Source organism: Alosa sapidissima, chromosome 7 (genome assembly GCF_018492685.1).
Source record: "Alosa sapidissima isolate fAloSap1 chromosome 7, fAloSap1.pri, whole genome shotgun sequence".
In the NCBI taxonomy this organism is placed as follows: Eukaryota; Metazoa; Chordata; class Actinopteri; order Clupeiformes; family Clupeidae; genus Alosa; species Alosa sapidissima.
In genome coordinates, this window is record NC_055963.1 from 7,430,438 (window position 1) to 7,500,724 (window position 70,287).

Consider the following 70,287-nt stretch of genomic DNA (forward strand, 5'->3'; position numbering starts at 1 on the left):
CTATACTCCTTAGTCAACTGTACATATCTGTCTATACTGCACATACTGTATACTTATTTTTACTATATGTTACTGTTTTACTGCACATACCTGTACTGTACTATCAATATTGTCCATACTGCATATCCATATTTATTCTGCTCTTATAATGTTACTGTTAATACACTGCACATATCCCTGCTGTAAACTATGCCACTTGCTTAACTGTACAACAGTCTACACTGCACTATATCTTATACTGTTTACACTGCACTACCTGTCTACACTGTTTACATTGCACTTTTCTGCTTTTTTTGCACTTCTGGTTAGATGCTAACTGCATTTCGTTCGTTGTCTCTGTACTTGTACTCTGCACAATAATAAAGTTGAATCTAATCTAATCTAAACAGAAGTGAGTATGACTATGCCCATTGGTGGAATTTGAGTTTATTAGACTTATTGGAAGAATTGAACTAAAAATATTTTCTCAGTAAGATCACTGCATATGTCATAAGTGCTATAACAGACCAATTTTACCTTTGTGATTATTAAGGTAATTTCTAATAACTGATTTACAAGTGGTGTTCCACCCTGTTGCTGTTCAACACAACAGAATTCAACCACAGAGGGGCAGCGTTTCATTCTTTATAAGAAATATATTCAATCAAGTGGAAATTTGCTTTGAAAGGTTAGCATGGGGTTAAATCTGACTGACTGCTATTTTGGTATGAGTGGATGTTGGCGAACACAGCGAATGCCCAATTTCAATTATCACTTACAATGTAATCATCCACCTACAGTAGGCCAATCATTTCAAAATATTAATGGACTTTTTGTAAGCTATATAACAACGATAATAATAGTAATAATAAATAGTCCACTAAATTTTCACATATATGTTTCCTTCTGCTATTTTAAGACGTTTACGCACAGGTGCGTGTGGCACAGAGGTGGGATATGACCGCCACACATGTTTATACCTCGGAAGACAGCACTTGAGCTTTTAAAACTCAGCGGTTGTATGAGACAGTCACGGTGAGCTCCGCCCATGATACATGTGCTTCGCCGCCCCCCTGGCCTCCCCCTTCCTTATCGCACGCCGTGTTTTGCATAAAATGTGTGTCAGTAGGGCAGCGCTCTCCCTGGCACATGCAGAGTGCACATGCAGTAGGGCTTTACTGCACACGTCCCACGGTCGAATAAGCGCGTCTAGCTCACCGTGGCATTAGACCCCGGCCAATGAAAATGCACGAGAGAATGAGGGAGGGAGACAAGCAGAGGAGTTCAAGGGATAGCCTACCTAAAGTGAATGCGTTAACCGGCTGTCATAGAGATAACAGAAGTTGAAGGGGTATTCAAGTCAGTCACTTCCTAATAGTGGTCAGGGTGAGTGTGTGTTTTTGCTCAGTTCAGCCTCCGAGGACCTTGGATGCCAAAGCACCGAACGGTCGTTCTTCATATGCAGTAGACTACATCTACTACATCACCTCAACGCGAATCCTACAGAATTTCATAGTTGACAAAGAGCAGACGCGGCACAGGTGGCTTCACCTGAGACACGACTTTGAACTCACAGTTTCTGCTATTCACGGAGACGTTTTTCTATATCAGCGATCTGCCGCGACTAACTCATGCCCTGTGCACAAAGCTGTTTCAGACTTTTTTTTGGAAGGCGTTTCATGCACATCTATTTAATGACATTCTCACCTGTTTCAAGTAAACTTCATTGCATGCCATTTGCGACAAATAGACTGCTCTTTTGAAATCAGCAACCGTATAAAGAACTTTATATATCCGAGGCACAAGATGGATAACAGTCCTGGTAAGTTTAACTGCTATTAATGGTGTTGTTATTGAAATCATTGTTCACCTTTAAAAGCCTAACTTTGTTGTTGTTGTTACTGATTAATAGTCATCTTGTCATGTTGAGCATGAATGCATTCTTGACAGTTTGTCTTCACTAGAGATGTTTTTGGTTTGTGTCTATTTCATTATTGCTATATAGGCTGGCATAAGGTAGCCTATGTGGTCTGTATCAGTAGCTTAAGACTGCTGAATTCACAACCCGCTGGAGAATGTCATGTACAAAATCAGCATTTCAGAACTCAGGACAGAGTTTGTGTTTGTGTCGTAACCTAGTGACAATGACCAAGTAAGTTATAGGCTAGATATCCAAAATGTTGACGCATCACAGGGTGCAGCCTAAATGAATCATGAGCAATCATGAGCTGTCAAATCCTCGATTCTGGTCTGAATGGTAGGCTAGGCTACTGCTCCCGGACGGCATAGACTGCACGCTTGGATTATTTACTTCCTGTCTCTACATGAAAACAAACTCACGTGTTGCACAGACCAGTCTCACAGACCAGCAAACATTGCCTACTTGCACGCTCTGAGGTAGAGCCTGTTCAAAACAAGAAATTATTTTGATAAACGATACTAGGATGCTGATTATATATATATATTAGATTTAGTTTAATAGCCTATTCCATTTCAATCAGCCATTCCAGCCAGTACAATATGTGAAGGTGTTGGCGCGTTAACTTTCAGCCATTGGAAACTTGATTTGAAACTGTTCATATTAACTTTCTCTTTTCCTGGGAGGCTGACAAAGTCACAACAGCCATGTAGGTTAATGTAGCTTACTTCAGGCAAGCTGTTCAGGTCGCAAGTACGACATTTAAGCTGCTTAGGCTATGTGATAGTGTTTCCCATGGGAGGCAATCCAAGGCTGCTGACGCGTTGTGCACCTAGGGCGCTCCTGGGTTAATTGACTAGTGATTCATTTACAAGAGCTGCAGTCACGTTCCTCCGCAGGTGATTGGAATATTGTCCCATGTTGAACTGGGCGCATCTTTTACACTCAGATGAACTGACTAAAACTCTGAACCGGACATGTGATTCCAGTGCGTTTGCTACAGTGATGCCAGTGCGTTTGCAACCCAACAGACCACCGAAACAAATTTCGGAGTAAAATAAACAATAGGCCTATTATAATATAAGTATAATCAATTATGATGATGGCTTAGCAAGCATTCATACATAGGCTGTTATCACGTAGGCTACACATAAGCACAACTGTTTGGACAAACGGTCCTGGAGCTGACCTGACCAAACAAGATATTATTTGTGGTGTAAGATATTGGAAAAGTCTGTCATAGGTTAAGGATTTTCTACTTTAGATAAAGTTTCTCTTATCAAGAAGTAAAAGATAGCGTTGACCCACAATCACAATGTAGGCTAACCAACTCTGGAGGCAGATGGCACTTTAACCTTTTCATCCATTTATAATTCCCAATTCATTACAGCATGTAGGTTAAAATACCACGTATTTTCTGTGGAGAAGGACATGGAGAAGAGAGACAGAAGATTCTGTTTACACATGATTATACAACGTATATAAGGGGCTATGGGGAAATGCCTAATGAGTAAGGGACCAATGGGAAACCAATTCAGCCTCCACCCCATTTATCTCTGCCTATATCTAACATCCTGCACTGTTCAATTGCCCTGTTTAACAACAGCAGCAGTTTTTCTGGGGTATGCCTAAGGACCACGGATGCTGGTGAGATCGCAGACTAATGTCTTCGCACAGACGCAGATTCGCCCTCACGTGCATGCACTTGCTCTGCCGCGTGCGGCGCGTGATATCCCGGCCCTCCCCCATTGGTTCTTTCACACACTTGTGTTTCATGCCGCCCGCGGTGATGTGAACGTAGGAGGTTGGTCAGTGGGTCAGCGATTTCATGTATTAAAAGTAGCCTAGCTCCAGCTCACGTTTCCCCGGCTCATGCAGTTTGTTTTGATTTGAAAGCAGATGATCACGTTTGCATCATCTAGCCGGCACAGACTAGGCTACATTCAACAATATTCGCTTATGATCTATCCAGTATAGTATATTATAAAGACGCATATTTTCACGAATTTATGGACGTTGTATTTTCGAACAGCCAGATTCTCTTCGACATATAGTGGTCATAATTTCTTATTGAAATGCGATGCCAGTAGAATATATTATCAACTTAATGAACTGGGCAATTATAGAAAAATCCAAAAGTTCTGGACAGCATGACACTGCATATAATTTGGTTTAGTGACCCGAACAAGCTTAACAGGGAGAACACATTGTCCAGATTTGAAAGTTAAAGTGATATTTGGGGATAATTATGACAGTTTTACTGCTGTGCTCTTGTATTTTAATGTTTGTTTGTTTTGTCTTCACAATCATTTCCACTCATTGTGCCAAGTCTGACTGGGGCAGCAGTTCATGATATGAATGGACAAACTGTGAGTTCCAGACACTCACAGGTTGCTATCAATCCTCCCTATATTTTGCACTGTGATGTGACTGGGCAAAAAGCAGCAACCTTGAGACATGGGTTAAGTCTGGGTGAGGCTTGGGAAGCATGCACTAGCGCAAGGGCAGGGTAGTGGAGGGGAAGGGGGAGAGGGGATTACTGCACCCGTGCAGTCCTCACGTTCCTCTGCCTGCCTCTACTCTGAGGCAGATTACCGGCTGCATGGGTAGACTAAGCTGCTGAGATCTGCTGATTCCTCAATTAACACTAGTTGTTTTCACTGGCTCCAGTGCAGCTGGGCACTGGCTTGAGCATAGACATCCTGTTAGCCTAGTAGAGGTTGCACAAGGCATTCACTCAAGCATGTCTTCTCAGTAGGAATAGTCACATGCTCACTACTTATACCACCTGACCACATCCAACTTGTAGTCAAAAATCACCAGTTTCTCAGAATACAGTTATTTATTGAGAGCTGAAGGCCCCATTAAATGTTATTCATTTATAGGTAAATGGCCTCTAGTACATGCCCTGTGTAAGTGGCAAGTCCAATAAAAATAGTGTTTGTAAACGAGGCGGCTTCCTCTCTACTATCATTCATTGACTAACGTTCCATGGTCACTCTTTTTTTTACTACATTGCTATTGTCGTAGAATCTCTTGAAAGTACAGTATCTCACATGGACTTCCGCAGGTGCACGAGGCAGTGTGTGTGGTTGTGTATTTAGTCGAGGTCATAGGTTCTGGGCGGGCTATTAGTATCAAAGTCAGATATGCCCCTGTTGTATAGTTGAGCTCTTCAGTGTGTCAATAATAAATCCTCCCACGTGCTGGCTGAAGGATTAGACGAACACTTCAGCTAAACAAATGCCATGTGCAGCACGAGGAAAGCCTGAAGAGGAGGGGTGGAACAGTCACCGGAATGTTTTGAAATATGTTGTTGTTTCAAATAAAAGCAATGCAGTATGCCATATAATGGTTAACAACTGCATGCACGCATTTCCCCATTATATAGCCTACAGAAGAGCACGTGACTTGTAGACAAAATGTAGTCCAAATAAGGAAATTGTTTTCATATTTTAACATTCTTCTTAGGTATTTTTATATGGCCTGAAGGGCTCTGAATGAACAAGCTAACTGTTTTAAAAAAACAATTATAGGCAATTAAGTGTAATATATTAAATATGAAAATTATTAATGTGGGGAGGAGGAAAGTTGTCATCTGTGTCTCTTGGATTTGGACTCTTTGGATTTATCCAATTTGCCAGGGTTTGTTCCAAAAAGTCAAAGTAGTGAAGCACATTCCCCCAAAACGTGACTCTAGTCTCTTTCAGTCCTGGCACTGTAACTGTATTCAATAACACAGCATCCTTGGGCGTGCCGCTGGTATTATGGCAGTTATCACAACTCTGACTTGTGATTGTTGTAGTAGATGTATACAACACGAGACTGCGGATTTTCGTAAGGCGGAAACCGTGTCAGGAGTGCATGTGAAGCAGCGGTCAGGTGTCATGTTGTTCGCTGGCGCTGGGCAGTATGCCATGGGAGCTGAGCTATTATTGGAGCGAGGGAGGCAGCAGACCTCGCAGACACGTGAGGCCGTGTCTCAGCCCATCCACAACGCACGAGCAGAGCAGCGACACGAAGAAGAAGATGCGGCATCGGCGTACCCAAACAAACAAACCAAAAAAAAATACCTGCGAGAGACCTTAACAAGCAGCCGGTTGTTTTAAGGCAACACGTGAATACCGAAATCTGGCTTTTCACCAACTAAAAAAAAAAAAAAAATGCGAAACGCGCCTGCAGTTGTTTGGCGTGAGCGCGCGCGCGCTCTGTTGCTGTGCTTCCAACATTATTTTTAGCGACTGCGAGTCGACTCAACGAGCATGAGGCAATGAAGCTGAAAGTATTTGCTCTCCTGCCGGTCAGAGGTTGTGCAATATTATATCACTTAAACATTCTTAAGACTTCAATGACCCACCAGTGCCAACTATGTTTTGTCTACCTCTTTACATAGTCTATTAATAATTTTACACAATACATTTTAAGACTGTAGCTGCTCCAAGGAACTGATGAAAGCCAGGAGACACAAGATCATTAAATGCTTGTTAAGTTGGACATAAAACACAACTTCCATGCTTCTGTAATGCTTAAGGCGACAGTCCATACTGAAGTCTTGACTTATGCCATCTCAGAAGTGGTCTTTGTTACTGTGAATTCAGTCTTTGTAGGCTTTGCTATTGATTATGCATTTTGGAGATGGTGATTTAGTGGTGTTCTCCATTTTGTGTGTGCAGGGAGTGTGATCCTTTACGCCGGCTCCTCTGGCAGCTCCAGCCCCAGCCCTGGCAGCCCTTCCAGTGGATACCAGACCCAGTCTCCCTCATCCCACTCCCAGCCCTCATCCCCAGACGAGGTCACCTTCACCGAGATTGGGGCCTTGAAGCAGCGGGGTTTGAATGGGGGCCCTCCACTCTCTCCCAAGCTGGTCTTCCAGTTCCCAGAGATCTACAACAATGCCCCCAGCTCGGCTCCTGCTCAGAACACCTACTCCCACCCAATTGCTAGCAAGAGGTCATGCACCTTCACTGGGACTTTCACGAGTAAGTGCCTCATGTTGTCTCCTCTCCATCTCTGTCATGATCCTAATCTCATGTTTTACCTACACTGCAAAAAATCCTAGAATTCAAAATCTAAGTGAGATAAATTATTTTAAGTAGTATTTCCACAAAACAAGAAACTTGCAAGTTTGTCAACAGAACAAGAAGATTTTCACTTATAACAAGGTCAAAACAGTGCAAAAAAAGTGCAAAAATGTCTTGTTATACGCAAATATTAGAAAAATAAGTAAATAAGTTAGAATAATATATATTCCCCTGATTTAAGCTTATTTATCTGACTTAGATTTTAAATTCTAGGATTGTTTGCAGTGTAATGTTGTAACAAGCATGAGTCATACCACTAATAATACTGCTTTCTGCATTCTGTGATTCACTTGCCATCATTTTTGCCCTGTCGTGATCTGTTTTCTGTGTGTACCAGTTCTTTCTGTATGGTTGACTGATGGCAGTGTTCTCTAATGGTGCATTTCTTTCTGGGTTTGTGCAGAGACCGGAGGAATGGTGCTGCTCTGTAAAGTGTGTGGTGACATTGCCTCAGGGTTCCACTATGGCGTGCACGCTTGCGAGGGCTGCAAGGTAAGACAGGCAGGCAGATGGACTGACACTGTTAGAGAGACTGCAAGAGCCACTCAGTTTTCTTTCATTGTGGTCTCATGCATCTCATTATCTTTCACTATCTGTCAACAGATCTTATGATGGCTGTGCCAATGTTTTTCATCTCACGCACTCTCTCTCTCTCTCTCTCTCTCCTCTGCAGGGTTTTTTCCGTCGCAGCATTCAGCAGAACATCAACTACAAGATGTGTGTGAAGAACGAGAAGTGCCTGATCATGCGCATGAACCGTAACCGGTGTCAGCACTGCCGCTTCAAGAAATGCCTTGGTGTGGGCATGTCTCGAGATGGTGAGAGTTCTGGGTGGGAGGATGTTAATATGTCGCTGCTCTAGTAACCAGCACTAGCCGCCAGTAGCTATCATCAGAGAGAGGGGGCAGGGGTGCAGCATTCAGCTGGCTTCCTCTACTTTTCCTCTCAAACCCACTTTCAGTACTCAGTTGTTAGCACAGTTTAGCAAGTTCTTTTGGCTAATTTGGGCACATCGCTTGTCTTTCTTTTGCCCTCTGCAGTCTCTTCTTCTCTTTGCTCTCTTTCTCTCTCTCCCTCTGCCTCTCCCACCTTGCATCAGCTGTTTTGTCCTCCCTCTCTCCCTGATCCCCAAGCTCTCTTTCCATCGTGCCTTTTCTGAGACAATGATGTATGAGGGTAGGAGGTGGGCAGTCCCTGAAGCTATCTGTCTTCTGGAAAACTGCAGCAAACACAGGGATTATTTTGGGAAACTGGAGCATCTAGCAGCTTGATTACCCCAAATGCCCTCATAGCATCTCAAGCAATTAATGCCAACAATTAAGCAAGAGATGCAGAAATATTAAAACATCCACCCAGTTTCCGTGCCTCGTGTTGCCTCCGTGCATCATCTTTTCAATTGTGACACCACACAAAAGTACAACAAATTATCCCCTTATGCTAATGAATGTAGCAAAAAATGAGATGACCCAAAAAAAAGCAACACAAAACCAAATGACACCAGTATACTTTGCACATTGTGACCTACTTTGTGTGGTTTGGTTCCCCCTCCTGTTCTCGTCAGTATGGCTTGCACTTCACCCAGCATCAGCTGTGCATCACATTTTGTCTGCGTTAAAGCGGTGTGCCCGTGGAAACAGAGGTGGGCGAGACACTTCGCATAGCATTGGTGCAGATACAGTGATGGCAGTGAATGTGCATTCGGTGGACAAGGAGGGGCAAACCAGATCTGCAGATAAGAGAGGCATGCATTTATTTCACCCGTCTGAAACAGAGAAAACAATGTCAAGAAGCCACAGCCTAGAAACCCCTTTTTTCTCTTACACTCATTGCAAAAACAGGAAGCCCTAATTCAACTGCCAGCAACCCACAAGAAAGCAGACGCCCTGATTTGAGTTTGAGATTTGAGTTTTTTGATGCAGATGTGAGTGACAGTTGACATGATGGCACAGTTTCCCTTCCACGGGCAGCATTCTAGTGAAGTCGAGGAGTTGCTTCCTCTTGTTTCCGCTGATGCCCCCAAAACACTAACCCTGCTAGCAATGGGCACAATGGAGCCTGATCCTCTGTTGTTACAGTTGTTGTTACAGTGTGTATTGTGGAACAGGGCCAATCTAAATGTTGCAAACATTTGAAAGGGAAAACCCTTTACGTCAGTATTGTGAAGTGTCAAGTCAAGTGTATATTACTAACCACTAACCACACCTGCTCTCTGTATCAAGAGCTTGCTAGTGTCCTTATTCCCACAGTTTACATAGTAAACTAATATGTTATTATTTTTTTAGTAGTAGCAAAAATGGTGGTAGTAGCAGTACTACTTGTATTATCACTATTATAATTATTATTAATAATAATAATTATTATTAGTAGTAGTAATAGTAGTAGTAAAGTTAATGTTATTGAAAATGTTGCCTGAAAAAAAAAAATCAAATAATTTTAGACAGAGGCATCCACAAATATAGTATAGTATAAATAATGGAAATGTAGACATTTGGGCTGTAGTAAATAAGCAGTTAGTTGTTCCCACTTGCAAAATTCAGGATCTCTTTCTCCGAGTACACACACACACACATACAGAGCGAGAAGTCACCCTACACTTGCACCTGTCTACTCCAACTCTCGGTGCCTTTCTCTTTCTGTCGATGTCCCATTTGCCTGCTTCAGTGTCCAACTTGGCGCTTCACCCTTGGCTGCCTGACCCGCTGCATTCAGTCCCTGCTTCTGAAAGGCCCATTACTCTTAATTCCCCATCCCAGTGTTCAGAGCTGACCCACTGCCCTACTTACTAGACAGGAGATGGTGCAGTAGGAGGAGAGAGAGGAGGAGAAAGAGGAGGAGAAAGGCCAATGGATAGTGGGGGATGCAGCATATGGAAGAGAGAGGGTTGCTATTTTTATCCAGGCCAGCTGACAGATAGATTCTTGGGGGGGGGGTATGGTGTCCACCACTAGACTTGCGCAATCTAGTTAAGAACACAGACATGCATGCAATGGATCTGATAATAAGCATCCTTATGTGCTCAGTGGTTGTGCATCCTGTTAAATACCATCTCCTCAGGGCCTTCAGTTCATAAGAGAGGCATATGGGAGTTAAACACATTATGCAGTACTCTATTGATCTGTGATTCCTAGCATATAACATTGAAATAACATATATGTATTTATTTGGCTTTGTATTTGAGATACAGTATCTAAAACTAGAAATGAAATCAAAATGTCTAAATGTGGTCATTGTTTCTCCACAGCGGTGCGTTTTGGACGTATCCCAAAGAGAGAGAAACAGAGGCTGCTGGACGAGATGCAGAGCTACATGAACAGCCTGAACGAGTCCGCCTCCATGGACGTGGAGCCCTCCACAGCGCAGGAGGCGCCACTCAGCCCTGCAGAGAGCCAGTCCAAGGAGGCCATCGGCGCCATCTCCCGCGCCTACCAGGACATCTTTGTGAGCACTCAGGACCGGTTGAACAAGCGCGTGGAGCTGGGCAGCACCAACAGCACCCCAGCCTACTTCCAGAACAACCCAGTACCTCAGGACGCCAACCACCATGGCCATGCCAACTCAGCTCCCGCATTCCATTCCACCGCCTCAGTAGGGTACGTCGTCCCGGCTGCCCGCTGTCCTGTCGCTCCCAGTGACAAGAACTGCCCCTTCTCCTCCTCCATGGACAACAGTGGCTACAGCTACTCAACTCCATCCAATCAGAATCGCTGCCCGTCCAATGTGGAGCCACACAAACAAGCCAGTGCAACCAATCCGCACCATTATAACCACTCCTCGGCACAGCCCCAAGTACAAGGGAACACTTGTCCCTGGAAGCTAGCCACTGGCTCTAAAGTGTTGGTGAGTATTTCAAAGAGTATTTGTTTGGTATTCATGGCCCTTTGGCTTATCCCTGACCCCTACCACGTGCCATCTCCTAACCTTTCTACTGTTTCTTCCCCAGGCCTGTCCCCTGAACGCATGCCCCGTGTCTGCTCCAGGCACTTCTAGTCAAGAGGTTTGGGAGTCCTTCTCACAGTGCTTCACTCCAGCTGTGCGTGAGGTGGTGGAATTTGCCAAGGGGATCCCTGGCTTCAAGGACCTCTGTCAGCACGACCAGGTCATGCTACTCAAGTCAGGCACCTTCCAGGTGAGGCATTCTCGCACATCTTATACACTTTCATGTGTATTTGTCTCCATTTACTTATTAACCTGTTGAGGAGTGAATTATTTTCCTGGTTCCTTCTAGAATTCTACGCAAACAATCTATAGTTTCAGTGTTCCTTATACAGTCTATGGGGAAAATCTCTGAGGGTAATTGTGACATCATAATGTGGAACTCTCGGTTCGCGAACATTCTAATCACATATTTGTGACCGTACTCCTCAACAGGTTAATGTGGATGGGGATTGTTTCTCCTTCAGATCACACCTCACACTCTTTTTCTTTCCTTGTAGGTGCTCATGGTGAGGTTCTGCTCCCTGTTCAACCCAAAGGACAGGACAGTGACTTTCCTGAATGGGAAGACGTATCCTCTGGCCACCGTGCGGGCACTTGGCATGGGCTCCCTTCTTGACGCCATGTTTGAGTTCAGCGAGAAGCTGGGAGCTCTGGGCCTGGAGGCTGATGAGATGGCTCTCTTCATGGCTGTGGTGCTGGTCTCAGCAGGTGAGAAATGAAAGAACAAAAACTGAGAGCTTCAGTCAGCAAGTTCTGCTTAGAATTAAACCAATGCTCAGGAAGTGTAGTAGACGAAAGGGTTCATATGCACTTTATAAAGACTTATAGGGCAATTCCACAGAAAATTGACTTTTTGTCCATAACGCCAGTGAAATGCCTTGGCATTTGTATGATGTGAATGATAACATTAATTTTTTGTGTATTTTTTTCATGTACATTCTTCAGCCAAAAATAGAAAATGCTCAAATTTCATGTAATCATTCACATCGTACCATACCATCACATTTTACTGGCGTTATGGATGTTACAAAAAACGTTTTCCATGGAATTGCCCTATGACTTTATGAAGTCTAAACATCTCCACTTATATACATGTACAGTACATATGAATAACACCTCTTCTTTTTTGCTGCTGTTCCTTTTGGCAGACCGCTCAGGCATCCAGGATATCAGCTCTCTGGAGCAGCTTCAGGAGGGTCTCATTCGTGCGCTGCGGTCCCTGGTGACTCGGCGTCGCCCTGACGACAGCGCCGTCTTCCCCAAGCTGCTGCTGCGCCTGCCCGACCTGCGCACCCTCAACAACCTGCACTCCGACAAGCTGCTGGCCTTTCGCATTGACCCATGAGTCCACTCAGAGGGGCTGAGGACAAGGTGCCTGGGCAGCTCAGCACTTCTCCAGGGGCAGGACTTCCCTGGTGTGGAGGGAGAACGCTGTTTTCCTTGAAGATAGGGTGGCAAGAATGATTGTGCTCCCCTAAGCACATGTCTGAGAAGCACGGAGAAATCGGTCAACAAGAAGGAGGACAGGAAAAACAGCGACTGCATTGCTGTCCCAGCTGGTTTGAGACATGTGTGTAGATCGCACATAGAGACATCTGTATTTTCAAGGCTTCTTCAGATATCGTTAATCCTTTAAGGCATTGCCCTTATGACTCGCCATTGCACCCTCCAACAAACAAATCACCTCAAGCTCTCTTTAAGGGGGCTGATGTTGAAAACATTGGGGAGGGATGAACATTTCCATGCTATCACTCCTTAGCTTAAGTCTTCTCAAATCCTCTACTGACAATTTGGAGTGTACCACACTCCCTCCAAGAGACTTTAAAAGACCAAAAAAAAAAGAATGCAGTCATCATCCTTTCCAACCTATTCCTAATGCCACATGTCTATCTAATGCACTAACACTTTCTGTAGGAAAAGAGCACAGTTATGAAACATAGGGACCATTCATGATGCGTGTGTCTTTGTGCTTATATTTTAAGAGAAAGGGAACCTTGTACATAAGAGACTTTAAAAATGATAAGATACACTATGATCACATCACACCATGCTCCTGTGTCATACATTAACACTGTTGTGCTAATGTTAAATTGCACACTTTTACATACACTGAAGAGCACACAATGTCAACAACATTTAATGAAGTGCAAAACACAATGTAAAGTGTTTTAGAGCCATTTTTTGCTGGGAATGGAATATGCCAACGTTTTTCATGAGTTCACTCAAGTCTCAGCACATAAGAGATTTCTCCTTATTACTCCTGTAATGCACCTGGCCCTTTAAAGAACAAACCAGCAAACATTGTATCTGTCTTGTGCATGTAAAATTGTATAGAATATTTTTGGTGGGGAAAAGATCTTTTAACTTGTGTTTCAACCTTCAAATCTAAACAAAAGATATGAGATGCCAAGATTTCAGTGACAGTGTTCCTTTTGGAATAGGCATTGTTTGTGGATAAGGAAACAATCATATTTAAAGTACAAAAGTTTGAGCACATCTGCTTTAAGCATTGTCCTTAGTCTTAGATGGATTGGTTGATAATCTTCACACAATTAGTGGCTTTCCCAACCCAGAGAATATCTACAAAATTTACATAGAAGAGTGTTCTAACACTTTGTCATATCACAATGATCACATTTACCATCTTGACACTTCAAACACTGAACTATGCAATTCATGTATTTTTTGTTTTAGATGAATATCGTGTAAAGCATAGAACACCATAGAAAACATGTCAAGCAGAGTGCTCAAGCTTTTGTCTGGCAGGCTATTGAATGTGCAATGATTCTTCTTGTGTGAAGGAAACCTTTCACATCATCAGATGACAAGGTTCTCCAACTTTATAACTCACAGAAACACCAGCACTTTCGTTGCCTCCTCCACGATACTGAAATATATGAGATAAGGCAAGGGGCTGAAGAGAGGAGAGAGAATGATCAAATCAAACCTGATCAGTCATGACCAGCTTTTTTGCTGTTTTGATTATTGTTATTTGATCCTATTGTACATTTTGTAAATTGTTGTCCTTCCATAGAAACCATATAAAGATGAAATTTTATCTTATCCATTGCATCATTGTTTCTTCCTATATATATTGGTATTTCACATGATACTGTTGAGTGGGAACTGAAGTTAAGAGTCAGGCACATTTAAGAGGAGTATAAGTATATATACTCTTTTGATCCCGTAAGGGAAATTTGGTCTCTACATTTATCCCAATCCGTGAATTAGTGAAACACACACAGCACACAGTGTACACACAGTGAGGTGAAGCACACACTTATCCCGGCACAGTGAGCTGCCTGCATCAACAGCGGCGCTCGGGGAGCAATGAGGGGTTAGGTGCCTTGCTCAAGGGCACTTCAGCCGTGCCTACTGGTCGGGGTTCGAACCGGCAACCCTTCGGTACAGGTCTGAAGTGCTAACCAGTAAGCCACGGCTGCCCCAAGGACCTTGCTGCACACTCAGTGGTCAACATCATTATCATGGCATCATCATCAAATATTAGGAAAGTGTCCCTGTAATACAATCTCTTTCCCTTCAATACAGTCTCTTTACACAGGTGGACAAGCAGTATAGGGAAGGAAGTGATGGATGCACATGCACGTGTTGGAAGGTCGTCAACCGCCATTCCCAAGGCCATTTTTGAGATAAATGGGACACTAACAGACACTTAGTGTCCACATTTATTTTTAGAATACAGGTCTGTTTAAACTTGGGTAGAGGCTGGGGACAGATAAAATGCTGAAAAAACAAGAGGTCATCTGACAGAAAGGTTCTGCGAAGCCTATAATAGCCCAGTGTGACTGGCCACTCAAATATGGAATAATACACATGACACCTGACAACATACACCATAACTGATTTGGGGGCAGGCATGACCTACTGGTTAAGGCTTCGGGCTTGTAACCAAAGGCTTGCTGGTTTGATGCCCGGCCAGTAGGAAAAATGTGGGTGAGGGAAGTGGCACTTACGCAAGGCACTTAACCCCTCACTGTTCCCCAAGCGCCGCTGTAGCAAGGCAGCTCACTGCTCTGGGTTAGTGTGTGCTTCACCTCACTGTGTGTTCACTAATTCACAGATGGGATAAATGCACAGACCAAATTCCTTGTATACGCAAGTATACTTGGCCTAGAAACCTGATTTACATTTTTACATTTATTAAAAAGGCAAAGATCGGTTGTCTCAAAATTAAAAAATAACTATAGAACAAAAGCATAACAAAGACACTGTGAAGTGTATAAAGTATGTTGTAAATGGTAGATGAATCCTTGAGTGCATCCTCTCTAACTAGGATTCTTCTCATAATGTCCAGCCCATATATATAGGGCCAGGCAAACTTTTGCTTTTAACTCTGGTTCCTCTTTTTCTTTATAGTGGAGAGTTCCAGTGAGCTGCCATACCAGCATACATTAGCTCCCACAGCTCAGCTAGAGTCTAGTGCAATAAAACGTCAAACCTCTTCCTTCTACGTCAGTCACTGAACTACAGTATAATCAGTTTAACAAAATGTCAAGACAAATAAAAAAAATAGAACTGAATGGCAAATTGTTTTGAGCTGATGCATCAAAGAAAAATAACTTGAATTGAATTTATAAAATTGAGAGAAATGCAAAAAGCAACTTGATGACAAACATCAGATGGTGCCGAACATGACGAATTATGCAGACACCAATGGCGGTGTGACAGGAAACGGATAAGAAATGTGTGTGTGGGGGGGGCTTTTATGAGGTAATAAAAGGACCTTTTATGCTTTCTATATTAACCCACATCCTAAAATAAAGCAGTAACCATTACAAAAAATATCTGCAGTGGTTAAACTGCGTTTTTTTTTTAATAGAATTGCAGCTTGCAGCTCATATCAAGCATTGTTTATTCAGGGGGAAATTGACTGAAAATTAAGCTCTTTTACAGTAATGCCCTGAGTTTACAAACAAAGTCTAACAAAAAGAAGGTGCTGGACTCGCCAGCCTACCCATAACCCAGCACACTTATTTTAAATAATTATAATAAATAATAATAATAATAATAATAATAATTATTGGGGGAAAATTCACAAATTACAAAACATACAGAAAAAATACATGGGCATTGCGAATTGGTGACTCTCAGTGAACATCTGAACATTGTGCTCTTAAAACAGTCCATCGCAAATTTGGCAGTACGTTAACATGGGGTCAGGTCATATGCAGAAATGCAGTATTTTGGACATGAAAAAACTGCATTGCACTGTGCTTTACTGCAGAGATGCTGTATTTTAGACATGAAACTGCATTATACTTCAGGAAAGCTGCAGTATAACTGCAGTTTTTGTCCCATAACAGGTCTAAAACAAAAAGCTGACCTTAAAAGTATGCAAAAAAAGTAATTCAGTACTGACAACCTAGCATCCTGTCATATGGTGATAGATAGCCAGTGGAAACCAGGTGTAACATGTACTTCACATAGTCATCCAAATTAATTTTGATGATACCCAAGCTATTTGCCCCATAAACATACGTCAAAAGTCAGTATAAATGCATTTACTGTAATCTTGCTTCTGAAAGGGGGGAATTGGCCTGCAGATAGTCAAAGGTCTAGAAAAAGTCTTTGTAAATGGCAGAAATATAAATAATATAAACAACATAATGACAAAATTCACTTGTTTCAGTTTACTTCCGGAAGTCAGGGGACCAGTTCAACTCTATTAATATAGGAGTGGGACAAGAATTTGTTTAGATAGATAGATAGATAGATAGATAGATAGATAGATAGATAGATAGATAGATAGATATTGGGAGATTATCCCACTCCTATATTACAGTAAGCCTTTTAAAATATGTTAGAGTTGAATTGAACTGAAACAAGTGAATTTTGTCATTGTGTTGTTTATCATTTATAGAGTTGAATTGGAAAACAAATGCCAACCTGTCACTAAACTGCTTGATCAACACGTCTTTTATCTTGAGGTGAAGATAGCAGAAAAAGAAACCATTAAACGGCTACTCTTACAATCCCATCACCAGATTTAAAGCTTCAACATATACTCTAACAAGAAACTGACCCAACCAGCCAGAGCCTTAAAAGAGCCTACGGCTCTGCTCTGCAGTCAACCAAAGCCGGCTCTGCAGTCAACGATGTTAGGATGCCATCCTGTGGTGAAATGTAGACATAGTCGTAAATAAATTTGGTTAATATTTTTTTTTATAGTGATTATTATCGTCATCAACATGTAAGAACGGAAACAATAATAAGGAAAAACACATAAGAAAAATTACCCCAAAAAATCACCCTCGAAAACTAGCAACATTTATTCACGTCTTCTTGACCAACCATAGCCTACGTCATCACGCAATAGCTCGTACCAGGAAGTCAGCTTGCTGGATGCACAAATGTCTTATCCGTTAGTCGTTAACTCTTGATCGTTTTTTGTTCTAACCAGTAGTTCCTGACATGGGGTTTTAAAAGCAAGATTTTCTTTACAGTTCACTGCAAAAATGCTGCTCGCGATAGATCTTCTGGTAAGGCAGTTTCCTCCCAGATAATATAAGGTTATCAGGATAGGAAGTGACCTGCATGCCAACAACACAAGGACCACGTAGCTTTGTAATGTAGTACTACTAGCAAGCATTCGCTTATGTAGCATTTATGTAGTTAGGCTATGTGTTGTGGTATGTAGTCAGTAGAGCCCATAGTCCTTTGCAAACTTGATGGCTAAAGGGCATAATGTGGAGTAATGTAGGCTAACGTTACGTTGTCGACCATCGCATACTATTAGGCTACTACTAGCTGCCTTGTTATAGATAACTTGGACCCTCATGGCTGAATAATGCCTTTATATTAGTTTTAAGAAAGTATTGATATGTTGTTCACATTACTTTCATATCACTTGTCTGAAGAACTGTTTTGTTTTGTCCTTCCACAGTTCCCAATGGAGCCCCATCGAACAAGATTGAGACAATGAGAAGATTAACACAGACAACTGACTGACAATCTGAGGAATCCCTTTTTCTTTGAGTGACTGATACTGACTGGCAGCATGTTTGTAACTGCCTATTTCGCACTTGTGGTTTTGGCTGGCCTCTGCATTGGTCTAGAGCTTGCTTCTCGTCGACTGTCACCACAACAAGCAGCCACAACCACCGTCGCCAACCCTGCATTCTGCCGCTTCCAGTCTCTCTTCCTGCGGGGCTACCTGCTGGCCCTGTGGGCAGACTGGCTCCAGGGCCCCTACCTGTACAAGCTCTACCGCCACTACAGCTTCCTGGAGTCTCAAATAGCCATACTGTATGTGTGTGGGCTTGCTTCTTGCGTACTTTTTACCCCTGTGGCCGGCTGGCTCCCACAAGCCCTTGGCCGCAGACGCACCTGCCTGATTTTTTGCCTGGCGTACTCGGCCTGCTGCATTACCAAACTGTCACGGGACTACTTTGTGCTCATCCTTGGACGCATCCTAGGCGGCCTGTCCACCTCCCTGCTGACCACTTCCTTTGAGTCTTGGTACATCCACCGGCACGTGGATGTTCATGACTTCCCTAAGGAGTGGATCCCGGCCACCTTCGGCAAGGCGGCTAACTGGAACCACGGCCTCGCTGTCTGTGCCGGGCTTGTGGCCAACCTGTTTGCGGAGTGGCTGGACCTGGGTCCGGTGGCGCCCTTCCTGCTAGCCATCCCAGCCCTGGCAGCCTGCGGCTGGGTGGTGCTGACTGACTGGGGCCAGGAGGAGAAATCGGAGGGCGTTGAGGGCCGAGATAAGAATGGGCCCCTGCTCGGCGCCCCCCACGCCGGACTGTCCTCTGTGGCTGGACGCTCGTCGGGTCGGGCGCGCTTCTGGCGCAGCTGCCTGGAGGGCCTGCGCTGCCTGCGGTCCGACCGGCGCGTGCTGCTGCTGGGCGGTGTGCAGGCGCTCTTCGAGAGCGTGCTGTACATCTTCGTGTTCCTGTGGACGCCTGTGCTGGACCCGCACGGGCCGCCGCTGGGCATCGTTTTCTCTTGTCTGATGGCGGCCGGCCTGGCGGGCTCCATCCTCTTCCGGCTGGCCACGTCCACCCGCTACCGGCTGCAGCCCGCTCACCTGCTGTGCCTGGCCGTGCTGCTGGCCTTCTTCTCCTTCTTCATGCTCACCTTCTCCACGGCTCCCGGGCAGCCGCGGCCCCACGAGTCCCTGCTGGCGTTCCTCCTGCTGGAGCTGGCCTGCGGCCTCTACTTCCCGGCGGTCAGCTTCCTCCAGGGCCGCGTGATTCCCGTGGAGCTGCGCGCTGGCGTGCTGGCCTGGTTCCGGCTGCCCCTGCACCTTCTGGCTTGCCTGGGGCTCCTGGCACTGCACGGGGAGGTTTCGGGCACCGGAGGGGGGGAGGCAGGAGGGGGCACACGGCACATGTTTGCAGGCTGCGCTGGCATGATGCTAGCCGCCCTGCTGGCCGTGGTGAGCCTCTTTACTCTAGGGAGGAACGATGCAAACCTTCGCCTGGAGGGCACTCGTGGGGAGGGAGAGATCTGATTATGATGAGCAGGAACTGCTGGGCGGAAGATGATGAGGACCATGAACTTCGGCTAATTATTGGTTTCACACATTTTTGCATCTGAGTTTCCCTTTGTTAGCCAGTGGTACACACATTAAAGATTTTTCTTTTTTGTTATCTTACAGAAAAGCCGTCTTTGTTTTATTGTACAATCTCAAGTGTTATGCCATATATTTCCATTTATATACAGATGATGTCAGTGAGAGTCACGCTGAGCGATCTCAAACAAATAATGTAACTCAGATAACATTTGGATACACAGAGAGTAATACACAGTGTTGCATAATCGCTTATTATAGTTCATGCATTGTCCTCAGAGCATATACGTTTAAGAGTGTGTCCATGAGAGGACCAGGCGGGGGTGATACATGCTACGTCACCGATTTTGATGAAACTTGGGTCCACCTAAAAACTCAAAAAGCCAAAATAGTACAACATTTGAAACAACCCAGGGGGAGTTAGCCCCTGTCATTGTTTTAGGCCAAAAAAAATAAAAAAAAGGCCCAAAATTGCATAAAATGTTGACATCCCTCCTGCTGTCAGATTTAAACACAGCAAAGTAACAATCCATGGCATCAAAGGTCCATCCAAGGTTAGTTTAAAACTGGAGTTACAAGGCGTAAGGTGTGACGGGTGCCAGTCCAGGACTGCACATGTCCACTATGTCACATGCTTTTTGGCGAATACCCAAAAAATAGCAATAATCAGACCTGAATATCTCCGATGAGCAACCTCCTTTTTTCAAAATTCTTTCTGCACATGAAAGGGCCATCTGTGGACTTTATAAATCAAAAGAAAAATGCTTGGCCGTTTTATTATTTTTTTCGTGGTAACCGCCTAAATAGTGTGATCTAGCCAGTGGTTTGAAATACATATCTACTTTAATGATTGGTTGAAAAATAATGTTTAGGTCATTTATGGTGGACAAATGGAGATATATTATCATCAATTATGTCTGCTGATCAAATCCAAGCTACATTTAATGTCCTGAGTGTAATATATTCCTTAAGGTAGCTCAAAACGACATCATCGGGTGACATACACCAGTATACCCGTAGGTCTAATTTTTGCAAATGTGATATCTCCAACATATCTCAGGGCTAGAAACAGTCACTTGGACTCAAATAATAACTTGTAAGATTTTGATTGTCAAAGGTCAAGGTCACTGTGACCTTATGTACATCCCATTGTGGTGAATAAACCTCTAAAAATCCCTGACATAATTTCAAATGTGATACAAACATTCACACTGGCCCTTTCTGAAACCAATCCCTACCCACTCCCCTCAGTTACGGTGTGCACACAGGTGGGAATCCCCCTTACAGCTAAATCGAGTTCCCCATGTAAATGGGAAACACCTTGAGGGAGTTATTTCAAATGTAGCACAACTTAGGCCCTGTACACACATACCCAGATATTTTATGTTTGGGTCGTTAGTCCACACGTAAACAGTGTTTTAGCCCACACAGATATTTTTTTAAAACCTTCTAAAGAGAATGCTGGTTTACTTGGATCTGTGGACATCCAAATTGGAGATTTTTACAAACAAGTATATAAGTATATACTCTTTTGATCCCGTGAGGGAAATTTGGTCTCTGCATTTATCCCAATCCGCTATTAGTGAAACACATACAGCACACAGTTGTTACTGTTACTTGTGAATCTGTTTCCATTGCATGCCATATGACCAGTGGTTAAAGTGGGATTTGGCAGCTGGGGGAACCCTAAAATCCAGTGTCGGTGCAACGGGGAAAAATGACTCACCATTGGACAACATATTGAGTATCGTGGTGTAGCAATACTTTTTGGACAAGAATTGATAGCTTCTTGGTCACCTCTGTACATGCGAAAATATACTCCCCATTTATTTAAACAATATCATCGCGCTGTATCGTTGGTATGAAAGAATATATTTATTATTGAATTATCCGAGGTGGCGGAACTGCGTTCCTCCCACTTTAACTTCTGCATATGACTGTTGTCTGCTGTGTTGGGCTAATGGAACAGTGCTAATGGAGTAATGCCAAGCTAGATTAACATTTTCCCATGTTAAAACCATTTATCACATGAAAAATAACAATGTTATTTTCATGTGATAATAACAATAATAACAAGATGTGTTTCCAGGATATCATGTTCAAGTTGTAAAAATATTTTTTAGTGAATAGTGAAATAGTTTTTTTTTTTGTGAGGTCACAGTAATATTGACCTTTCACCACCCAAATATAATCAGCAACAAAACTTCTGTTAGACTTTTTTTGAGGACGGTCACTGAAAGGAGCTGTAACAAATATCGGAGGCTGCTGAAAAGGCAAGCCAATGGCTATGGCACTCACATGCTATTTGGGGTCATGTTGTAACCTGAATTGACTGAGACGCTGCTGCTGTGTTTCTGGAGTGGTAGTTGTTGGGCTTGCGTGTCGTCTGTTTATGTTGTTGATCAGATCATAAGGGTCCACAGTAATGAAGAGGAATGACTGGAGAATTTATGATATTGCTTGGTATGTTGGTATGTTGCTGATCGGATCATAAATGGCCATAGCAACAAACAGGAATGACTGAAGAATTTGTGACATTGGTTGGTAGTTGGTATCTAAATATTTGTTGGGATTTGTTGGTGTCTGCATCAAAGGCTTGCGGTTTGACTGGGTATGTTAATGATCAGATAATAAACCACCACAGCAATGAAGAGGATTGACTGAAGAATGTGTAGGTATTTGTGGGTGCCCACATCAAGGGCTTACAGTTGGTCTGGTTATGTTGCTGATTGGATCAGAAACTGTGGGAGCAAAGAAGAGGAATGACCAAAGACTTTGGTGGTACTTCTTGGTGCCCTCATTAAGGGTTGGTGTTTTGTTTGTTGTATAGTTGCTGATGGGATCATAAATGGACACAGCAAAAAAGATGATTAACTGAAGAATTTGTTGGTATTTGTGGGTGCCCGCATCAAGGGATTGCAGTTTGCTTGGCTGTGTTGCTGATCGGATCATAAACGGCCACAGCAAAGAAGACAAATTACCAAAAAATGTGTTGGCATTGGTTGGTAGACAACCTATCATGAGTGTGGAGGGAGCTGGGTCTGAGATGCCAGATACCACTGTTGAGCCTTCTGGAGGTCACTGATGAATGGAAGACAAAAGTGCAAGTGAATATTTGTACCAAATTTGAAAAAAACAATCCTACAGGCATTTATGATATATAATTTTCTCAAGAATGCAAAGTCCTTGACATTGACCTTTGACCACCAGATTCAAATATTTGTTATCTGTGAGTCAAAGTGAATATTTGTATCACATATGAAATTATGTCAGGGATTTTTTGAGATTTATCCACCACAAAGGGATATACATTAGGTCACAGTGACCTTGACCTTGACCTTTGACCTTTGGCTACCAAAATGTTACAAGTTATTATTTGAATCCAAGTGACTGTTTCTAGCCCTGAGATATGTTGGAGATATTACATTTGCAAATATTGGACCTACGGGTATACTGGTGTATGTCACCCAATGATGTCATTTTGAGCTACCTTAAGGAATATATTGCACTCAGGACATTAAATCTAGCTTGGATTTGATCAGTAGACATGATTAATGATAATATATCTCCATTTGTCCACCATAAATGACCTAAACATTATGTTTCAACCAATCATTGAAATAGATATGTATTTGAAATCACTGGCTGGATCACACTATTTAGGCGGTTACAGTGACAAAAATAATAAAAAGGCCGAGCCTTTTTCTTTTGATTTATAAAGTCCACAGATGGCCCTTTCATGTGAAGAAAGAATTTTGAAAAAAAGAGGTTGCTCATCGGAGATATTCAGGTCTGAATATTGCTATTTTTTGGGTATTCACCAAAAGGCATGTGACATAGTGGATACGTGCAGTCCTGGACTGACACCAGTCACACCTTACGTCTTGTAACTCCAGTTTTAAACTAACCTTGGATGCACCTTTGATGAATTGAATTGTTACTTTGTTTAAATCTGACAGCAGGAGGGATGTCAACATTTTATGCAATTTTGGGCCTTTTTTTGAGTTTTTTTGGCCTAAAACAAGGATGGGGGCCTAACTCCCCCTAGGTTGTTTCAAATTTTGTACTATTTTGGCTTTTTGAGTTTTTAGGTGGACCCTTCAAACTGTTCAAGTTTTATCAAAATCGGTGACGTAGCATGTATCACCCCCGCCTGGTCCTCTCATGGACACACTCTTAAAAGCAATTGATTGTAATGGAAATCTTGCAATGTTTTTGTCTACCTTTAGAAGGATTTAAATACCAATGAATATTTTACCACACATTTACCATTATCTACAGAGAATTTTATAAGTCAGTCATTTTAAGCTAGCAACAGGAGAGGCAGGTGACCGCTGCCTCTCTAAACCAAAAAGGTCTCAATTGGCAGAACATTTGGCAAGTGGATATTTCTGGAATAGAGGAAGCAATCTATTCTGTCTCCTGTAGGGGACCCAAGACCACAAATTTAAGACACCTTGGCCCTTAAAGGTATAGTTAGCGACCGTCGCTATATCAAGCCCATAACATTTTTTGCCACTTTCAGCAATCATCTCCTAACGATCCACTAGCTGACCATTCCGTGAGTACACTGTAAAAAACGGTCTCTGGAAGCTGCCCAGAGACAAAAAAGTAGGGGCAGCCTGTCCCCCAAACAAAAACGAAACCTGTGTGCAGTTTCTCTGGGAATACTGATGGGACGGGTGAGCTACCTTTCTGGTGTGTTTCGTTGGGTCCTTGGTTAAAATATCATGTGCGTTGTTTTGGAAAAAGCATCTGCTAATAATTTTTAATAAGCATAATTCCATAACAGGCCAAATAGAAAATAAATGTTAAATGTTAAATATAGCCTAGACATAATATTAAAATCAGATGATGTAGGATAGTATAGAGTTAGATAAAGTTGGATGGCTTCAGAACTCACACCAGTGGTCTTAAAGGAGCCACACCACTTTTATGACACTATAGCCGTTCTGTTGACCTTTAGATTTGTTGCTACTGGGCATGAAGGGCAGGCCAATTATGAGTTCTGTCCAACATTGATGGTAGGTTTAGAAAAAAAGTCAGCACATTTTAATCATATTGCAATAATACCAATAACCGTGATCATTTTGGTCATGATTTTTCATCAAATGTTCATACTGTATCTCTAGTGGCTGGTAGACTTTGGAATCCACCAGCCACAATGGTAGGTGGAAAAAAATATTTTAGGCTATTTCCATCCCTGATACATACGTACACTCATACACACATTCATAAGTCTCAATCTGTCCATTTCTTTCCACAAAACTCGCCAGAAGTCATCATTTAAGGGGTTATTTTTAATTTTTTTCTACTGAGCTACTACCTTTTTCAGGTGGGCAGGGGGGTCCTTTTCATGTCTGTGCCCAGGGGCCCAGTGGCTCATAATCCTTCCATGCCACGGGGTTAAAACACTGGTCTTTTTTCAAGTGCAATCAATAATTTAATTGTACATTTTGAAGAAACTTTTCCATTCTATTAGGTTTTTTAAAAAAACATAAATCAGGGATTATACTGTACATAGCAAAAAAGTCAGGGGACAGACATTTTTAAAATTAGGTTAAGGGAAAAATGTAATGCACACGCACTATGACTTCACAAAATCTCACTCCAGCCAAACACCCAAAGTTGGCAACCCTGACTTTGATGATACAATCCTGCAACTGAGCAACTCCAGTCCAAAAGGAGAAAAGTACGCGTTGCAACGGACACTGACAGCAATGACAGTGATAGAGAAGTTATCAGCATTTGCGTATATCTGCTCGTAAAACATCTCCACTGCTCAAGCTGAAGTGAACCATGCAGAACATTATGACTGAGGTCAACTTTGTTTTACATTGTGCATTGTAATGATCTCTACTTAATGTTTCTTATTGAATGTAATTCTGGATCATTTTGGGTGACCTTTGACCTTTAATATGACCTTGAAATAGGATATTTTATAATGCAAACTATTCTCATGGCATGACATACCACATGAAACATCATCAAAGGGCCCATAATGAACATTTCTCTACATTGAACTTAAAAAAATGTTAAAATATTGTGTTTTGTTGCATTTTGAGCCATTTTTGTGACCTTTGACCTAAAATATGACCTTGAAACTATACCCTTTGTAGTGCAAAGTACTCTTACGGCATTGCCTGCCACATGAAATACCTTTAAAGGACCCAGCATGAACATAAATCCACTATGTACTTGAAAGTTGGCAAAAAACACACGTTTTCAGGGTTGAAAAAGTAATTTTCGGGGGGGGGGATTTCGAGCTTGATTTGACATTTTTTCACATCAATGTATTCCCAAGACATGGGAGCATTAGAAAATCTGGGCTAAAGTTGAATCTGAACATTTTCCTGAAATAACCCTCCCCCAGTTAAAACAAAAAAGATGCTATTATTATATAATATGAAACTAATTGAATGATTTGCCACTGATAACATTGGATAACATTGAAAAACAAATGGCTTCTGTGTATAGTTATGTGCACTTGCATTTATCTATCTACAATCTGTCTAGTCTATATTTTCATTTACTCATATATTTATTATTTATTATAAACCCTTGAACATAAAAAAATACCTTTTATTCTAAACATAGCACAAAATTTTTTAATTATAATCATAACAGAAAATCAGCTATTTAGATTAGCCGTTACTAACTCAGTTTGAGTATAATTTTCAGAGACCGTTCCAGTCAGAAAGGTCAATAAGAAGGTTTGAGATTGTAGGGATAATCCAAGGATCTATGCAAACTCTTCTGCAAGCATCCCTACGCTGCCCAGCCTTGCTGCAGTACAATAATTCTAGATCTCTCTCGACTGAGTGTTGCGTCACTGATTCACAGACCGTAGCACATTTCAGATACCCCTCTGTGGCAGCCAACTTGGTACAGTCCAAGCCCATCTCAATGAGTCTGCTTCACCTGGATGTTGCTAGAATGTGCTGTTTTGGGTGAGGGAGGGGATCTCTGTGTGGGAACGACAGAAAAGAGAGGGCTGTGCTGAGCGAGGATTAGTCGACTGCGAGCATCACAGGGGCTTTCATCTGAGCTGCGTAGTAGGAACCACTGCAATAGTCCAGACACAGGGACAGCTATCTACAGCATCAAAATAAATACCTAAAGCAAAGAAAATACAGGTGAACCAGGTGGTGCGGGCAGCCAGGGTCAATATTGTGAATAAAGCGAAGGAGCCTACAGACTTAGGACAACAGAGTCATCATGACTCAGGGCAAGGTAAGCACCCTGGATCCTATACTGTCATATGTGCAATATTTTACAAAATTGGCAGAAGGGCTGTAATATCTTCTCTTTATTTTTCACCAGGCTGTGTTATGTAATAGTTCTGGTTTACTTATGCATCTGTCTAGTTTTCTGGTTACAGAAGGCCAATGCACATAGTCAAATGAAATGCGTATATCGGCCAACAGACCGCAAGCACACTCAGGTGATGTTTTGTTTTCACTGCTGCTGGATTGATCCAAGATTGCTGTGCCCATGTTATTGTTTAATGCACTGTGTGTAGTGCTTCTATATTTGGGCTCACTGTAAATGAAGAGTCATTTAGGAATATGTATAATGTTTTTCGCATCAATCAAACATGTCACAGGACTCAATTAAGGACAAATTGGTATTGAATTTGGTGTGCATAGTGCATACTGAATACATCTGTCACTGCACAGTAGTGTTTTGAAGTTATAGGCGATTCCTATTACAATTTTCATTCACAAAGCCTTCTCAAAGCCACAAACCACCAATAACAATTCATAATTGGCAGTATTGTTGGTGTTCAAAACATTCCAGCAGTAAATTAAACTTGTTGAGTGGACCTTTGAAATTGAAGCAAAAGTAGAATATTGTCGAACCTTTGATCATGGACTTATGAGGAAAGCAGTCTCTCTTTTCATGACTGTATGAAAAAGCCAGTGTATTTAAGCTCATCATTTGTAACAAGTGTAACAGCATTTGTTTGCATAAAGAGCCTGCCACATACTCTTACTCCAGTAATTATTAATTTACTGATTTCGGATCAGTTACATTAAGTCATCCCTCACCCACAGTACACGCAGTATGCACTGGGAACATTATTTATCAATGAGGAGGGTTACTAGAGAATGTCACACATGGAATGTCTGACACGGGCTCTCTTAAAGAAGTAGTATACTCCTCCGTGCACATTTATGCGCGTGAAAGACGTGCGTCATTGACCCACGGTCAAAATTGATGGGGAGGCACATGACACCCAACCATCCGCCCCACCACCATGACACAATTATCGTCACACGGCGCGTGCAGGACACATATAGGACAATGCCAGGCCTACTAGTGTGTCATTTGTTATGTGCTGTCAGTAGTTTTCCATTTCATTTTGCAGGAGATAGTTGCGAGAGTAATTTAAGGCCAGATTAGCCATATGGTCAGGCAGTGCTGTTGCGTAACAGCCCAGTTGCACAGGGAGCTGCATCTGGACAAGCTGCTGCTCTGGGCAGTTGAGTCCGGTCAGAGCCCTCAGAATCAGTAGGTTGATATAAATATGAGATTGGAGTACATGTAATTTTGGGTCAAACCACTACCCCCATGGACAGATTATGAACTTTCAGGCCAGATGTATTAAGGCCCCCCCACTAATTGTCGCATATGTGGGAGGGGGGGTTGGGGGTCCTCCCCCAGACATTTTTTTAACTTGTTTGATGTGATTTCCTGTATTCTGGTGCATTTTGGTGATGGCCAATACTAGATTCAGAGCCTACATCCTGATTTGTTGATATTGAGGCAATGATTTCATGCAAAGGCTTGAGCTTCAGGGCCCCCTGACCCCTTGGGCCCCTGGGCCTGGGCCTGGTAGGCCCATGCAGTAATCCATCCCTGACTACTCAAGGTGACAAACAATATAAAAAATAATCCAAAAGATCATTGAAGGTTTCTCATTTACTTACAGCTGTCGGTGACAAACAAAACAAACCATGGCTCTACTGCAGAGACCATGCCCCCAGCCCCTCCAACTTATGAGGAGGCCACTGCAGGTAAAGAATCTTACATCACACAGTAAGATCTCATGTCTTCTCACACACGTTTCATTACTCGTCTCTTGATAACGTTTATGTAAAGTGCAATGGGATAACTACCTTATGATGAACAATTTGGATGACACGCTATGGTTACAATAGAAACAAAAACATCAAGTAAACACAAGCAAACAATGTAGACACTATACCTGGACAACATTCCTGTCATCAGACATTGACCATTTGTGTTTTACACTTCACTGGACTTAATGGTATAGTAATGACTATTGATAAAGAATCTTTTCATGTCTTCTCTACAGAAGGCAGTCCTTCCTACAGTGGGGCTTACCCTGGCGATGGAGAGATGCTTACAGAATTTAACTGGGATGACAAGAACATTAGAAGGGTGTTCATTCGCAAGGTCTCATAAGGATACTAATAAGTGGATGTTTAAGACCCATTATTTCCTTATTGTTTAATTAACATTGAGAGTTGCATCATGCCAATACATATTTTTGTCTGTCTTTTTTTAGGTGTATGCTATATTGATGATTCAGCTCTTGGTTACCCTAGCCATTGTGTCTGTGTTCACTTTCTGGTAAGTGCATTGAAATTCAGAGAGTGAGAAAGAGAGATTAAACTTTAGAAGATGATGAAGTATGAGCATGTGTTATGTATGAGGTTATGAGGCTATTGCTTGGTCTTTTTAGTGACCCAGTGAGGGGGTACATTCAAGCCCACCCTGGCTGGTACTGGGTGTCTTAGTAAGTACCATTCTCATTCAAGTAGATAGAAAGTAGAGTAAATGCATCATCAATTACTCATCCAGATTGTTGTTATGATGTTTCTGACATGTTTATTGTTCCCTTTCAACAGTGCTGTGTTCTTTGTCACATATCTGACCCTGTCCCTCTGCTCAGGACCCAGGTACATTTTAATATTAGTCAGTGGGCTTCTTTGACCATATCTGACACACCAAAACACTTATCACAGTGTCTTACATTCTCCTTTTGTCTTGTTTAAGGAGACAATTTCCTTGGAATCTCATCATGTTGACAATCTTTGTAAGTAGTGAAGGTTTATATCACAGTCTGTTGAAAGTATAATTAAAAGATTTGAACATATTTACAGGAAAATCAAAACAAAGGAAAACATGAAAACATGTTCTCATGAAAACATGTTATCATTTCTGACTAATCTTTGTTTACTTTCTGACTAATCTTTGTTTACTTCTGTCTATTAAAATCTCTCTTGTTCCAGACTCTGTCTCTCTCCTATATGACAGGAATGTTGGCCAGGTATAGTGTTTAGATTGTTTGTTTGTGTATGCTTGGTGATTTTGTTGTTTGGTGAAATTTGATAACAAATTTTGTAATTATTTACAAATTGAGTGTTCTCTCTCACCTCAAGTTATTACAACACCAAGTCAGTCGTGTTATGCCTGGGAATCACAGCTCTTGTGTGCCTTTCTGTAACAGTCCTCAGTTTCCAAACCAAGGTGAATTTTTTATTTTTTATTTTATTTATTATGTAAATATTGTAATGTACAGCTGCAGTTCAGCAGTTCACACTTCTTGTGTTAGTAGTTACTAACTGATTACTAAAAGCTATCTGGATATAAAGTCAAATGAAATAAGAACTGTTCTCTTCAATCTTTGTTCTTTCCTATAGTTTGATATCACTTCATGTCAAGGTGTGCTGTTTGTATTCAGCATGACTATGCTTATTGGTGGGCTGGTTCTGGCCTTCGTCCTCCCCATGGGCTATGTAAGTATCATTTAAGCCGCCTAAAGAAAAAGACCAAATGGAAGAAATGACTTATCTTTTGTTTAAAACATATATACATGTCTACTTTGTTGTCATCCTTCAGGTTCCCTGGTTGCATGCTGTCTATGCAGCTTTAGGAGCAATCCTGTTTACCATGGTGAGTCCAGTGACATTCTATTCATCTGGGTTGGCTATGTCTGAAACATACCCTCACTGCATCTTCTCTTTGCTCCAGTTCCTCGCATTCGACACCCAGCTATTGATGGGCAACAAACGCTACGCCCTAAGTCCAGAGGAGTACATCTTTGCCACCCTCAACATCTACACGGATATCATCTACATCTTCTCCTTCTTCCTCCAGCTGTCTGGCACAGAGAGGAACTGAGATATCTTGTTGTGGCATCCAATTGTACATCCTGTAATGCAATTCCTGTGGTCCACACCTTCTTATCCCTCAAAGTTACAGTGACCCTGTTCTCTCCAGCATGATATGTGTAGTACACTGTCTTGTGTGTTTAGCTCTCGTGCTGACATCCCTCCAGACCTGACATGTCACTCACATGTAGGGTGGCTGGGGTTACATTAATTGGTTTTAAAGGGGACCCTAAATATAATAGCTTCTCTTGTCAGTGGACTCACATACTGGGGTACTACTTGAAGTGTATGTTCATCTAAAGATTGTGCAACAGCATTCTTGGAATCACTTTAAACCTTGATGTCATATGGGGCTTATCATGGTGTTGGAAAAACAAAGTCATTCCTTTAATTTCGTGACACTGCATGAATTCATGGGTACCTCTGTGCAATACAACAGCTTACAAAAAAGAGAGAGTTACAGAAGTAAACACCATCGTGAAATGGTAGCTTAGTCTCCAGCCTTCCATCTGCACAGTGTTTTGTAGTACATTTGCTCTAAGTGCATGTAGACTAGAGTGGATGTCAAGAGAATCATCGGGTATGATGTTTAATGACAGTCTCTGTGGCTGCTATGGGTTAACCAACAAACTACATTTGCTAAACTGCACTTTAACTGTTACTGTGTTGTTCTCAGTTGCCTTCACTGCCCCACAGTCGACACCCCCTGTTTCCCTAATATGAAGTGTTGGTAGCCTAGTCCTTCTTTTATGTGCATTCTCTATTAAAAACAAGACTAATGTAGGTTTACAGAAGTTGATTACTAAGGAAAAGCTGAGCATGGTTGGGAATATTGCATGTGGCCAGTGCCTCTTGGAGGATGCTTTTGGCTCCTCTGTATGGAAGTGTTAATGGTCTATTTTTATTGCTGTGTGGCCTTTCTGCTTATTTTAGAAAGGAGCTTTGGCAATTTGACCAGATGAAATCAATAATTCATTCAAATATTTTAGGGTTTTATTTATTTATTTTTTGTAAAAAATAACCTATACCAAAATATGTGTATATATTGTCAGGTTGATATAAAAGCCATTGCCACTTTTGCAAAAGACTATTCTTATGGCCAAATATTTATTTAGGAAGTAGGCCTATATGTGTCAAATAACCTATGTTTCTGGTTTAAACTGAAGGCCTATTTGAATAGGCTACTGTATAATTTCTGAGCCCAGATTTAAAAGTGCCAAAGCATTTAATTTAGAGGGCATTTAAAATAAGTTTGGTGAAGTTTCAAATATGCAGCTCTGTTATAGCCTATTTGATAGCCTAGAATATAGCACAGACTTTTCTGGTAAATTCAAGAAGTAGGCTATAGGCTACTGATTGATTTAACAGCTGATTTCCTGTCATTGAAAAGGAAAACGTTATTTTGTTATCTTTTATTTAAAGATGTGAATGTAAATGTTGGCCTACATTGATTTTTCACAGTGGTTGAAATAAAATAATGAGATGGACTACCCAGGCCTATGTGGTGTTATATTTAGGCTAACGCATTTTGGTCTATCACTTGGCACAAAGTTGAAATATGAGACTAGTCCTACAAATGAAAATTTTATTTTTTTTCGTTGAACGTTTATGAAAAAGTTTTCATTTGTAGGACTAGTATATATATATATATATATATATATATATATATATACTGTATATATAGAGTACCTACCACATCTACACTGAAGTGGGGAAATGTTTACAAAATGTTTTATACATACATATGTAGGCTATGTATAAAACATTTTGTAAACATTTCCCCATTTCAGTGTAGATGTGGTAGGTACTCTATTGGGTAGGTACAAGTGCGATTTCCCTCGTTTACCTATCAAGTAAAACTAAATGACGTCAAGGATACGTATGGTATTGATCCAGCCATTCACCGTTGAAAATACTTTTAACTCTTGTAGTACTTGCTTCTCAGTCAACCAATGAAAGTGTTTGTAGGATAGATGTGAATGTCGGCCATGTTGTGGTTTTAAATGAGGAAGAAGCGGGAGAGGTTATCGTCTTAGCAAGTTTATTTGTAACATTTACTCATTCAGAATATCGCCTATTGACTTTAGAAGTCATTGTATCATGGTTGGAGGCAGTATTTAGATGAGTAAAAGAGTGTTTTATAAACATTAACGCGTCGACGGCGCTAACGTGGGCGACACACACTCTGTTGGCCTTCTTAGCTATCTAGCTAACTAGCCAGCTAGTTATACTAGCTGCTAGCATAGCATGCTGGCTAACTAAGGAGGTTATTCCTGACGATAAAGATAAAGCCAACAAAGCTAGTTAGCAGTTAAAGCTAGTGGTTGTTTGCAGTAGCGTGCGAATGACGGAAACCGTTATCGTGAGTTTGCTGCTGCCTTGGCAGGCTAATTCGAAGCGCCTCTAAGTTCTTTCTCGCTACGAATCGACTACACTTCAACATGTTCAATAAATTCTACGAATGGATTGGAACAGGAATAGCTAGTCTCCGTAACGGAGCGCCTGCCAATGATCTACAGTTACCCGGCACCGCTGGAGTTTCTGAAGACGGTCCTCTCAGGAGAAAAAGGACAAATGACTGGTAAGTAATCTTTTGTGGGTTAGCTGGCTAGTTTCCGATTTAAAAATGCTTTCTTGTAATGCACTTGGCCAGTTAAGGTAGGTGTTACACGCGACTTTATGTGATAACATATCCCATACGAAAAGTCCTTATATGCTACTACTGCTGAACTGGGTGTTTACCAACACTCAGGGAAGGAAGCGCGAAAACTATATTTGGCCTGGACACCAAATTAAAACCCAACATTGCAACATGGGGTTGCAACATGAAGTTGTTAGAGTTGTTTTTGTAAGGCGGCATGCCTTATTCCATCTTTAACCATGCCAAGCAGAGGTATTCTGATAGGTTCACTTATAACGTTAATGCACGCAGTTTTTAATTTGCCGTCTTATCTACACAGAGAGTTTACATTTCACGCATTTCAGTTTATGAGTGGTCTTTGATACCTGATGCCAACAGTCAGCTATGTTAGCGGAGGTCGTCAGCATAACATACCATTGGCCTTCCTACACATGAGTAAGAAATTGTGCACTGCAGAATCTAAGTGTTATTCTCTGAACGTCAAACGTGTTGATGCTGCTAGGGGTCTTATCAGTGAGGTGATTGTGTTTTTTATGGACAGCATGGAGGATGGAGTAGCAGATGAGGAAGACGGGGCTGTTAAGAAGTTCCGTATGGGTAAGTTGTTTTAGCTGTACTCGTGAAAAGTGAGATGTTGGAGAAAAGTCTGTCAGCCAGCCTAGACTAGAGTTTTTAACCTAGAATCTTTGTTCAGGAAACCTAGTTGACTCTGTCAAGAGTGCTGCAGAAGGGGTAAAGACCCATGGCTCCAGTGTGGCTTTGTGGGTACGGAACAGTGTGAGCCCGACCTTGAGGAATATGTTGCCAGCATCCCCAGGACCGCTTCAGCCGCCCAGCATCCATCCTGCTCAGCCCACAGCTCCTGCCTCAACTCCTGAAAGCCAGGTTGGACTGAGATACATGTTTTTGTTGCTGATTGTTGATAAGAACTTTGGTCTAGGGTTGGTTTGTCTGATGTGAATGTATATACAGTATTTATTATTATTATTTATTTTTTTAGGAAAGTAGTCCATGTCCTGCTGGGGAAACCTTTGCTGCTCCTTCTACTACAATGGAATGGAAAGTCACCTCTAAATCAGGTAAGAATATGTGGATAAATACAAAATCATTTAGATTTTACATAGGTTTCAGGTCTTACAGAGTTTTAATTTAGGGATGCATTTTCAAAAGATTTGTCATCAGTTTCACATTGAATTTATTCTCCTGATTGAATTTATTCTCCTGATTTACTTTTTCATGATACCAGAAGTTTGTTTTTGTCTTATTACATGCACCACTTTCTAATGCCATTCCTTTCTTAATGTGAACATTTAGATATTTTAAGGACAGAGAAATCTGTCACCATCTCTAAAGTGTGCAGGCGACAGGCCTGCATGGCTCTACCCACCCGAGAAGCGCCCAAAACCAACGGGCACTCCCTCTGTTTACCCCCTCCCACCAGCATTCCCAAGCCGTGCCCCTCCCCTCGCCTGGGCAGACCCCTGAACCTGAGGCTGCACAGATCACCCAGGTGTGTAAACACATACACCTCTGGACACTGTTCTGCGTCTGCGATTGCTCTCTGTGTAACCGGACTGGGCCGTTTGAAATGTGCTTTTTGTATTTCTTTTGCGTCTGCAGCGTGTCCACCAGCCCGGCGTCCAGCAGAGGAAACGCCTCCTACACCAGCATGTATGAAAAGACCTTCCCCAGCCATACGGGGAGTCCCTCTTATGGCAGCCCTCGCCGAAACGTCCGAGAGCGCCCGCGCTGCACAGCGCAAGAGGTCAGTGGTCACCACATCTCAGATACGCCATCTTACTCAAGAACACTGTTCTAGAAGATTCTGTGTTTTTGTGAATTGAATGAAGTGATGTGAAGTACTGATGTGCCTGTGTATGGTGCTGTCTTTGTGGTTACAGTCAGTTCGCGAGGAGGAGAAGGAGGTTTACAGACAGCTTCTGGCTATGGTGTCTGGTGGACAGTCGTCACTCTTTCAGAACGGCAGTTCACACGGTGGTCTTCGCTCTCACAGGGATTTGTGAGTGAACTTGACTTTCTATCCCAGATCTCAGTGCTATGGTTTTGATTTGTGGATTTGATCTGCAAGAGCACAGTTCATTCTAAATTTGATATGCATTTTTTGGTATGGGTATATTTGGTATATTTTCCACCTGAAATGCTTAAAGCTTTTAATTTAATCTGCCATGTTTTGCTGTGCACGTGGCACGAGCGTAGAGAGTCATCTCCTCCACCTCTCCCCAGCACCAGCTTCCTGTCGTCCAGTCGGCGGCGGCTGCTGCAGTGTTCGTCGTCCGCAGGCTCCGAGTCCCTGGAGACGTACAGCATCAGTGCCCCTCCCAGTCCACGCCCCGCCTCCAGCCAGGCGTCCAGCCCCAGAGCGGCCGACCGCAAGGCCTGGTCGCCAGAGCCAGACCTGCAGCCCACCATCAAGAGCCCGGCGGCCCTGCCATCTGCCCCCTCGCCCGTCACCCTGCAGGACACCTCCTCTCAGGACACGCAGTCATCAGGTCTGCACCACACAGCAACGCTAGTCAGAGATTCTCATGGCGCTCACGCTGTGGGAAGCTGCTATCAGATCTTACTTTGGAGGTTGTAGTGATCAGGCCTGAGCCTGTGCAAACTACCTGTGAGACAGAAAGTGAAAGAAATCTAACCACACCAAAGGTCTAACACAAATCTCACAGGAAGGCTTTAATGTCTCTCCAGTACATTACATTTGTGTGGGAAAGACTGTTCACATGTTACAATGCCTGCGGGGTGCCTCAGGTCATTAATGTGCTCCTCTAACATCAGGCAGTTGGGCTAATGCTTTCCCTCTACTGCTCCTGTGCAGCTCATGATGGAGACTCTGTGATTTTTGTGAAGGAGCAGCAGGGCAAGAGGCCAGACAACTCCAGGTGAGCAGAGCTCATGGTGCCCTAAGATGTTTCTCTCTATCTATCTATCTCTATCTCTCTCTCTCTCTCTCTCTCTCTCTCTCTCTCTCTCTCTCTCTCTCTGTCCTAACCACTATGTCCCCCTTCTTTGCAGTGTACCCTGTTTCCAGGCAGAGCTTTGGATTAAAGAACTGTAAGTTATCCTCTCTTGGGAGGAGTTGTTTTTTGTGTCTTTATTTGACTTGCACTATGTTATCCAAGCAGAGATGTTTGGAAGGATTGGTGCTTGCAGTGCCTTTGCTAAAGCTTGACTGTGCCTTGCAGGACTAGTCTGTATGATTCTCGTGCCCGGGAGAGGCGGAGGTTGATTGAAGAGCAGGAGGCTCTCGCCTCCCAGCTGTTACAACAGGTGAGCTGCTTTCTCTCTTCCCCAAAACACACTCTATAGTCTCCTAGTCTCTCCCTACCTCCTGCCCTCTGATTTTAATTGAACGTGTGTGCTCGTCTGTGCACCTCAGCGTCTGACAGAGGAGGGTCTGATGGGCGTGAGCTCGGTGGAGCTGCAGGTCCGTGTTCCCCTGGAGAAGGAGGTGCCGCTCGCCCCAGTCACCCCAGAGCCCACGACAGCAGTGGAGGAGCCCGAGTTCCCCCAGCTTACTCAGGTGTGTGTGTGTGTCTCTGTCTGTCTGTCTGTGTCTCTCATGGAGCTAAAGGCAGGGTTCCCACGTGTAATGGAATTTCTGGAATCTCATGGAATTTTGGAAAGTCTATTCCAGACATGGAAAGTCAGGGAATTTTACCATTTTTGGGGCAAAGTCATGGAAGATCAGGGAATTTTGTATGTACTTGCCAAAAATAATACATTAACTCAAGTGTGTGTGTGTGTGTGTGTGTGTGTGTGTGTGTGTGTGGTAGGTGATGGAGGGGGAGGTGAACAGAGCTCTACGAGGGGGAAATCAGGACGAGATTCTGAGTGAAGGCTTCCGTCTCACCATCACGCGTAAAGACCTGCAGACGCTCAGCCATCTCAACTGGCTCAACGATGAGGTCAGAGGCTCCCGCCACTGCTGCCTCACACTACCAGTAGCCATGGGAATGGAACTCACACACACCTCTAACATGTGGTCTAAAATTCTAACAGGACTAAGAAGTTGCACTGTGCAATCCCCTTTAACTTATACTTTGTTAGCATTTATGTATTGCCAAATAAATCAGTCTTGAGTAGAATTACACAGTTTAGATTTCTCTGGTATGTTTCCAATGCTCTAAATGTCAGCCTTAATCAGCAATTTTGTCATTTTTCTGCAGTGTCTTTTGAAGATGTAATAAGCAGTCTTTATTACACGGCTTTTCAGAGTGCTGCAGAAAGTTCCATTCACATGAATGGGCCTTCCAACGTTCGGGCCTAAGTTAAATCTATATAATCACCGGCAAAGTATTTAATCACCGCTGTCAATGGCAATGGGTTGATTAACGTCTTTCATATCCCTCCGCAAGACGTCTGTTCGCTTATTGCAATTGAATTTCATTGAAAGGGAAAGTAAGCTAGTAAGACGTTGCCACGCAACACCTGAAACTGTCCAGTTCTATCTGTGTGGCGAACTATTTATTTTGTCAGCGGAAGACACGGAACGGTAGCAAAATCATTTTTAAAGACCCATTGTGTTAGGTTTCTTTTCTCGTTTTGGCAAGTATCCGTGTAATAAGCTCCGCTGCGCGTCGGGGTTCTGTTCTCCCTGTCGGGACTTATTTTTTGATAATTACCGGCGGACAATACATTATCCCTTACTTGTCGAATACTTTCATGTAGAGTTTTTTTTTTGTACTACTTGGTATGTTGAAGTTGTATAGATGTAATGCTCTGTTAGAATACCTTACATCATGGTTGGTGTCATCGGACTGTTCAGTCCTCAGTGATTGTGACCGTACAGTAATGTGGTTCTACTTCACGTCCAGGTGATCAACTTCTACATGAACCTGCTGGTGGAGCGCAGCAAGCGGCCGGACCTGCCCTCCGTGTACACCTTCAACACCTTCTTCTTCCCCAAGCTACGCAGCGCCGGCTTCTCAGCCGTCCGCCGCTGGACCAAGAAGGTGGACCTGTTCTCCCACGACATCCTGCTGGTGCCTGTCCACCTTGGGGTCCACTGGTGCCTCTCGGTGAGTACGGTCTCCTCTCCAAGCCGAGATGCAGGTCACCAACCTCTGCTGTCTGGCCAGCCGTCACAGCAGATGGAGCTTTGGGAATACAACAGAGTCCAACTCCTGCAACCGTGATCAGTGATCAGTGCTGGCAGGGCATTGGGTAACACTGGTGCTGAGGTGGCAACAGCAGAGTTGATTTCAGCATTGGATTGACATCTGATGAGCTGTTTGATTCTGTGCTTGCATGCTTTATTCTGGTAGATCTTTCCATTAAAGCTAATGTAAAGAAAAATGTTATAGATTACATATAAGCCCTATGTAATGCATCCTGTTCCTGGAATACAGTGAGAGAATGTTATTGTTATTGTTGTGTGCATTATCTCACTTCTAATATTATTATTATTATTATTATTATTATTATTATTATTATTATGAAGTGGTTCATAATGGCTCATCCCTTCATCCCTGGCTTACATTTGCTGATCAGATCATTACTGCAATCTTCTATTGACATTAACTATGGTTTGAACATACTGAAAGGCTTTCTAGCCTTGCAACTGTAGAGTTTAAAATGATGTCAGTAGAGCAGAGCAAGTGTGTAGTACACCATGCGCTCTGATCTGCTTGCAAAGCTTATTTTCCGCTTGGTATGCTCCCACAGGTGGTAGACTTCCGGAAAAAGTGCGTCTTGTATTTCGATTCCATGGGTGGAAATGATGACGAAGCATGCAGAATATTGCTGTAAGTTATTCTCGCTTTACCCTCAACTGCTGCACCATGTAGTGTTATTAGCCATTTAGTCATTTGAACAAGTTTAGCAGAAGGCTGATGATAACGCTATCCCCCATAGGAAATACCTGAAACAAGAGAGTGAAGACAAGAGGGGGAGACAGCTGGACACTTCAGACTGGACGCTGCACAGTAGAAAACCAAATGTGAGCACTGCACCTGGAGAGAGTACACCATGCCTCGTCAACAGAGTTGTTTTATGTTGCAGAGTTGCTCCTGTCTGTGGCTGATCCAAGGTTTGGTTTTGCAGGAGATTCCTCAGCAAATGAATGGGAGTGACTGTGGGATGTTCACATGTAAATATGCCGAGTACATCACCAAAGACAGACCCATCACCTTCACACAGGTAAGCATGCATTGAGGAGCTGAGTCATAGCCTAAACCATTCAGTATGAGTTAGAACTCTTGTCATTACACAAATGAACTAACATGCTTCTTCTGTCGTTGCTCTCTGCCCCACAGAAACACATGCCCTATTTCAGGAGGAGAATGGTGTGGGAGATTCTGAACAAGAAATTGTTATGAAAACTGACACTAGGTGAATCCGTGGCACCTGTACTCTGTTCAACTGCAGGCTTCAGTTTGGCCAGAGACACACAACACCGTGTGACCAGCACCCATCCCTGCCCCCAGATGGATCCGCACGGACCCAGCTGAAGCTTTGTGTTCGCTTCAGCACACCACAACCAGGGACGCGGATTGGACATTTGAACATTTTATCCCTCGATGGCAAGCGTTTATTCACTCGTCATGTCTCGTGCTCACTTTTTGTACGTCGTCTCCTAATATAGAAATGGGATGGCAGCTTTTAAGAATTTTTGGCAAGGGCCAAAAGCTGTTGACCTCTCCTCTCCTGTATATAGCCCTGATGTGATACAGGGAAAACATACTTTGTATCTTACCAGCCAGAATTCCAGGAGTAAATTGTGACAGTTTGTCACGTTATTTTCCATGTATTTTCGTATTTTCTTTCGCATTATTGGATGTTTCTCTTGTTGAAAATGAACAATTGAAATAAAAAAAGCGAAATGTTAAAATAAAACCTCTTTAATTAAAAAATAAAGTTGTGCTCCAAGCCGGAAGCTTAAGGTTTAAGCTGCAAATGTCCTCTCCAAATGAGAATCAATGTTTCTGTGGCCCCACCACACCTGAGTAACGTCTCGCATCTTCCACAAAGCTCACATTTGGAGGGTGTGCAAAAACCCTGTAATGTGCTGAAAGGGATCAGCAGAATATTATGGTGACGTTCAGAAGGGCCACAAAGTCAGAAAAGGCCTGCACATCTTAAGAGTTAAGAAGGGCCCAATAAGGTCCCAATCATGCACTGTATCAATTAAAGTCCCACCATGTTTGGCTGCCTACGTACATCAGCACCTCATATATTCAGGGATGCACAGTAACTAAGTACATTTACTTGATTACTGCACATAAGTATGATTTTAGAATATCTGTACTTTACTTGAGTATTACTATTTTTGGACATTTGTGACTTTTACTCCATTACATTTGAAAGGCAAATACTGTACTTTTGACTCCACTATTTGAAATATGAGCATAAAGTACTTGTTACTTTTAAGCACATTTGAAGTGATTCTTTAAATGCAATAACACTATAGACTATTGTTGAAGTTCCTTTTTTTCAATAGTTCAATTTGAACTTGGCTGTGGTAAAGATAGTGACAGCAGATTCTTCATCAGAATATCCTCCATGATCATGGTGAAGTTGGAATGAAATTACACAATCACTTGACATTCTAAAAACAAGTACTTCTGTACTTCAACTCAAGTAAAATTTTGACATGACAGCTTTCACTTGTATTGGAGTAATATTTAACAAGGTGTATCTATACCTATCCTTGCCTTAAGTGAAGGAATTGTGTCCTTTGTCCACCTCTAGATGTACAGTGCAGAATAATAGCAGTGTGTTTTAAAAAACTGAATAAAGCTCAAAATCCTTAGAATAGCTGTTAATTCCATAATATCAATGCATTGGGAACACTGCACATTCAATTTCAAATCAAAACATGACCAAAATTGATCACGTTTGTGTTACCTTTACAGAAAGTGAAAAAAAAGGAATGTTAGGCTGTTCAAAAAAATAGCAGTGTTTGCATTTTTCTTTACAATCTCAAACATTTACTGTATAAAATCCTCTGAACTGAAAAATGTCTCAAGATTTTGCTTTACTTTGAATCACTGCACTAATATCTAGTTGCATTACCATTATTTCTGAGAATTGCTTCACATCTGTGTTGCATAGAGTCGACCAACCACTGGCACCTATGAACAGGTATTCCAGGCCAGAACGATTGAACTACATTCCACAATTCCTCTGCATTTCTGGGTTTTGCCTCAGAAACAGCATTTTTGATGTCACCCCACAAGTTTTCCATAGGATAGAGGTCTGGGGATCGGGCTGGCCACTCCGTAACGTCCTTGTTAGTCTGGAACCAAGACTTTGCTCGCTTACTGGTGTGTTTTGGGTCATTGTCTTGTTAAAACACTCATTTCAAAGGCATTTCCTCTTCAGCATGACCTCTTCAAATATTGTGATGTATTGAAACTGATCTATGATCTCTGGTGTGCGATAAATAGGTCCAACAGTATGAGAAACATCCCCATAACATGAATTGTGCACCACCAAGCTTTACTGTCTTCAGTGTACTGTGGCTTGAATTCAGTGCATGTGGGTCGTTGGACAAACTGTCTGCAAGTGTATAATCTGGCCGTGGGAGATACCAGCAGAGGCACATCCGCCAGCAGCACCAAGGCCTACAGGGGCCCCTTTTCCAGCAGCAGCACCAAGGCCTACAGGGGCCCCTTTTCCAGCAGCAGCACCAAGGCCTACAGGGGCCCCTTTTCCAGCAGCAGCACCAAGGCCTATGGAGTCTCATCCTCTAGCACCAGGGCCTGCAGTGGTGGGCAGTGCGTTTGGTATGTCCTTTATCGTTTCTGTTTTCTGTTCCTGTTTTAGTTTAACATTACCTGTGCACATGGGTTATGTCAACTTCAGTTATGTTGCTATTTACTTTGTTACACCGTGTCCTAACTGCTGTGTCCGTTCCTCCTGGGCCGCAATCACAGGGCTATCATAAGGTGCTTGTCTTTTTATGCTATGGTGGACTAAAACTGCTCTATGCATAGGAGATCCACTGATATTTGTTAGAATCATCAACACAAAAAAAACATACAAGTTTACCAATTATAATTCATTTATTTATCTGGGATGTATTAGGCCAGAGGTTTCTCGCGGCCAACCTGCAACACCTTGACGTCCCACCAGTAGGCCACGGCCCACCCTTTGGGGAACACTGTATTAGGGAAAGGATGGTACGATTCCACGCAGAGGTTTTGTCCATGTCCTGGTGAACTTAATCTCTACTTAAAGCAGAAGGCCTTGCAGAGAGCTGTAGACATGCGGGAGAAGAAAGATGGGCTCTTGGATTTGGTCTTCAACGAATCTGTAAAGAATGACCAAAATACATGATCAGTTCAGATCCATGTTGTCTTCAGTCATTGATTAAGAATAAAATCATGCAATGACTTACTGCAGAGACAGGATGGAGTCACTTCATTGTGGCGCTGTGGAAAACAAATGAAAAACTGTAAGCACTTTGAAAACTGTTTGGAGGCCTAGGTTGAAAACCGAGCCAAGTGTGGCTATGCAGACATAAAATTCAGATAAAAAATATATATATATATATTGACTCAATATACTTAAATTTATAAGTAATCAAGTCATATGTTTCATCTGCCTCTAAATAAGTGATAACTAGCCAATTACCTTGGATGAGAAAAGCCTGAAGCGCTTGGTTCTGCGTACTTTGGGAGAGGAGGGTGTCTTCTCATCTTCCTTCATGTTCCCCACATTTGAGCCTGAGTCACAGACATGGATCCCCTTCTGCTCTTCAGGACAAACAGGGATGGAAGAGGACTTCTTCCTCACGTCATTCACGGCATCCTGTGAGCCTAAGTTATAGCCACACATACTTGATATCCCAGAGTCCGCATGATGAGAGGGGACCTGAGGGACTGTGGTCAGCTCCACTTTCCCAGCTTCAGAGGGATTGTTTACCACAGAGTTAAACTCAGAGTTGGACCTCTTAGACACAGAGGCTGTGCCTGTGAACAAAAGACAATGATATGAACACACTGTGCTATGACAATAGGCTGTTTTCAAGTTCAGCGAACATTAAAATATGGAATAATAAGCTTTGTGAGGTGTGACTTTCTTCACTGGTTTGTTTACCCTTCTGACGACTGTCGCGGCATTTCAGTTCATCCCTGGCCTGCCTGACCACCAAAGCAGTTAAGGCTTCCAGGGCCTCCGGTCCATTGCACTGCAGGCTGGACACAGACCATAAAGAGGAGTTCTCCAGAGCACTACTGGCAAATGATGTCCGTCCACCTCCACTGATCTGGAAGGCCTCCGGGGCTTCCGATTCACGGCACTGCAGGCTGGACACAGACCATGAAGAGGAGTCCTCCACAGTACTATTGGCAGAGGACATCTGCCCATCTCCATAGATCCACCCATACACTTCATGAAGTTCCCCAGTCCGGCGCGGTGTTTCAGGGAAACCCAGGAATAGCTCCAAAGAACTCTTCACTGCCCTCTCCATGAAGTTGGAGAGCACGGAGGAGAGGAAGAACTTGTGCAGGTTTGGGTTGGTTGCTATTTTCTCTAGTATGGGTTTGGTCCGGCAGCAAGGTATAATTGATATTCTCCCCAAGTGGCTGTCGAGGAGCATTTGATAAACTCGGCAGCTAAGGGCCCTGGGGAAAGTGTAATGTGACCCCTGCTGGACTGCCACAAAGACTTTGCCAAAGCATGCTAGTGGCACAGAATGGGCCAAGTCTGAACCCTCACCATTTTCCAAATGGCTCTCGTAAGATGGTGCCATGGACGCAACTGTGGTGAATATGCTGTCAGCCGTGATGGCCGCCTCGTCATCCAAGCTTGCGAAAAGGACGCTCCTATCAACCAGCGGGCTGCAGCTGCGCCCGTACATGTCACTCTCCAGCCTCAGTGCACCTCTCCTGGTCTGCACCACGGCAGCGGCCTCATACTCGAGGCGGAGGACGCGCTGAACGGGGGAGGGCTTCCTGAAAGAAGCAGCCTCCTGCATCATGGAGCGGGCTCCCCCCACCGCAGAGGAGACAATTTCACCAGCAATTTGAAGAAGCTCCATGTCCATTGTCCCAGTGGGGATCACCTCCACCAGACAACACTCTTGTGCGGCCTGAGGCTGAGCCATCTTCAGGGTGCTGGGCAGTCTCCCGATAAAGCGGTCTTCCACTTTGGGGCAGGTGGTATTCTCTTTAAAGTGGACCACAGCCCCATATTTGTCGATGGCAGGCAGAATCACCTCTTTGGTGGCGGCCAACACCCAGCCCCTGATCCTATCACAGGTTTGGATCAGCTCCATCATGGTGAGGTGCTGAACAAAGACAGGTGAAGTATGTTAGATATGAAGAAGCTGTGATATTTTACAGATGAGTTTCAGATTATTAGTTTCTTACCTTCTTTTGTAGTATATTTCTGATGATCTCTCTATGCCTGAAAAGAGAGAAATAATTAATATTGTGTGTCAGAGTAAACAGTATTTCAGATACAATTAATAGCCTACACCTCTTCAACTTACATGCAAGAGAGTTGATCCAGGAATGACTCAGCTGGGACTGAATTGCCTATCTGTGTTATAGGTTAGCAAAAAATATATATATTATATATATTTTTTTTTTTCATAAAACCCCAAAATATCCTAGTATCCTAGACTAGTTATTTCCTGCCGGACTTACATAGCACTGGTTCTTCATGTGTAGCAGACCTTGTTCATCCATATTGTCAACAGAAAGGATAAATTGAAGACAGTGTCATTAACTACTGATTCTTGCCGAGGTTTGGCACTTTTCTTTTGAGCACTTTCTTTGGAACAAATAAAAATGAAGCATTCGCGTGTATGACGCAACAGTGATTATAAGTCTACGTCATAACAACGTTTACCATAGATATATCTACGACGTTTACAATCATGTCGGCTAAATGAAATTAATAGGTAGGCCTACATTAAAAATGCTGGTCTATAAAACTACAGATAAAATGTAAACGTGGTATACTGTGTATTCAGCCTAGGCTACCTAGTTTATAGGCTTTGAACGAGAACCAAATAAATAGCCTACTTAACCAGATTAATGTGAGGTTGACATTATTGGGGAGCTTATTAACACGTCTAACGGGCTATCAACGTGGGAAAAACTGAGGAAATGAATGATTTGGTAGGTTAGCCTGTCAGTCTGGATGATCCAGATTGCTATATGGCTGAAGGGTTTCACAGACGCTAGAGTATTTTTAATTTAATGATTTATGAAGCCGGGCACTGTCCTTGGCTTTTATCCTTGCCTACAATTCCTGAAAGTTTATACTTCGTGTTTGTATTTAAATAACCAACCAAGATGCTGCATTCGAAAGAGGTGGCGCAGATGCACAGCACTTGCGCAGTAGCATGTAGATTAGTCAAGTCAAGTCAATTCACATTTATTTATAGGCCTATAGCGCATTATTCTATGCACAGAGTGCAGCATAAAGCCAAATTAAGATTAGAGCATCCACACCCCAGAGCTGTCAAAGCAATGATCATCAACGAGGACCGAATAGGTGTGATTAGGTTATTATCTACATCCTTTGGAGGTTTTGGTAGCCTAATTTGAGGAGGAGCGCATCTACAGACACTAAATTATTATTGGATGCATACTGACTGAGAATGGCTGCAAAAGCAATGTGATAGTCTGGTGTTTGTGCCTATTTGCTTACTTTCTTATGCATGACATACCCACCCAGCTGTGGGCTGGTCATATTCAAAACCACATTAGGACAGCAGATTTGACCACAGCAGCAACCAAGTCATGACATTGTCATATCAAGATATGATTACAAGTTAAGAGAGGAAGGAAGAGGAATTAAGAGGAATTTTGCTCTCCAAAAGAGGATATCATGGCAGCCTTAGGATTTCTTAGGACATAAGTTAAAGTACATGGTCTTAACTACAGTCCATAATAGGTCCTTGAACTTCGAGCTAGATGTAGGCTATGATGAGAAGTCCAAGTGCTTCCTGTCTGTCAACTAATTAGCAGGCTTATGAAAATCCTGTTATCTACATGGAAATTGTGACACTTGACCACATTTCATATTATGTATACCGGTACATATTTCTTCATTCTCAGAGACAGCTAATTTCAGTGAATGTAAAGAGCATGTTGTGTATCCCATCAGTTTGCTTTAAACATCACGCAGCTAGTAAGTAAGTTGGAGAGATTTGCTTTTCCTGTTATCAAGAATGCTGCTGCAAGGTTCACAAGGTTACCCCATGACAAAGGTTATTCACTTGCATGATCTAAAGTTGCTTATAGGTCACTTCTAATTTATGGAATTTGAAAAGCAATCGATACGATTGTACATTTTTTCTCTGATTCCCTTAAACCTTTACATCCAGATAGAGAGCCATATTGTCTCGCTTAATTGAATGATCTGGAGGGCTTTGGGTTTAATTAACACAGAACAATTTTACCAGCTGAGTACGAGTATGGATGATTAATTTGTAGGTTAAGACAGAGTTCCTCAGCATTCGTGAGCCCTCCAGCTCTGAAGTTAAGTAGAGGTTTAGGTTATGTCAAGTTTGTCATTGTTAGGGAGTTTCATTGCTATACTAAAACGCAACACGGATGCAATACAGTGGCTATTGGTGTAAGTGAAAATCCAACAAAAACATTTGAATGGACTGAACACTGTTGTACGGCAATGAACAGGGTGAACTTAAACATCAGATAACAAAATGCATGGATGAAAACTTCCATCATGTTGGAAAGGATCAGCACCTTGGGGAGAGCCAGAGCAGCCCACTGGAAGGACATCCTCTTTTACTCATGGTCTTATCTGTGGCAGCTGGACTCAGAAGTGACCGGGGAGACTAGACATTGAAAAAAGACTGAGAGGTGAAGTATTGGACAGTTTATTCCTAAGCCATCCATCAAAACTGCTTAAAGCTACTTTGCATGGTAGTGATGTTCAGTGAATGGCATGGACACAAGGTATGGAGGCGAAGACAGGGGGCAGACTTGCCCCACAAACAGTAGCACCATCGTAAGATATGCGGGCAATACATTTCTAGCCTACCACAGAAATTCTACTGGGCTTTCTATTTCCTTTTGTTCAGTCGACTGACATTTTAAAGCATTTTAAAATTAACTTTTTCTGACTCTAACCAGATCTATTGTAATAGCAGGCTTTGTATGGAATGAAACCTGCCAAATTAATTTTTTGCCTATGGTAGGCTCAACCACTGCTATGTAATTCTACAAGAGGAATTAGTGATGTTCACAATTCTAAAAGAACTACACATTATGGGAAACCCCCACTGCCATCAGAACAAAACAGCTTTAAGCAGTTTGTTAATAGTTTCACATAAAATCTTTTAATTTGTTAAAAATAAAGCCACATCATTGCAAAAAAGGACATGTTGATTGCTGGATGACCTCTTGACCTGTACAAAAAAACATTTTCACTGTAGCTGACAGCTTAAGAATTCAAAATAACACTTCAAAAAGAAAAGAACAAATAAATCATACTAAAATTCTAAAACGACACATGGTGTAGCCTCAATTTTCTCATTTAACTCTGGACTCCCAGAATAATAAAAAAAATGGTTGTATTACGTGCAGAAAAATAACGTTTCTCTGTGTGTGTGTGTAGCCTTTGTTTGTTTGTTTGTGTATGTGTGTGTATGTGTGTGTGTGTGTGTGTGTGTGTGTGTGTGTGTGTAAGTGTGTTGGGGGGGGGGGTTGCTCAGGCTTTTGCTGTGCATCAGTCTCTGTCTCTGCATGTATGTCTGACAGTGAGTGTATGTGTGTGTTGCCTTTGATGTTTTCTTAGCCAGTTTTGTTCATTTCATTGCTTTAGCTTTAGAGTCTCTTCTTAAATGCAGCAGTTTCAGCACTCTGTGCAAGCAGTCCTCCACACAGGGCTAGCCTGCTGCCCAGAACGAACCAAAAAATATGTGGTAGAATAAAAATGTCTTTCCTTTTTGGTAGTGTTTTTTTTTTGTCTTTTGTCTTCTTTTTTTAGAAAAAAAAATCTGTTCCGTTCTTTGTCTTCAACATGTGTGTGTTTGTCCATGTAGTGTTTTGAGTGTCTTTCAGCACTTGGCTTCAGGTAGACCGTGTCCTTGTCCCAGAGAGAAACACTCTCCAGCACGCACTGGACCTCCACAGGATTCACACTGGAAAATACAGTGGTCACATCACATAAGTTCACGTACACACACACACATACACACACATATATAAAGCACACCTCCATTCCCTTCTATAGGCAACACCTCTCCTCCGGTAACTATGGAAAGAGCCCTGGACACACATCTCCTGGCATTTCAGTTTATTATTATGATTACTGCACCCTGGCTTCCCCCTTCAGTGTAACAGAGACGACTCACCACCTCCTCATTTGCTGTGCTGGTAGGAGTAGGTGGTGTGTTCCGTCGGGGTCTCTATGGCGACCTGCTGTTGTGGAACGTTGTTTTCCTGTGGGAGACAGAGGCAAGCGTTACCCCAGGAATAGGCATGGACGCTCCCAAGCAGTCTCCTCATGGTTTTTTCCCTGCCGTTTCTCACCTCTACTGCGACGCTGGAGGGAGGCACTTGAGTGTACTGGGGGATGTAAGTCCCTTGCATAGCCGTGTTGGCAGCCATATACTGGAGGAGAGAGAGAGAGAGAGCGAGAGAGGGAGAGAGGGAGAGAGAGAGAGAGAGAGGGAGGGGGGGGGTCCAAGAAGGGACAGGTTACAAAACTGGAGCGACTGCGTGCGCATGGGATTTCATTAGTTCTCTCACCACGAAAACCTCCACTCAGACTGGAGACATAACATATGCCTGGTGTGTCTGATGAGAACCAGACTCCGCGCTGCTGCCAGCTCTGGAGCGGGCTGGAGGTGTCTGCTGTTTCTACCCCGCCCCTCCCCACACTCCAGGCTTCCAGTGAACTGATAGGAAGCAACAGAGGCCACTAGAAGGAGCCGTATGGCGCTCCGCACAGCGCCCGCTCTCATCCCAGCACCACGAGTCTGACCCGTCTCCTGAAGAACACTACCAGACTACTCAGCTCAAATGATTTTGTAACAAAATGACATTTAACAGTTGCTATCCCTGATACAGTGTGCATAGCCAAACTTGCATTATGGGGGGGGGGGGTCCTATATTATAAAACACCAGAACTATTACACAAACAATCTGGACTGAGAGTGCAGGATGGACTTACCGTGCCGGCGTTGCCCAGTGATAGGTGGCTGAGCTGCTGCGCGAGGGGGCCCATCATAGAGGTGGGCTGGATGGACATGGGGTGCTCCATGGTGGGCGTCAGGACAGTTCCCTACACACACAAACACACACAGATAGATCGTGATGAGATAAACGTTTACAGACATGTACGCTCTGCCTTTGTCCCTCTCACTTTCACTCAGACGCACAGATAATGATGCGAAAAAATGTACACATTCCTTCCCTTTTGTTCTCTCTCTCTCTCTTTCTCACTCACTCACTCACTAACACATACAGACACGCACAATACACACACAATACAGGCACACGCACGCACACACACACACACACACACAGACCCCCAGTGACTCTGGAGCAGATGGCTGAGTGCTTACTGTGGGCTGCATGAGGTATGACTGGGGATGCATCCAGGATGGACTGTGTACCTGCAGCAGAGAAGGAAAGACAAGCAGTCTGAAGCTTGTGTGTCGAATACAAAATGGTTTGGGATTCGACAAAGTTAATTAAACAATCTGGGCATCGTTGAAATACAGTTTTTCTCAATAGATTTAATGCTTATGTCAACTCTTACAACATGCTTTCAAAACAATTAACACACAGGCCTAAACAGAAGCACTCTAGCCAAAATTACACATTTTGTTTGCAAAAGGCTCTGACAGCGACAAAACATTTAAAACACAGATTTTTCCATCAAACACTTGAATTTGTGGTAAAATCGTGCTTTCAACTATACATCCCACCACAATGTTTTCAATATGAGGAAGTTCAGCCCCAATTTTTGTTATGTCTATGCCATCTCTCCATACTTTGCGTAGTTATATGTTTAAAAAGACAAACAAGCGTATCACAGCATTAATTGTATTAATTCGTCCCAAGATGTAACTGTCAGTGACATGTAAGACCTACAGTAAGAACCTAGACTAGAGATGCACCGATATGGAATTTTAGGGCCGATAACGATAACCGATATTTATTGGTTTGTTGTGGCCGATACCGATACGATAACCGATAATATTACTCTTGAAAAAAAATTGTGAAAAGTGATTTGGGGAAAGCATTGAATAAGCATAATTTTATTGCAGTAATTTTACCTACCACCAAATGATGGACAGAACTCATAATAGTCCTCAATAGTGCGGCAGTCAACAACATAACAGTAGCCTAGCCCTACAGTATGTGTGGCTCCTTTAAGTGAACCTGACGTCAGTGAATTGCGAGTGAGTGGCTGGAATAAGCTACAGTATAGTGACCAAATCAGAGTTTGTGAGGGAAACTTATGTTTAGTTTCAACTGAATAAAGCTGCAATTCCTCAGACTGTATCTTATGTCCGTCTACTCTGTTGCGCACAACCTGCTGCAGCAGAAATGAAAGGGGTTAGCCCCGAAGGTTTTAATAACTTATTATGATGACCTGTCTGGAACTGAAGCAGTAATGGCTAGCATATTTCTAGGTAGTAATACAAAACCCAAACGTAATGCAAATATAATACTAAAACACAACTTAGTACTAGGCCTAGGCTACTTATGTACTCGTCCCACTAACGAGTTTGCTTATTTGTTTCCCCGATCAGCGCGGTAAAGTGCAAACACACCAGCACAAGACGGCTCTAGATAGGGCTGAGCTCCGCTCTGGTAAGGTTAAATGGCGGATCATTCACGAGACGATTTTGAGATTCCCAAATGAACGCATATCCACAGATTTTTTTTAGAGTGGTGAAATACATTCACACCGCTGATATTATATTGAGGAAAAAGTATAGCCAACCAAGCTCAAGTAGTTCAGTGTAGCCAGACGGACCTTACGTAGGCCTAAATTAGGACTTTAAAAAATATCGGCGCAAATTATCGGCCAGAATTCTGTTATCGGACCGATAATAATATTTTCATTTTTTCACTTATCGGCCAATAATATATCGGCCGATAAGTGAAACTGAACTGCCTTCTTCACCAAACAGGCGATACAGTACTTTCTCTAAATGTGCCTTTGGTCTCTTTGATAGCAATAGCAACACAGAGCAGAGGTGGCATCTCTTATGGATAAAGACTGACTAAAGACTAATGCAAAGGAGTTTCACAGTCTTTCTGTGACTGCTATGTTAAATGTTTGGAAAAAGTGTGTAAAACATGTGAAATCATTATCACAAGTGTTAACACATTTGTAAATGATGACTTCTGCTATGCTAAGAAGGTGAAGATGATGATAAAGTGCATATTAGAAATCAAGAAAAACTGTAATAATCTTCACTGTAATGCTGTTGAAGTTTATTCACCCCGTTAAATAATTACAGTGCTCTGGCCAGGGTCTCTGGTAAGTTATTGTTTAATTTCATTATGACAATCAGGTTACAGCGATATTAAACAGACTACACACTACCTCTTGAGCCTGTACAAGAAAGGTTCTTTGGAGGCTTTAGCAACCGAGACAGCTGCACTCACCTGATAGGTGGATACGGGAGAATGCATGTACGGTGAAATGGACGTCTGTGCAATCATTCGGTTGTGGGCCATGCTGTAGGGCGATGAGTAGAACCTACAACCCAATAAAGCTCATTGTCATCACCCTCCAAATGAACCACAGGGTCACAATGCCTCTCATATGGAAAAGTCAAATGCTACGTTCACATACCCATTCTGTAAGGCTGGGGTGGGGTCATAGGTCAACGTCATTCCTCCCTGTGACAGGAAGAGAATAGCGTTTACACAGTCCTCTGTACATTAAAACCTCTCATCTCATTTAGATCCATGACATTTTCATCATCTGGGCTTTAACAAAGGTCATGACTTGTTTATGCATGTGACCCCTTGCACACCTGTAATCAGGTGGTCAGGAGCTAAAACATTCACATGAGCAAAAGTCGTACAGTGAACTGATAATGATATTCCGGGGCAAACCTCGGTTACATTGGACTCTAAAGGTCAACCTGTCAGGTTAAACTTTGTCTATGCTGCGAAGACGAGCCCAAACTCACCGTCTCCCCCTCCCTCGTCCAGGGCCGCCCGTTCTGCTGGTACCTCCCCTGACTCTGCCGCTTCTTCTGGCCTCCGTCCGCAAACTTACACAGCAGGGGCTCCGTGGGCACTGGGGGGGTGGTGAGCACAGGGCCAGGGTTAGATGGGGGGGGGGGGGTACATCTCATAAAAGCATAAAAGGGAGAATAAAAACATGATGTACCTGGCACGCCAGGAGGAGTCTTTATGTATTTGCCATTAAAATGTTGAATGATGGTCTCACATTTCTCTGTTGACTCCATCCTATTAAGCAGACCGCACATTAAAATGAGGCACCGTAATGGCATACTGATCATTTTTTTCTGGCAGCTTGTGTGGATGAAGAATGCTGTGCAATAAAAAAACAAGCCTCGCTGATGATGCCTGATAATGTTCCATTGTGGCTCTGATAATAGACACTTGCATGAATAACATAAGAGAATGGAAATAAAACATAGTCTCAGAGGTAAATAAGGAGGCCTGGAAAGTCATTTCAATACAGTGCAGTCACCACTGAAGGGGATCAGTTATCTGTAATGACTAAGCTCTGTATGCCACACTGATCTCAACGAGACGTGCAAGATCAGACTGTGAGTGGGGCAGGTGTGCAGTCTTGACCCTACTGTCCAGCTGTCCTGTGCTTCGTGCAGTGCGGGTGTCATGTGCGGTGGCCGCCAGCAGGGGGCCGGGATGCAGCAGGGGTGGAACTGACCTGGCAAAGCCTACGCCGCGGCTGGTGCCGTTGGCGTCTCGGAGGATGCGGGTGGAGATGACCTGGCTGAAGGGCTTAAGCATGCTCTCCAGCTCCTGCTCGTCCATGGACATGGGCAGGTTGGAGATGTACAGGTTGGTGGGGTCCTGCTCCTGTTGCTGAGGGAGGAGAGACACATTGGACGTCTTCATTAGAGGGATGTGGCGGGGGATGAGAGGAAGCCTGTGTCTGACACTACAGCCGCACTCTGTTGACAGATTTCAACTGTGAAGCTAACTGAGGCATACCATTTCTAACTGGGTTGGAAATACGATTAAGACATATAGGACTCGTAGTGTGTCGAGGCATTTTGTACATCTGAAAGGACTTTTGTTCCCTCCAGGGGACATAGGGTGTATTTTCCCTAAGATGTATGGCCTTATTCTGGACATTTCAAAGTCAAACGTCTGCTTCCATAAACCTGAGTGTGAGATGTTTTCCCAGATCGACAGTTTGACAAGAGCAAGCAGAAATCCAGCGACAAGACTCCGGGTGTTGAGCTGAAAACGCTGCTTGAGTTATTCGAGTCTGGAGATATGAAAGCCATAAAAGAGGAACATTCCACAGTCTGGAAAAAAAGCACACACACACAGCCATCTCCATATGGTGCTGTACAAACTATAGAATGTGGAGCCAGCGCGCAGCAGTGGGTGTCCTCAGACAAAAATATGAGCTATTGGAGAGCCGCAGTCAAAACAGTGGTGCAGAGATGGCATCGGTGCAATTTGAATAGGGGTGATAGAAAGTCAGACAGGACAAGAGAGAAGGGAGGGAGGAAGAGAGGGAGGGAGGGAAGGATGGAGGGAAGGGAGGAGAGAGGAAGGGAGAGAACAAGGAAGAGGGGGGAGGACTGAAATAAGAGCTGAGTTTTTAGGAAAGGAGGTGGGAAGGTGGTGGGGGGGGGGGGGGATCAGCTGAGCCAAAGAGAGAGGGAGAGAGTGTGAGTGTGGACGGAGAGGTGGTGGGGGTGGGGGTGGGGGGGATCAGCTGAGCCAAAGAGAGAGGGAGAGAGTGTGAGTGTGGACGGAGAGGTGGTGGGGGTGGGGGTGGGGGGGGGGGGGCGGAATGTGCTGGAGATGGAGGGGGAAGATAGGCTGGCTGTACTCGGCCTGAACCCTCTCTCAAGGGAGCCCCGTCCTCTTTCTCCCAAAAACTGGTGGTGGGAGCCGGGGGTGGAGGGCAGCGGCTATTACACAAGCCCCTTGAGTCAGGGAGAAGACAGGGCCTTTGTGTGAGGCTGTGTGTGGACGAGGACTGAGGCTGAATGGAGCAACTCCTAAACCAAGGAACATGATAACGGCACACACCACTCCCAGCTTCCATGAAGCCTACTGCGAATCACATCCTGGCTTTCCTGGTGAAGAAGTTTCATTTTGTGCTGTCATTCTGAACCATGCCTGCTGACATTTGAACTAATCCGTCAGACTTGTACATTCCTGTTGTTGTATACAAACTATTTAAGTACTTTAAAAAAAAAAAGATCTATGTCTTAAGGTTCCTCATAGAATTTTCAAGAGATTGAACTAGGCTAGTTAAAGTGCCTGATTTCAGATCACCACAGGCAAAGTGTATTGTCCTCAAATCTAGTAATCAGTTGAAATTTGTGACATTTCATTACTTTTCCCTATAGTGTGTCCACAGAGGAGGGTTCAATCTTTCATAAGTAATAACATGTATCTAGTCTTAAGTAATAACATGTATCTAATCTTAAGTAATAACATGTATCCAATCTTAAGTATTAACATGTATCTAATCTTAATTAATAACATGTTTTAAAGGCGATCAACAGCAGTATTGGCAACTCATATATTTAAATCATCAAAATGATTACAGATTCAGGTTTTTGTCATCTTCAGACATGTGCTCCATCAGATCAACATTTTGTTGCTATTTATATTTATTGAGGAATTGTTGGTCTTAAGTAAAACGCAAGTGTATGTTTGGAAATATTTAGGTGAAAATGAATGTCCTGTTTTGGGGGGTCTAAAAGGCAAATTTGTATACAAATTAAAAAAGTTGTGAGGTTGTATCAAAACATATCTGTTAAATCTAGTCATTCGTCATGGCATAAGCTTTTTTTTTTTTTTTTTTGATTTTGCATCATATTTTGTCCCATGGCTCAAGGAATTATAATATACCAATTGCATACAAACGGTACATTCATGCATTCCCACTCATTACTCAGGGGCCCCCCTCCCCCCAAACACACACACAGTTTATCCACACACCTACACCCCACTCTGGACCCTTCTCCCTGACCTCAATTTCACAGGCTGGGATGAGACCAGCGCCACCTTACAGTGGAGTGTGTCTGGAAGATGCCATGATTTCCATAGGAATGAAAGCGCTGGTGCCGTGTCCTCCTACCGCCCTGCAATTATTAGACACACCGATTCAATCCGCCTGCTTATCGTCTGAGTGAGCACTTGAGCCGTTTCTATGTGTCACTTGCATAAACAAATTAGCGAGAGGCAGCAGAGATAGCAGAGAGATAGCGAATCCGGCGATTCGCCCTGCTGCTGCTTTGCATATTCATGACTTCGGCGTGCGGATGAGATTAAAAAGCTGTAAATGTATTACAAACTCATCTCCATCCCATGAATTATGCATGGCCCCCACCGCGGTGACCTGCCCGTGAAGTTGATGATTTTCACACATCTCATCACTCCCCTCACAACGACTTGCTCCCACTCGAGATGGAGTCAGGAGGGGGGAGGAGGAGGAGAGAAGCGGAGAGGGAGAGAAGGCAGGAGGCGAGAGAACAAGAAAACAGAAACTTTTCTGGAAAACTGACTCATTTGGCGCGTGTCAGGAGCGGCGACGCTGCTGGTAAACGGCGCTAAAATAAGCAGGCGACACGACGCGGTCACAACTCCAGACTGAGCCAACCAGCCACAGCCAGAGCAGCGGCAGAAGCAGGAGTGAACAGCAAACCAGCCCCCAACATGCCCGGCTCCCCTCCCCTGCCCCCCCCCTCCTGCCCCAGCCCCGGCAGCTTTCAGCTCCTGTAAACTCCTGTTTGGTTAGCGTGAGTGATGGGGCAGGCCGGTGTGGTTGCCCAGTGCGGTTTGACTGCGTGCCTAACGGGCCACTGGCTCTGTGGTGGGCCCAGGCGGTGGGGCTGCTCGGCTGCTGCTCAGACAGTGACTCAGCCGGGCAAGAGACGAGAGCGTAGGGGGGGCGAGGAGGACGAGGAGGAGGAGGAGGAGGGGGAGAGGCGTGGAGGGAGAGCAGGACAGACTGGCTCTTTGTGCTGGGGGACTGCCACTGCTGCCAGGCCAGACTGGGCCTGCTGGTGGAGGGGGCCCTCCAAAATTTTCTTCAGCTGAACAAAGAAAAAACTGAAGTAATTATATTTGGTAAATAGGAGGAAAGACTTAGGGTTGCCACTCTCCTTGACACAAAAGGGTTGAAGGCAAAGGATACTGTTAAAATGAATTTTACATGTGAAATCTATGAACTAATCATGTTTTGGTACTTGTTGTCTAGCAGATACCAGTGAGAATTGAGTGTGGATAATGCAATTTAGTGAGACAGTTAGAATCATATAGGCCTTTCAGTGTGATTTATTTTTGTGGAAAAAATGTGCTGGACTGGGTGGCGGTCATATTTTGTACCGCTCTGCGGTACATCTAGTTATTCTTTATTTTTAAATGATTTTACCTTGTGTTTTATGTTTTCTTTTTATTATGATCTTTACCTTTTAACTATTCTTTGACTATATTGTTCTTCTATGCTTTTATTTGTTATTATTGTTTGGTTTTGTTTATGTAAAGCACATTGAATGACCTCTGTGTATGAAATGCGCTATATAAATAAACTTGACTTGACTCGGTGAGGAGCAAAGAGCCTCAGCCCTAACCCCCGCATGCCCCCCCCCCCCCCCCCGCCCACGTCTGCCCGGAGGAGGAGGCGGCGGCCGCACTGCAGCGGGTGGCACTCACACGCCACGGACGAGTTTAATGGGGCTGACAGGCGTCTCTTTCACAGGCAACACAAAAGAACCCCGTTGACAAACAACCGCTACAACACAACAACAACAACAACAACACTTAATGACCGCTGGGCCTGTGGTCCAGTGTGAGCTTGTGTGGGAGGGTGCATGTGTTTATGTGTCTGTGTGTGAGTGTGAGTGTGTGTGTGTGTGTTTATGTGTCTGTGTGTGAGTGAGACACACAGCCTTTGAAGTTGTATCACTAGATGACTACAACAGAACGCCATCTGCCTTTTCCAGTCTTATGCAATACCATTAAACAACCAGGTGTGCAAACCACATATGTGTGTGTGTGTGTGTGTGTGTGTGTGTGTGTGTGTGAGCGTGTGTGTGTGTGTGTGAGCGTGTGTGTGTGAGCGTGTGTGTGTGTGTGTGTGTGTGTGTGTCTTTGTATACTGTACATGTGCATTTCAATAACCTGCATTTACCTTGGCCATCTGAGCCTGGACCCCACTAGCTTTCAGTGCAGTCACTGCTTTCTGTGCCGATGCTGGACTGTCAAAATCCACAAAGCCATAACCTGCACAGACACAGACACAGACACACACACACACAAATGGCATGTAAGCAACTACACACTGAATGCTCAGAGACCCATGGCTTAGCCAGGGCTGAATGCAGCCACAACTCACTCCCCTGCACTGTAACATAAGACAGGTAAAGCACATTTTTTAATAATCCTAGAGAACAAAGTTGTGCGTGCGGACCCCAGAGACAACGCAAATGAGACTCAGGCTGTTCAGGGGAGCAAATTAAGGCAACGAGAAGCCGTGCTGCTCGACAGATGTGGAGTTATGCAAGGGCCAATGGTTACATCACATACAAACCTGCTGGAGACAAACACGTTCCTGTGCTTCGGTGTGTGTGGATGCGGAGGCGGGCGGCAGAGCCTACCTACACTACAGCTCCAAAGGAATGGGGGACTCTCACCTTTACACTTGTTGGTGGTCTTGTCCAAGATGGCCTTTGTTGATACAATCTTGCCATACCTTAAAAATCACAAGAAAAATATTCACATTTAGCTATACTTTCATAATTACATAATATGTATACACTGTCTATATATGGTTAATATGGTAATACAGTAGTCTTCTATGAAGTTACAAATTCAAGTTATTGTTATCCAGTTACATAGTAGCAGATTTGTTCCCTGAAACACTGTACATATTACCACTTGCAGGATTAACAGCTCATATTAACTACTAATTTTCTTTGAGTGATTTTGTGAAGTTAATCCCCTAGATGTAAGCAAGGCAATAGCAAGGGCACAGTACTGTACTGTTTGACTGACTGACACGCTACATAGAGCACATCACTGATGACTAGATGGAGCTAGAAGAGTTATCTGGGCCACTATCTACCACTACCACCACACATACACACACACACACACACACACACACTCAAACACACAAACACTCATACACACATTCTGATGATAACCCATAAAGAGACATAAAGACAAAACTAGTGGGGCAATTCCACGCAAAACTGTCACATCCAGGGAAACCCTTGTGATGGAACTAATTCAGCATGGTTCTGTAGGGTCACTAGGTTATGGTAAGGGCACACACAGGTTAAGTGTATTTTAAATAACAGATGTTGTTCAGTGTTTTCCAGCCTTAATCACACAACTGAATGAGATTCAGAGGCATGAAGAGTGAAGCATTAATATGCCAGAGGGAGTATTTTTAGAGGTGCACTGAATCATCCACACTCTATGGATCTCAGCAAGAGATCTATAGTGCTTACTCCCTTGCCACACACACACACACACACACACACACACACACACACACACACACACACACACACACACACACACTCTCTCTCTCTCTCTCTGCATGCATTTGAAATGTAACCTGATCATTCTCCTCGCCTGCCCTGTGCAATGTTGGCTGGAAGCCATACTGCTAACAGCCAGATTTTTTTTAATCGAACAGGGATCATCTGGGTCCTAGTGCCCTCCATCCCACTACTGCCCACACATCAACACTGGCTGCTGTCATAAACACAACATGAGCTAGCGTGAATACTATGCTAATACACTGCAGAGACAGCCTCACAGGTGAGTGCGCTCCTAGCTATTTTAACTCAATATATTGTTTGATACATAAAAGATCACTGTGTGTGAGTGTGTGTGTGTGTGTGTGTGTGTGTGTGTGTGTGTACATGCAAAATCCTTTGATGATAATGATAGGGGAGAAGTGTCTGGATAGATGGATAGATAGATAGATAGATAGAAAGATAGATAGATAGATAGATAGATAGATCTATGATAAAACCATCTATGATAAAACAGTCTATGATAATACCAGCCAACAAAAAGTATTGCATCTGACAAACAAATGCACCCAAATGCCAGGCATCTCCTCCACTGTGATAGCAGAGTCCCAGGAACACTCAGCGCATAAGTATTACTCAGTGTTCCTCTCTAATCAAGCATTCCCCTCAGTGCAACAGCCTCCGAGCACACATTCAAAACACCTCTATGATCCTCAATTAAATTCTGAATTATAACGAGAAATTAATAGAACTTAATGACCTGACAAGAAGTGTTATATTGAATTGGATGTTATTCATCAGACACAAATGAGAAAATGTCCAATTAGGTGTGTGGGGAGGCGGATTGTGAAGTTGAAATTGGAAGAATGGATGCTGATGATTAATCCTTCTGTTTGGGTGTCTTTACAACAGTTCTGGGAATAAACTCAGGTTTTTAAGGAGTGAACTAACATCCGGCCATTATTCATGAACCCCTCACATTAACACGCTTGTCTGTAAGAATTAGTGCACTATCCATGCAATGCAAGCATGATAAGAGGCTGGTTAAACAGCGGAGATGAACGATGGTCATATTTATGGATAACTATCCATTGCGCATATTCATTTAATGCAATTTTATATAGTATAATGCATATATATATATATATATATATATATATATATATATATATATATATATATATATATATATGCAAACATTGATTTAATGCAAACATATAAAGTGTAAATAAATGAGTGAATCCATTTATGAGGCCCAACCATGTAAAGGACAGTAGTCTTAAAGCAATGGACAGTGGCAAATATAGGCTTAGTCCAAAGCTTTTTGCTCTGAGATATGTTAGCTTGTGATGATGTGCAGCCTTTCTTTACGCTGCGCTAGGGGACCAGGATAGAGGCAGCCATGTGTGAGAACAAAGTGTCATGGTCAAGCAGCCACCCAGGGAGAGGCCGGGGGGCCAGAATGCGGAAATACCCTGACCTTTGTGCCTGTGTGGGGTAACTGGCAGTCACAGTGGTGGGCGGCTGAAAGAGAGGGATGGGGGGAGGGGGCGTCAGGGAAGGGGAGGGTTAGGAGTACCGCACTGGTCTGACAAGCATTTCTCAGTGTTGGGTTTTACACATGACTCATAGTCGCAGACTGTAAAAATATCTGGTGTAAAATAAACATCCCAACTTTTTCACATCTGGTACTCCAGGTTTTAGTGCGTATCTGTTTTTGGAAACCTCATACATGCAATCGACCAATGTGTTTGCACTGATTGATTGGCGCTCCGTTTTTGCAATAAAAAAGCAGCTGTAATTGCCTTGGCATATAACCCCACAACTTCTCGTGGTATGAGACACCTGATGTAATGGCTTGCCTGCATCTCCAGTTCCCTCCCCTCTCTCCATCCCGTTGCCTTTGTTTGTCTTTCCTTTTCCTCTTGGGCTCGTAGTTTCCTGTAGGGCTGGGCTGCCTCATGTGAGCCATGTCTTCCAGACAGCTGTGAAAGAGAAGGTCGCTTTCTCTTTCTCTACCTCTCTGCTCTTTCTCTTTCTCCACCTCTGCTCTTTCTCTCTTTCTCTTTCTCCACCTCTCTGCTCTTTCTCTACCTCTCTGCTCTTTCTCTCTTTCTCCACCTCTCTGCTCTTTCTCTCTTTCTCTTTCTCCACCTCTCTGCTCTTTCTCTATTTCTCCACCTCTCTGCTCTTTCTCTCTTTCTCTACCTCTCTGCTCTTTCTCTCTTTCTCTTTCTCTACCTCTCTGCTCTTTCTCTCTTTCTCTTTCTCTACCTCTCTGCTCTTTCTCTCTTTCTCTACCTCTCTGCTCTTTCTCTCTTTCTCCACCTCTCTGCTCTTTCTCTCTTTCTCTTTCTCCACCTCTCTGCTCTTTCTCTCTTTCTCTACCTCTCTGCTCTTTCTCTCTTTCTCCACCTCTCTGCTCTTTCTCTCTTTCTCTCTTTCTCTTTCTCTACCTCTCTGCTCTTTCTCTCTTTCTCTTTCTCCACCTCTCTGCTCTTTCTCTCTTTCTCTTTCTCCACCTCTCTGCTCTTTCTCTCTTTCTCTACCTCTCTGCTCTTTCTCTTTCTCCACCTCTCTGCTCTTTCTCTCTTTCTCTTTCTCTACCTCTCTGCTCTTTCTCTCTTTCTCTTTCTCCACCTCTCTGCTCTTTCTCTCTTTCTCTTTCTCTACCTCTCTGCTCTTTCTCTCTATTTCTGCACCTCTCTGCTCTTTCTCTCTTTCTCTTTCTCTACCTCTCTGCTCTTTCTCTCTATTTCTGCACCTCTCTCTTAGATTGAAGCTCAGTCTTTGGTCCACTTATTCTACTACTATATTAGGTTTGCGAAGCAGTGCTAGACAGTCCCCTTACAGACTAGACTAAGACTAGTGAGCTAACTAGCAAATGGCCAAGACCCTGTATTTGTCAACTCTAGACTAAATTATGTATTTTGACAATATATTTGGCGATGTTGTGTTGAAAAAGCTGTGAAAAAGACTTTCACAAATCTCTCTGTGTTGGTGTACAAAAATACACAGTGAATGATTTGGCAGCTATACTGGACACAAAAGCATGCAAATAAGTTGAATGAGCAACCAAGGAAATGATAACTGCTGAATGAAAGTGACATTCAGTGAACCGTCCGTTCTTTTCTCATGAAGTGCTCCACATTTTAATTATCTCACTCAAAAGTAAAGACTACAAATAACATTGGTGAAATGTCTTCAAGTACACAAACTGAGTAAATCTATGATCAAATCTGGCAGAATTTTAATGCCTGCCTAAATAACTTCATTGGTTGTGCATGCACACATATTCCGTCAGCAAAAGTGAGCTCAAACTCGGTCACACCCTGATAGGTCAAGGACTAGTTCCACGTTTTTAACTGAAATAGTGTCCTATCATTTATAGTAAGCCTGTGTATAGTCACAACTGTATCCATAGCTTTAGTAGTGGGAAAGTTACCCATGTACTTTAAATTGTCTTCGGAAATTCACACAGCAATCCAAGCTGAGTGGACCATCTTGAGCAACTTTGGTTGGGGATTTTACATTATTTATGCCACCATCACGAGCATCACAGAACTTTAACTTCATTCGCTGGAGCTGAACTGGGTTGGAGTAATTGTCGTGCCTATTACTGGAAAACCTGGCCTGCGAAAAGCCAACATGAGATCTTTGTCTTCAACCCAAAACTGTTGACTTTTCCTGTGAGACCATCCCACTGTATGGCAATTGCCTATAGTCTCTATTTTGAAAACTAAAGATAACTGATGCACTGTGAAGAACTGCAGTGCTCTACCATATGTTGGTGAATACAGAAGAAAAAGCAACGTTTAACAGCCACCATTTTTGTAAGAGATGTGTTCCACAGGACTGGTTCAGGCAAGCTGTTTAGACTGCAACTCCAGTCTATTTACCATCTTGTTCTGGTAAGGCCACCTAAGGTTCCTCCCACACTATAATTTTCTTCGGTACTGGCATTTTATTTGAGCCATTTATCCCTCTTAACAAGAACTGATGCAGCTACGCTAACGAGACTTACGGCTGACAGAGTTTGACGAGATCCTGGTCTGTGGTCCCAGGGTGAAGGCCGCGGATGTAGAGGTTGGTTTTGCTCAGCTGGTCAGCTGAGATACTGCTCCCATTACTGCTGCTACTGCTGCTGGTGGTGGTGGTGGCTGTAGTGGTGGTGCTGGGACTGGGTGGCGCCATCTGTTGGGTGGAGGACACATACGCCTGCTGCGAAAGAAACAAAGAGAACATTTGAAGGTGCGATCCATTCCAGACTGATGTAAATATTTCTGCTTGTGCTATACATGTTTTGTTGTTCCAATCCAATACACAAATAGGATAATTAAGTCCAAAAAAAAATAAACATTTTCATACACGCCTTACATATCTCCTCTTTCCAACAATGTCACACTGCAATAAGTATCTGCCTCCAGTTTTGGAGAAGATCAAACACACTGCACTGAAAACAAAGTCACTCATCTATCATCACACTAACTCATCATCATCAGCATTTCTTTCCAGAGAAAATCTGGCTGTACTGCGCCTTTAAGAATCCAAAGTCCACAAGCTGACTTCCACCCAGTCACAGCGGATGCACATGTCAGAGGTGAATAATATCAACCTAGAGAATAAATGAACACTGAAAAGATGGGCTGGACAACTACCGACCTCCTCTTTTACTTTTTACTTTTACTGAGGTGTTTTACTGAGGTTCAATCCCAAGTTACTACGTGTATATTTGTTTGTTCTAGTCATTTGTTTGCCTGTTGTAGCATTGCTTGAGAAAAGGTCTTCCAAATGTGTATGTATTTGCAAAGTAGGTATAAAATGGAATGTGGTTTATTTGGTGATGCAAAACAGCATTTATTGCCCACAGTCTTCTGTCATGGCAAGGCCTGACTAAATGTTTTTAGGTAATTGAATTCTGTTATGACCTTAAGGCTGAGGGAAGTCTAACCATCCTACATAGACTTGAATGAAAGTCATTACAATCTAGATAGGAAAAAGCGGCATTCATTCAATATTAGAGAGCAGCCAAAATGAAAGTACCCTCTCACCCAAAAAATAAAAAATCACTCTGACTCCTTTTAATTAAAATCTTTTTAATTGTTCTCAGCTGCAGCACTGACAAGGTCCTTATAGTCCAACAGCTTTCTCTTTCTCTCGCTCTCTCTCTCTCTCTTGTTCATTCTCTCAGCTTGGTTTTCTAATTAACTCCTCATCAGTTAGAGGAGCAGGGAGGGATGAGGTTTTTCATTAGAGAGGCCTATGAAATCACACCACAGGGCCAGCCAGTGGGCCAATCTGATGGGTGCTACAAGGTCGCTGCCAGGCCGCTGTGACACATTTCCCCACTTTTGTTATGGAAGGGGCAGACGGTACGGAACTATAATGTGCAAATGTACTTGACCACAAGGCTGAGACATTACCGACACTTTTGTGACTAACCTTTTTATTTTGTAGAGATCTGAATGTCAAAAATAGAAGTGGACAGAGAAGAGAGTGTGCTGACAAGTGGTGCAAATGGACAAGACAACAGAGCAACTGTAGAGCAGACTGAGAGAGCAGAGGAGAGCCTGATGAGATGAGTGTTAGTCACTGCTAGTAGCCTACTTCTTTACCAAAGCAGCAATCCTTCATGTCCTAATCCCAGTGCCACTGCCAACATCCCATAAATGAATCTGGTTTCATAGCAACATGTTCTCTTTGCTTCAGCACTGCTGCCTTTCCTGTTCTTAACTTCCGCACCTCAGCTATGGGATGCCTTATGTTATGAGCTCTCTTCAAACCAACATAGTTCTCATGACACAAGGGTGACAGGATGGTTCACGTTCATTATTTAGCCTCAAACCATTTCTGACTTTCAGGCTTTCAAGTAGTAGAACCAAATCAATGTTGTCACTTTTTGCATGGTCACAGTAAACACTGACACTTTCACTGAGCTCTATCCCTCTCTCTCTCTCTCTCTCTCTCTGTCCTAGCCTGCTGGACACCCTAAAGAAGTTGAGCTGTGTTACTGTTTGTTTTGCTGAGTCATTGTGTGGCCTCTTTTTTTTCCTGCTCCCACGGCGAGCTGGGCACTGGGGGCCGAGCACCTGCAGCACTGCTCCTGGAGATGAGGATCTCCTCGGGAGCCCAAGGACTGTCTAATTGGGGCCTGAGCTTATTAGCGGAAGGCGCTAATCCTTCTCATGTGTTCACCAGTCAGATGGCACTGTCTCATTAAAGCTGCTGCGCTTGGCTTGCTTTGGGAAAATCGAGGCCTGCCGATCTCATCCGCACTGACTGCGTCCACCCTGGTGCCTGTTGTGATGTGATTTAGAGAGCACACTGGACCCAAGAAACAGTGTAGGTATTGCAGAGATTCTGACCGCCAACTATGTTGTGAAGAGGAATCTCTCTGCACAGTTTCTCGCTCTAAAACACTGTGATTGATTTTCTGACTTCAGATCCCAGACCAGAGCAGTGTTCCTTCTTCCCGCTGTTAGACATGATAGCATTCCGCTCTTTATTTTTCACAGATGCAGCACCGTGGCAGCACAACTCTGCTTCTGAAATATACATTTATTCTTCTGTCACACGAGGATGTTCAACACAATGGCATCCTCTTTTCTGTCTGCTCTGTTTCTCTCACTCTTAAGCTCCTAACGCGGCGGACTGCTGTCGCCGCTCGCGCGTCTTTTAGCTCATCCGCCAGTGAGAACACAGAGGCCCAATGTGGACGCATTCCTCACGATCCTCGGTAACACTAACAAAGATTCATGTCAGCGGCCCTGCAGCTAGTCTGGTTCCTATTTGGGCGCCATTACACGCCAAGCCCGGTCACGCTTTCGGACGCAGCAGGACAAAGCCGGGTCAACAAATCAATAACACCAAAAAAAACAAAACAAAAAAACAAAGCATCTTCAGGCATGTCATCAGCTGTCACCGACTTCCTGATCTGACTATTAATGTTTAGCTCCTGCAGAGCAGTGTTAAATATATCCCTGTAGAGGGTTCATTCGGGTCTGATTCTCGGCTAGACCCGTTTACTTTAGTAGAACTTGGAATGTATGACAGTGTGCACACTTGGCCTCCAGATGCAGTCTTGGCTAAACCTGCTCGTATTAAGCTTAGACACACTTTGGTCTGACACCAGGGAGTGGGGCCATGCTTGAGGTCACAGTGAATACCTCAGGAACAGATACAAGAGCTGTACAGACCATTCATCTTTACAATCATCACCTGTGTAAACAAGAATTATCAACTCATTTTTCATCAACTGAGTATAGAGTAAACCTCAGTATACACATAAGTTATATACGAAATGCCCATAATCTCTTAACGTTTCACCTGAATAGATACAAATCTTGATCTCTGGAATGTGCACACTGGACTAGTGGATAAAATCAGAGAGTTGAAATATGGGGGAGGGGAGGGGAGGGGAGGGGAGGGGGGTTCTTAATCGAAAGCAGAGGAAAGGGACAAAAAAGTTTTAATCCTCAGTTGCCCTCCCCCTGCTTCCTTGAAAGAGAGAAAAAAAAACGTATCAGGATTTAGTCTAGTCACGGTTTATAAGATTTCCTTAGTGTGCCTTCAAGTTTTCCTAGTGTCATAAGGTAGGTTTCCTTGATTAAAATAGATTTGTAGAGGCTCACCACCCCATGCCTTTTTTTTCTAATGGGCACATTGTTTGAGTCCCGAATTCCAGGAATTTCAGGTCATTAATCTGGGAAATCTGAATCCCTGCCAACTGTGAGGGAGGGAGTGAAATGATTCAAGGAGTCAGTGTGGGGTGTTTGTAATTTGCCTGTGTACAATGCTGACATGCCGAACTGACTTGGGGCCAGACTTAGTTCTGGAATTTTGACGCCAAATTGCATTGAATGCCTGTGGAATTTGTCAGTGCAGTTACCAGATCAAACTCCTTGGCCTTGGTCTCACGGACATCATCAGTACTGCAAACAGGGTTTACTTCTTTATCACAACACCTTTTTTAACTTTCATGGATTTGGGCTTACGGTATATACTTCCAGCGTTTAATACAATTTTCCTGGAATGCAGGCAAAAGAGCCAAATTGAGTGAGGGCTGCATTCTGTTGAGGCACCATTACCAGTGTCTCCATTAACCCTTTGCTCTGAGCTTGTGTTTATCTTGCCTCTAATGGAAGAAAACGGGTCTTATTTTGTCCAGTAAGGTCACAAATGTTTGTTAATTGCTGGGGGGAAATCATCTTATGAATGCAGGATGCTTTAAGCTGCAATTATTGCACTACAGTCTTGGCGATTTTCAGCAAATGGAAGTTGGGGTAGACATGTATTTAACTGCCTAATGTCTCTGTTTTTTTCTTATTTTGGTTTTTTATTCACCTTCATGGTAAACTCATTATACTGTAAGAGTGTGATGCTGATGTACAGTATAAATGATGTACACATGTGTAAAGATTATGTTACTGTTACTGGCTGCTGCCTCGCTTCCATCCTCCGTCTGAATGAAAATAAGCTTTCTATAAAGAAAGGCTCTACATGAGGGCTGTGGCAATACTATGCACACAACTACACAACTAGCAAAGTCTTAAAAAAGGAGGTGCACATTTTATATGAACCAACTTTGCATCATTTACGATTGCAGGCATTTAGCTGCTGTGTTTCAGCCCTCATACCCTCTGACTTAAGAGAACTGAATTCTGATGCTCAGTTTCTCCTGTTTCCAGGGTCATTCACAGCCTTTCAATGGCCAGAAACAACAAGCTCAAAGATGAGGAATATGCTACTGCAAATAGCCCATACAGAAAGACTTAGATGCTCTGGTAGACTTAGCCCATAACCTCCTCTTGTAAAATGTGCATGCCCCGATATTAAAGTCAGGCTATTTCGAGGCGGCTTTTGCAGTGTTTGGTGAAACTGACTTTACAGCGATCAATCAACTAGAAGCTCTGAGGGGAAAAAAACCTTCAGTGATTGACCCTGGCTCCAAAATAAGAAAAATGGAAAGTCTTACAGTTACCAGCCCAAATGTAACCAACAAATCAGAGTGCTTCAGGCCTCACCTGCATCAGTGTCAGTCATTTGAACATGTCAGTGCATCTCCTAGTGTGGTGAGAGCTTAAAGCTTTGGATGGAGCGAGGATAAAAAGGCAACACTGTAAGCACTCTTCAATACTCATTTCTGCCCAGATCACATGGTGATGCTTCACATGCGGTGGCCTTTTTTAGTTGAGAGGTGAAAAGAATCTACATGCATGAGAGACTGAGACTAATTCCGAGAGAGGATTGCAGAACTATCAATTCCTCTGTGTACTTCAATTAATGAGATCTTTGGCAACAGAGAAGGAAATCTGGACAGACATGCCAATTGTAACACATTGTCCACACATTGCATGACATGGGATAGAAAATTATATTTAATTCAAGTTTTTATCATCTAAATATCTAGATATTTAGCTAATTATTAAGGATCAGCCACCAGAGTTCATTTGGGTTATCATTTCTGATCAGTAACAGCAAACTAATCCAAAAACAGGAACATGTCCTTAAAATACAAATATTGTTCTATGTCTGAAAATTACAACAATTTCATGGATTTTCCCCCCATTAACCCCTTCAACACCATTTTACCCAGCACTATTTAGTTTTAGGGGTGCCAATTTCACTGGTGTTTTGCCTTCTGAAAAACACAGTATAACATTTTACAAACTGTTTTTTAGCGATGGTTTAATCCAATAAAAATATTAGGTATTTATTTGTTGCTGTAGCCTATAGTTAACAGTGAAGGGCTGAAGAATCTCTAAATAAGATTGAATAATTTCGTTGAATTGGTTCATTTACGAATAGATGGCCTATAAACCCAATGTCTGGGATTCTTCAAGCTATATAAATAGTGACATAACAGAGGGTCAATAGTTATTATTTAACCTTACAATGGACAGGCAACATTGATCGGAGAAACACATTTCCTGTGTATGTCTAACAAACACATCCTCGTGTTTGAATATATAATTTGCGACCATCGTGGTTCTTGTAGTTTTAACTATTAAAACCTTTCCGCTGCATAATGTTGGCAATGGTTTCCCGTCATCGTATTAAGATTTCTAAGGGGTGGGGCAAATGGCTAGGCGTAAAAAACTTCGTTAAAGTTCTTATGTTGACGTTTTTCCTAAAAGGTGAACATTTTCGGAGAACAGAAATGAAAGTGCTTACTGAACATATATCTGACAAGAAAGAAACCCCTTTTATATTTCCAATTCTCTTCCTTTTAAATCAGCCAACTAGCGCGTGCAATAATCCACATACAATTAGCGTCGCAAGTTTAATCCTTTAACATTGACTTTCCCTGTAGCAGCGGAGTGGGAAAATCAGCTTTAAACCACCAACTGAAACACGCGAAATACTCACAATAACGTTCGTAACATTTTCGCGCACTCTTCACAGAGTTACCAGCAACGTTAAACTATAGAGATACAGTAGATTTTTGTACGCTCTCCTCACTTTCAAGGACACTGCAGCTTACAGTCATGCAATCATACAGCTTCGACATGTACTGGAATAAAGCTAAATAGCGGTCCAAAACGCACGAACAGAAGACGTGGCGATATCGCTTTACCTTTTTACTGGTTCTGCTGGTATAGCCGTTATATGGGTTGATTCCTGTCCTTGGCGGCACAGAGAGCAGCATTTTTACAGCACTATGTCCGGAGCGGCTAGTACAGCCAAGACAGTCAGCTGACGTCAGCTAGGGAAATTCAGCTTGGAATCTGGGGAAGTGATTTGAGTTGCGCTCTCATCGCTGTAGTCGTTCTGCGCGTGTGTGTTTTTATTCAGGATAATCGGAAAACATAGCCTACCTATATCAACACGCACTTAATTACACCGATTTAATAACACCCTATTACGTAGACATTAGGCATATGAAAAACGCATGTTAAACGATAAAGTAGGGTAGGCCTATATCAGGAATTTCGTGGATCTACACTGCATTTTGCCTTTCTTACTAAAAATCCTATCTGTTTAAATGTTGAGCTTTTGGCTTTGACGTAAACTGCTCAGCCAGCATCCCCTTCACAAGTGAGCCGAAGTGTTTGACAGTCGACTTAGCCCCTGTCCCTTGAGCCAGTATAGGGCCTGAAGAGACACAATTCAAAAAATGCAACACACACAAGCAACTATGTTTGTGATTTCGCCATTCTTTGTCGCTTGGAAACGTGGACCCATGGTCCCACTCTCAATGCCTTAGTGGTATGTCCCCAAGTGACAAAAATCCTAAGCAATCCTATTGCAAGCATTGGTCTGTAGAGAACATTCATACCATAACCTGCATTCTAAATAGAAATAAGATTAAAGACCAGAAAAGACCCGTATAACTGTAAAATAACAGTTATACACATCCCAAAAGCTGTATATTACAGTTTAATCAATC

At 43.0% G+C, this 70,287-nt stretch overlaps 6 protein-coding genes across 8 annotated transcripts; 4 read left to right on the forward strand and 2 right to left on the reverse strand.

The window, feature by feature from the left end:
* Positions 1-1,127: 1,127 nt before the first annotated feature.
* nr1d4a (nuclear receptor subfamily 1, group D, member 4a) lies at positions 1,128-13,977 on the forward strand. Its single transcript, XM_042098613.1, has 8 exons — positions 1,128-1,801; positions 6,571-6,876; positions 7,382-7,470; positions 7,652-7,796; positions 10,220-10,815; positions 10,919-11,104; positions 11,412-11,622; positions 12,063-13,977. Exons 1-8 carry the CDS (start codon positions 1,786-1,788, stop codon positions 12,257-12,259), a joined length of 1,746 nt encoding a protein of 581 aa, XP_041954547.1. The 5' UTR covers positions 1,128-1,785; the 3' UTR covers positions 12,260-13,977.
* A 3,270-nt stretch (positions 13,978-17,247) lies between these two features.
* Positions 17,248-19,537, forward strand: mfsd5 (major facilitator superfamily domain containing 5). The gene is made up of 2 exons (XM_042097726.1): positions 17,248-17,414; positions 17,819-19,537. Exon 2 carries the CDS (start codon positions 17,933-17,935, stop codon positions 19,391-19,393), a length of 1,461 nt encoding a protein of 486 aa, XP_041953660.1. The 5' UTR covers positions 17,248-17,414; positions 17,819-17,932; the 3' UTR covers positions 19,394-19,537.
* Positions 19,538-26,424: 6,887 nt separating this feature from the next.
* LOC121714262 (protein lifeguard 2-like) lies at positions 26,425-31,474 on the forward strand. Its single transcript, XM_042099542.1, has 12 exons — positions 26,425-26,686; positions 28,389-28,473; positions 28,776-28,876; positions 28,989-29,053; positions 29,166-29,219; positions 29,332-29,382; positions 29,480-29,519; positions 29,716-29,753; positions 29,866-29,953; positions 30,127-30,222; positions 30,326-30,379; positions 30,458-31,474. Exons 1-12 carry the CDS (start codon positions 26,672-26,674, stop codon positions 30,605-30,607), a joined length of 837 nt encoding a protein of 278 aa, XP_041955476.1. The 5' UTR covers positions 26,425-26,671; the 3' UTR covers positions 30,608-31,474.
* Positions 31,475-32,548: 1,074 nt separating this feature from the next.
* On the forward strand, positions 32,549-40,007 carry senp1 (SUMO specific peptidase 1). Its single transcript, XM_042098756.1, has 18 exons — positions 32,549-33,178; positions 33,780-33,835; positions 33,933-34,123; positions 34,239-34,317; positions 34,553-34,748; positions 34,859-35,003; positions 35,140-35,258; positions 35,483-35,748; positions 36,075-36,138; positions 36,272-36,310; positions 36,442-36,526; positions 36,636-36,779; positions 37,033-37,164; positions 38,074-38,277; positions 38,924-39,003; positions 39,113-39,197; positions 39,302-39,397; positions 39,514-40,007. Exons 1-18 carry the CDS (start codon positions 33,039-33,041, stop codon positions 39,574-39,576), a joined length of 2,184 nt encoding a protein of 727 aa, XP_041954690.1. The 5' UTR covers positions 32,549-33,038; the 3' UTR covers positions 39,577-40,007.
* A 2,238-nt stretch (positions 40,008-42,245) lies between these two features.
* Positions 42,246-44,966, reverse strand: LOC121713489. Of its 2 annotated transcripts, none has more exons than XM_042098114.1 (7): positions 44,854-44,966; positions 44,697-44,746; positions 44,575-44,611; positions 43,301-44,492; positions 42,836-43,173; positions 42,600-42,633; positions 42,246-42,512 (listed from the first exon to the last, which is right to left on the reverse strand). In XM_042098114.1, exons 1-7 carry the CDS (start codon positions 44,893-44,895, stop codon positions 42,430-42,432), a joined length of 1,776 nt encoding a protein of 591 aa, XP_041954048.1. In that variant the 5' UTR covers positions 44,896-44,966; the 3' UTR covers positions 42,246-42,429. The 2 variants fall into 2 exon arrangements, with proteins under 2 accessions (XP_041954048.1, XP_041954049.1); XM_042098115.1 differs by having other exon boundaries at positions 44,697-44,742; positions 44,854-44,955.
* Positions 44,967-47,044: 2,078 nt separating this feature from the next.
* LOC121713841 (RNA-binding motif, single-stranded-interacting protein 2-like) lies at positions 47,045-69,620 on the reverse strand. 2 transcript variants are annotated; one of them, XM_042098848.1, is made up of 14 exons: positions 69,475-69,618; positions 62,923-63,119; positions 58,044-58,102; positions 57,542-57,633; positions 53,081-53,238; positions 52,553-52,632; positions 52,350-52,459; positions 52,007-52,053; positions 51,817-51,910; positions 49,755-49,805; positions 49,361-49,471; positions 48,718-48,798; positions 48,540-48,627; positions 47,045-48,326 (listed from the first exon to the last, which is right to left on the reverse strand). In XM_042098848.1, exons 1-13 carry the CDS (start codon positions 69,544-69,546, stop codon positions 48,547-48,549), a joined length of 1,233 nt encoding a protein of 410 aa, XP_041954782.1. In that variant the 5' UTR covers positions 69,547-69,618; the 3' UTR covers positions 47,045-48,326; positions 48,540-48,546. The 2 variants fall into 2 exon arrangements, with proteins under 2 accessions (XP_041954782.1, XP_041954780.1); XM_042098846.1 differs by having other exon boundaries at positions 48,540-48,798; positions 69,475-69,620.
* Between the last annotated feature and the right edge of the window lie 667 nt (positions 69,621-70,287).

Coding starts and splice junctions, on each gene's coding strand:
- LOC121714262 (XM_042099542.1), top strand. Junction 29,954..30,126: donor TCCTCAGTTTCCAAACCAAG/GTGAATTTTTTA, acceptor TCTTTCCTATAG/TTTGATATCACTTCATGTCA. Junction 30,380..30,457: donor GAGCAATCCTGTTTACCATG/GTGAGTCCAGTG, acceptor TCTTTGCTCCAG/TTCCTCGCATTCGACACCCA.
- LOC121713489 (XM_042098114.1), bottom strand. CDS start 44,895: ATGGATGAACAAGGTCTGCTACACATGAAGAACCAGTGCTAT. Junction 44,747..44,853: donor ACATGAAGAACCAGTGCTAT/GTAAGTCCGGCA, acceptor CCTATAACACAG/ATAGGCAATTCAGTCCCAGC. Junction 42,513..42,599: donor GACTCCATCCTGTCTCTGCA/GTAAGTCATTGC, acceptor CATTCTTTACAG/ATTCGTTGAAGACCAAATCC.
- senp1 (XM_042098756.1), top strand. CDS start 33,039: ATGTTCAATAAATTCTACGAATGGATTGGAACAGGAATAGCTAGTCTC. Junction 39,004..39,112: donor GAAGCATGCAGAATATTGCT/GTAAGTTATTCT, acceptor TATCCCCCATAG/GAAATACCTGAAACAAGAGA. Junction 39,398..39,513: donor GACCCATCACCTTCACACAG/GTAAGCATGCAT, acceptor TCTGCCCCACAG/AAACACATGCCCTATTTCAG.
- mfsd5 (XM_042097726.1), top strand. CDS start 17,933: ATGTTTGTAACTGCCTATTTCGCACTTGTGGTTTTGGCTGGCCTCTGC.
- nr1d4a (XM_042098613.1), top strand. Junction 6,877..7,381: donor CTTCACTGGGACTTTCACGA/GTAAGTGCCTCA, acceptor GGGTTTGTGCAG/AGACCGGAGGAATGGTGCTG. Junction 7,471..7,651: donor ACGCTTGCGAGGGCTGCAAG/GTAAGACAGGCA, acceptor TCTCCTCTGCAG/GGTTTTTTCCGTCGCAGCAT.
- LOC121713841 (XM_042098846.1), bottom strand. CDS start 69,546: ATGCTGCTCTCTGTGCCGCCAAGGACAGGAATCAACCCATATAACGGC. Junction 52,633..53,080: donor CGCGGCGTAGGCTTTGCCAG/GTCAGTTCCACC, acceptor TCTGCTTAATAG/GATGGAGTCAACAGAGAAAT. Junction 52,054..52,349: donor GGACGAGGGAGGGGGAGACG/GTGAGTTTGGGC, acceptor TTCCTGTCACAG/GGAGGAATGACGTTGACCTA.